Genomic DNA, 71,138 nt, shown 5'->3' with positions numbered 1-71,138 from the left:
CATTCCGGCTCTTTTTGGCTCGGCTCACCAAAAAGAGACGGCTCTTTTGGCTCCCAAACGGCTTTTAAAAAAAATATATGTTTTGTATTTTTTCAAGTCAAACAGTTTGCGATAGTTTGACTATGATTGGTGTTAAAACAATTGTAATTGTTTAATTATTAAATTAATTCACACTACCTTAACCACAATCTATCTAAAAATGCATTAGTTTGTTATGAAAAAGAATGCTGTTTGAATTTAAAGTATAACTTTTTAATATATATAAACAAAGTGCATATTAATCTAACCATTCAAAAAGAATACAATCTGAACAGCATATTAGAATATTTCACCATGTCAAAGAAAAATAAATAACACTGTCTAAAACTGCAGCATCCCACTTAAAACATTAAACTGGTCCCTCTTTTCTCTCTCTTCTTTATTACCATGTTATAACCAGCAGCACACAGCATCCAAACAGCAGACGTTTGTAGCACTACTGCTGGTGCTTCTGCTCCATCTGATCCCTCTTCTTCCTGTTGCCCTGGTGCCTGAGCCAGCTGACTGCTGGGGCAGTCCCTCCCTGCTGCTGAGGTTATTCTTTGAAGAATGAAGTGACATGTAACCGACCTGTAAGAAGTGGTAAGGAGTGGTTACCCTTGATGTCCAGCAGTCAGTGGTAAAGCAAACTGCAGTAGCTTTTTGGACTCTTTCCCGCACTGAAGCCTGTGTGCTCTTGTACAGTTGTGAAATAAGTGATCTTGAAAGGAATTTCCTGCTTGGAATTGTGTACATTGGATTTAGTTTATTGCTAGAATTTCTTAAACCTCTGTCCTCCACGATCGAAAATGGCTGGAAATCGGTGGCAATCATTTTAGCCAATGCAATATCAAATTGGCCTTGTTTTGCTTCAGACATAGACTTTGGCATAAACTTGTCCATAGAAGACTGCGTTGCTGTGGGTCACGGAGTAGGTCTACTTGACTGAGTGATCCGCTAGTTTCTCGACGCTCCGCTACAGCTAGCGTCACAGTTGGGTGCACAGTTCGCATGTGTAGGTTATGCGTAGAACCGGCTTTAGGATATTTTGTTTTTGCAAATTCTACACTGTGCTTTAACATTGTCTACATTATTAAAATGCATCCAAATGCTACTGTGCTTCCGACTCATTTTCCAGCTGTTGTTTTCACAGCTGTCCTTCCTCTCTCGCCTTGGCTGCTAAGTGTGTGACTGTGAGTGAGTTGGCTCAGCCCTCCCTCACGCATCTTTGGTTCATTGGTTGACACTGCGTGTCTGATTGACAGGAACAACCGGGGAGGCTGTTAGTCTGAGCAGACAGAATGAATGTGTGCGTGTTTAAGCATTTAGGCCTATATTATTTTATTAATGTTTTCGTTCTTTGAATTAGTTAATTTTATTCATTTAAATCTTTTGATTATTTATACCTTAATTTTTTTTTATTATTATTTTTTTTTTACAAATAGATACGGCTCTTCTGATATGCGAGCCGACTCCCAACGTTCACCTACAAGACTCGGTTCGTTCGCAAAGGACCCATCACTTGCGTGCCATCGTGTGCAATTTGATTTTGTCCCCCCCACACCAAACGCGATCACCACACGCAGGTTGAAATATCAAAACAAACGCTGAACCAATTATATTAATTTGGGGACAGGTCGAAAAGCATTATACATTTATGGAAATTTAGCAAGCTTGCAGTTGCTAGATAATTTGTCCTATTTAGATAGCTAGCTTGATGTTGGTAGCTAATTTGTCCTGGGATATAAACATTGAGTTGTTATTTTACCTGAAATGCACAAAATCCTCTACTCCCGACAATTAATCCACACATACAATGGTCAACTGAATCGTTTCTAGCCATCTCTCCTCCTTCCAGGCTTTTTCTTCTTTGGACTTTATATGGCGATTGGCAACTAACTTTCATAAGATGTATTACCACAACCTAACTCTGTTCGTCTTTCAATCAGCCACGTGGGTATAACCAGTGAGGAGATGGCACGTGGGCATATGCTTCTAAAAGCCAATGAGGAGATGGGAGAGGCAGGACTTGCAGCACGTTCTGTTCCACAAATAGAAGCAACTTCTATTTTAGCTCTTGGCAAAGCAGACTCTCAACAAGCGAGCAATGATTGAATAACATATGTGTACATTTATACATTTATTTTGCAACATGAGCGGTGTGGTCAACATGTTGCGAACTTGATAACATGAAAACAGTCTAACCAACTCTGCTAGGGTGAGTAAAATGGTCAGAGTGAGGTGTTCTCTCATTTGTGTCTGGAAATAGCTAGACAACTTTAGCCAGTTAGCTTGGGAGTATGACTGCCGGTGTGAGGTCAGACCGCTCGGATTAACCCTACTCCTCTGCCAGAGTGTCCAGTGTGCTCGCTGCTGAACACTCTGAGATCAAAACGCTCTGAATTTACCAAAGGACAACATGTACATCACCAGGACCTGGCTTTCGGCACTTTAACACCAAATGATTTTGGGTCAACCCCGAATCTTTTGACCTGCTGCTGCAATGGTGTAAAAACTGAATGTGGCACTTAGTTCATAGAGCTGTGGTTATGTGAGACTTCCGAAGTCATCCAACGGTTATAATCAGGGGTGTAGTGCTGCCAGCGGTGTTCAGCGGAGTGATGCTCCACCACTTCTCAGAATGGTGCTATGTCTCGAAAGATTACTTAATGATTAATTAGTATTCTACATAACACATTGAATATAATAGCATGATAACGTCAGGCTACTGACTGGCTACTGTGCTGGTTATTTTTATTCCATCTGTTCTAAAATGTGATTAGTTTATGTGTCGGGGGGCTAGGGTCAGTTTGTTATATCTGGAGTACTTCTCCTGTCCTATTCGGTGTCCTGTGTGAATTTAAGTGTGCTCTCTCTAATTCTCTCTTTCTCTCTCTCGGAGGACCTGAGCCCTAGGACCATGCCTCAGGACTACCTGACATGATGACTCCTTGCTGTCCCCAGTCCACCTGGCCGTGCTGCTGCTCCAGTTTCAACTGTTCTGCCTTATTATGCTGGTCATTTATGAACATTTGAACATCTTGGCCATGTTCTGTTATAATCTCCACCCGGCACAGCCAGAAGAGGACTGGCCACCCCACATAGCCTGGTTCCTCTCTAGGTTTCTTCCTAGGTTTTGGCCTTTCTAGGGAGTTTTTCCTAGCCACTGTGCTTCTACACCTGCATTGCTTGCTGTTTGGGGTTTTAGGCTGGGTTTCTGTACAGCACTTTGAGATATCAGCTGATGTACGAAGGGCTATATAAATACATTTGATTTGATTTGATTAGTTAGGCTGGTTAGCCACCCTTACTTATGTAACAGTGTAATTAAATTGTTAAATTCCTGCATAAAAATGGGTATTATGCCACCTGGTGGATTAGTGTGTTTACATTGTCTAATACACAGGTATGGGATTCTAAGTAAAACACAGCAGATTTATGGAGAATTGCTGTCGTTGAGTTGAAAATGGAATGGTCCCGGGATAGAAATGTATCAAATTGACATTGCATAATAAAATCTACCTTTTACATCGTACATGAGCAATTTATGTTATTAGTAACTAGTGTTGTTGGTTTGGCGTCAAATAAGCCACTCTATATGTTATTTGCCATATGGGTTTTATGCTAGTTAAAGTTCCATACTTGAAGTTAGCAACTAATTCGAAAAGCATCTTCTTTAGGGGTGCTATTTATATCCCGTAGATTACCCATCATTCATCCATACTGTGTGTGTCCCATGATTGCAGGTAATTTATGACAAATGTATTAAGTATATGTTTTATAAATGTATGAGCACCAGCTAGCAGCGTAATAGCCTGGTTTTGTTAGTTTTGGAAAATATGTGGTACATTCAAGGTGTATTATATTTCCTTGCCACAAGAGTGTGACGTTGAGTCATTTCAGGTTCATTTGATATATTTTGAATACTAAAATGGATAGTTCATTCTGATTTTGTGAATATGAGATTACACATGGAAACAATATTTTTATTATAGTAAATGGGTGATTATTCAACTTCGGCACTTTGGCCGTGCAAACTTTCAGAAATGAAAACTTATTCAAACACCATTTTACCAGTATTGTACTTGTCATTGATTTGTCTAGAAACTATATCTGATAATGGCTGCGATCGTACTATTCAGGAATTTATATATTTTTGTCATTTCCCCCAGACAGCCATAGACAAATGTAATTTCCATCAACGTCATTAAACATCCATTTTCGTTGAAAATGAAATACAATACAATTGATTCATAACGGATTTCTTATACATTTGTACATGAACTTGTATCGAATATTATTTAAAGTGATTAAGGTTTTCCTAATATTAATAATTCAACACGACGCCTGAATGTTTAAACTTGCCTTGGTGACAGCTGAAAACATTTATTTATCACGAAAAATAAGATATTTCCACCCAACCTTTTTGTGAGATTATAATAACAACCATAAGATTTCCATATCTAAAACAAATGAATGTAAATTATACATAATATACTCATTTACCTCAAAATATGGGTTGTGATGGAAATGACATCTATGTTTAAAATAATGTATGAAAACAATATTTTATTGCAAACATTTTGAACAACAACCATTGTTAAACATTTCAGACCTATACTGGGTTGTAGGCCCATCACTCAAAGCAGTAGCCAATGGGCAGAGCTCAAGGAAGTAGGCCAGTGTTTTGAGAGATGGGCCCAGATAGCAGAGGGGTCGTATGCATAGAAGAGCTCAGTGAGCAAAGTGAAACTGTATCATTTGTGGTATATCCAACACAGGTGTGGAGGGTCACCTGCTTGTGAGAATCACCAAAGGGAACTGCGTGGATTTCACTGGTGTATTTACACAGGTAGTTCTCTGCAAAGTCAATATGCACAATGATCTCCTCTTTCCCCAGATTCTCTTAACTCTCTGTTTGGAGTATTGGTGTTGAATGTTGTACACGTGTTTCCCCAGCTTCTCTTTCAATCCTTTGGAGAAGTCCTCCAATAGAATCTGCAGTTTGTCACATACCTTTTATTTTACTGTCAAATGTAATGTTTCCCTCTTTGTTTTTCTTCTCTCTCTCTCTTCAGCTTTGTTTTTCCACTCAAACCACCATGTCTGCTCACCAGCATCAAAGTCTGATGTTTTAAGCTCTTTTGCTTGGCGAAGGGAGCACTCTGTGTACATGCACTCTTTCTTCAGGTTCTCACAGCACAAAGACTCAAACTTTCTCAGTGTTGCTGCAGCTGATCACTTTGTGATGCTGTAGTTTGTCCGCCATGAACTGGAGGTTGGCTTGGGTTTTGCAGGGACATGTGTCCCTATCCTGGACTGTTGGCTTGACAACCCAAAAATGACATCTTTTGCAGAATTCACAGTAGGAAATTTGAATGTCTGAGTAATCCCTCTTAAACTTCTGATAAAGGTTCTGAATTGTGCCATTCAAGAAGCGCTTCTGCTTTTTCTTGTCCCTCGTTAGTGTGTCCTTTTTCCCTGTAGTTGCTCTTCTGTTGTCATCATGTTCATAGAATCTAGTGGTTTTCTCTTCTGTGGCTGTGCTAATTCTGTTACACTGATTTTTCCTGCAGTATTGAAGACTTGATGGTCTGTTTTCAGTTGCCCTCATTGCTTTTGCTGAAAATTCAAAATCTCTGTTTGTGGTTTTGACCAGGCCATACTGTCTCAGGATGTTGCCTCTGAAGCCACTTGTTTGTCCTTGGCACTGCACATTTTTTAATACTTTTGTTTTAACTCTGCAACGATGACATTTTGAAACAATAAAATCCTTCTCAAGTTCTTCGGAGTTCCCTTCATTTGCTGTATTGTCTTTGGGGAATCTTGTCTCTTCATTTTGTTCATCAGTCGATCATACCTTTTTTTGTATTTTAACTTTCCGTAAAGCATTATCAAGTTTGACATTTGTCAAACTAAGATCTCTGTATGCTTTTGACCGACCTCTTCCAACCTTTTTCCTTACAGCAAGTATTCGACTTCTCATTCATGTTGCAGACAATGAGGAAGGGGTATCAGGGTGTGCATCAGGGCAGGTAAGTTAGGGGCAGGTATGTTAGCCTCATGTTCTGGCTGCAAGTTGTCGTGGAAATTTCCTGTATTACCAAATCATGAGAGAGCAAACCACACACAAGTCAGAGTTATCATAAAGTCCATCTTTAATTATATAAGCTTCATCACAACCCTGTGACCCTCAGATCAATTCAGTGTCTATAAATGAATTATCTGAGAGTGCTTACATATTGGCAACTGAGATCCTTTATAGCAAAGACACACATAGCAAGACAGCATTGGCTATAAATTATCGTTCAGTTTGGTCTCCTAAACTAAGTTCTTCTCTCATTCTTGGTACCACTTAGAACCAAAAACATTACTTCATCCAATGGCATATATCAAATACACCCCCTCCTGGACAACATCAGAAAAGACAGTGAGCCTCTTAGGTCATATACTAAATCAAGATAAGGGCAACCTCAGAGGGGACATGTAAATAGTTAGACACATTCCCATAAGAAGACAGGCCTGACCTCTCCCCTGTCTGGGGCCCAATGTGACTAAGCCCTAGCAGAGAAGGGATAACTGCAAACTGCAAACAGTATTATCCAAAAGAAGACATTCTAATGACAAATATCTCACATAAGCATTATTATATAAATTCAACATCTTATTTATCAATGTTACCTAACTAATTCTGCTACTACAAAGTCATCTGGTGACTGAGGTGGTGTGTTGCCTGATAGGTAGGTCTCCATTGCAACTGTTCTCTTTAGTTTGTCTTCTATTCCGTTGGTTACATTTCCATCTCGTTTCTTTGTTCTCGCTTTGTAAGCTCAGAGATAGATTTCACTTCTCCATTATCTTTTCTTCCAGTATCTCTCCTTGTCTTTTTGCAGATGTTCCTGGTATCGTATATGATCATTTTTGATTTTGTTTCTAAATGTCTGTGACCTCTGTGCTGTTTTATGTGGCATCTTCTAGAAATAAAGACAAATACTACTTATATTTCAACTTGTGCACACCTTGGAGCATTTTCTGGATTCAATTCATTTTAAACATGATTAAATAAGCCGAAAGTAAAAACAAAATAAGATAATGGATTTCTGTCATTTCCATCACACCTAAGTTTGTGATGTAAATGACATTTCTACAGTTCCTACAGGAAATTGACAGACAGTTTAGCATGCTTTGATTAGTATTACAGCTAGCATATAATTTACACTAAATATATCAAATATATTTTTTAAATTCAAAAGTTCTACCACAAATTAAAGAAATTCTAGCCTGTTTGAAAATGACTGACAATTAAAATATTCTCTACACAAGCAATATTTACCTCGAGTTTTCTTCCAACTTCTGGACATCACATCTGGAACAACTGTCTACTGCAGCCATGTGCTTCAGTGTCACAATATGTTTCCATGGTAACTAAATAAACATTCTCTTAACTTTATTAATGAGGAATTTGTCCTCAGTGGTGGAAATGACACTACCCCCGACAGGTATATTTTATGTAAAAAACAATATAAAGGGCATACTCACAATAAATATTGATACATTTGATTTGATTTACTCTTTCTGTAGTACATAACATTATATCATGTGTAATTATTGTTTTCTCATAGAAAAACATAGAAGCTTAAGTCTGTTAAGGGCAAAAAAGTGAAATTAAGATATAAAATGCATCTGAAAAGTAGCTAAAATATTTGATAGAGAGGTGTTTAAAAAAAGTATGGGGTGATTCCAGTGTGAACTTAACATGCAAGTATGTGTTTAATTTTTTATAAAATCCTCAAAATTGACCCGAGGACATGGAAGTGCCCATAGTTGCAGAATCACCCAAATGATGAATTATTAGAAGTTGTTAAATCCACTGTATGATCCCAATGACTTTGATAGACATTTCAATTGTTCTTTTGTTAGTATATTATACAGCAGATTTATGGAGAATTGCTGTGGGAGTGCTATTTATATCCTGTCACTACTCCTCATTCATCCATACTGTGTGTCCCATGATTGTAGTTTTGGAAATAAATGAACTACCATTACTCTTTCCTGTGTTGACTCACTGACTTTAGGGACGGGACCAGGAAAGTCACACTTACATCATTCAAGAAGATTGAAATGCATATTCCCATGAAAGTAATTGGATCAAATGGTTGGGATGCATGCAGCATGGACGTTTGACCTGTAAAACGTGAAGAATTGTCATTCACGATTAACAGTGATGATAGCATCATTTATAATAAGGTAGACCTAATTTGGTGTTTTACAAATTCAAAAATATATTATTTTCCTTTAGTCACTTACAGTATGTGTAGGAATAGGCATTCATGCCATTTGGATGATGCATTGTCTGTATATTCTTAAATTATTTTATACAAATAGGTTTTATGTCGGTACCAAATTAAGAAATTATGGCTTAATAATAAAAATGGTGTCCTGTAAACTACCTACAATAATGGCACTATCCCACTGGTTGAATTGCTGCAAAATAAATTGAAATACATTTGCCAAATTATATAACTAATCCTGTCTCTATAAATACATTAAATCATTAAATACTACATAATTTAGCCGCAAGGATCAATAGCTTATTTTTTTAAATGCTGTAGATTGTTTTGTCACATTATGAGCTCATAGGCCTAGTCTACTGTTGGAAATCCAGCAATTGGGCAGTCAACTCAGCAAATATAAAATTGTTGACTTGTGGCTGTCAATGAACAGCAGGCAACAGCAGTCATCTGGATGGCGTTGAACCCAGATTGGAACAGAGGGAAGCTCCAGAGGAGACTGTTCTTTCTCAAGGAGCTTGGCAAGGCATTGGTAAGACATCAAATCCAGAGGAGGCAACATATCACAAGGATGAGGAGGAGGATGCTGGTGCCCCATCCGCCCGACCCACAGAACTTCAACACCAGACGTAAGTTTGGGTGATATTGTTGCAATTGTGTGTGTGTGCCTGACTCTCCTATCTTGGCCTGCAGTAACCAAATATGTGAGTGAGTGAGATGTTAGTAAAATTCCTGAACTAAGTGTTTTCATGCTTCTAGATTGCAGCCAGTAGCAACAAGAAGTGCTGTGATGTGTGTATGGACCCAAAAAGGACAGGAAAACACAGTATACATGCATCAAGTGCAAGAAATACATTTGCAACACACAGTAAAACTCTGTGGTGTGTAGACCGGCCTTAATTTGTGTTTGTTACGGCTACAGGTATCCTGTCTGTGTGTGTGTGTGTGTGTGTATGTATCCTGTGTTGTTTTCTCTCCTTCTCCCCTCACAGGTGAAAATCATCACTCCCCAATCAGTCAACAATCAATCATCAATCAGAAGACACACCTCCACCTCCTGTTTCCTACCCTATCACAGTTCCTTTCCCTTGGTTTAAAAACCCCATCAGTTGTTTGCTCTAGAGCTCAATCTCTCTGTAAATGCCATGTATGTAGATCTCTCTGTTTCACTCTCTTTTTGTCTTAACCTCTCCTTTTGTTTGAGCACCTCTGTAGCACTTTGTCATCACCTGTGAGTATTGTTTTTGGTTATGGTGTTTGTATTTGATTGCTGGTGGGAAAAGGGGAAACCCAAGACAAGTCGCCCATGGGCATACACTACCCGTAGGTGAACTTTGTTAAATACACTAGTTAAAACTGGGCGGACCACCCACTGTATTTTTGGTTAGTTAGTTAGCTGTTGTTAAAGTAGGCTAGTCTAGCTTAGGGGTGTTTTTGTATACTTATTGTTTCTTTCCTTGGGTCCAGCTCAGACCCTTTTCCTGCTCCCCCCATTACCGTGTGTTTATAAATAAACCTTGAGTTTGACGGTAGATTTCAGTTGTCCTGGTTATTTCGTTCACACTTTTACTTTGTCACAATTATAATTTGCATGAGTTATGTTACGCGTCTCATTACCATCCCCCCCTAGACTGTCGGGCCAAAAGGGATTCTTAACAGTGTTCAATGGGACTAATTTATAATGTAAAACCTTAATTCATTTATTTGTTCTAGATAAACATCATTGAGGTGGCGGAGCTAGCATGTTGGAGAGGGTCCTACAACTTTTTTACGAAAGAATATAACTTAACCTACTTTACAGGACACGTCTCTTTCTAATACAATATTGTAACTTTCTATGTGTACATGCCGAGTAATAGGCGACCAAAGGGGTGGCAGGAAGCCTAGTGGTTAGAGCGTTGGACTAGTAACCGAAAAGTTGCAAGATCGAATCCCTGAGCTGACAAGGTAAAAATCTGTCATTCTGCCCCTAAACAAGGCAGTTAACCCACTGTTCCTAGGCCATCATTGAAAATAAGAATTTGTTCTTTACTGACTTGCCCAGTTAAATAAAGGTGAAAAATAGACAAACTCATCGGAGGCCTCCTCCCCACCAAACAACAAGACAGACTTGGCGGAAGGCACAGGTAACAACGTGACACTTTCAGTACTTACCCGGGTTCTGGGAGAACTACGTGTTGCTATGGCTGAGGATTTTAAGGCTACTATTGCTGAACTGGACACCAAAATTGAGATCACCATTCGAACGGTTGCTTCACAGGGCCAGAGTATTGTGGACCTTGAGAAGGCTTCTGAATTCAACGCTGGTAGGATCGACGAGTTGGAGAAGCTATGCACGTCCTTGCAGGAGAGTGTGCAAGGCTTTCTGTGAAAGTGGTTGACCTAGAGGGCCGATCCAGACGTCAGAACCTTCTCGTTGTTGGTCTGGCAGAGGGGGTAGAGGCTGGCTCTCGCCCCACTGACTTATTCGCCAAGCTATTGAGGGATACAATGGGATCGGATGTTTTGGCTTTGGATCTGCAGCTGGACCGTGCACATCACGCTCTTGTCCCCATGCCTGGACCGGGCCAACGTCCCCGCCCGGTAATCATCTGTCACAGTTTCAAGACCAAAGATCTTATTCTGTGAGAGGCTCGAATGAGGGGTAACCTGTTACATAAAGCACATCCCTTCCGTGTCTGAGGATTATGCGCCCTATGTGGCAAAGCATCGCACCGGCTACAGAGATATCATGACCAAACTCTACAAACTCCATCTTCGCCCAGCCGTGCTCTTCCCTGCCAGACTCAGAATTACCCCTCCCTCTGGTGAGAAGATTTGGCTCTCCTCGGTTTTGGACGCAGAGAAGTTTATCCGGGAATATACACCAATCCCCCGTATGGGTTAGAGCACCTTGTCATTGTGTGTTAGAGTCTGCTCATGGACTCGAATCCATACTATGCCATAAAGGGTGAAACCTTTATTAAACTGTCTCAGTAAGGGCTGCCAACTGAAATGTTATTGTCGCTCCCGGGCATGTAAGACGCTGAGCCGGCCAATGGGGTGCGGTCAGAGCTTTCATTTAACTTTAATTTCACTTTCTTTCCGGCTGGACGACTGACCTGTCGTTGGAGTTTAGAGCGATTTCTGTTTGAGTGGCTTTCCAGGTTTGATCATCTCATTCTTATTATCATACCATTTATTTGCTGTTTGCAGGGAACTGGTAATGATGGATGGGGCGAGGCAGATGGGGGAGCCTCCTCAGTTCATATGTTAGTAGACGTTCTAGGAAAGTGAGAGGAACATATAGTAGGAATTTAATTTAGGTTTTTCTCTTGCACTGTACATTTTTGGCATCTGACGGATAATGTGTTTATTTTGTATGTTTTTCTCTCCTATTTGTGTATGCCTGTTTAAAGGTGGGTTGAGGGACAGGTTGGAGAGTACGAGTGCTTGCTGGGGGGAGGGGTCGGTTGGATACTGCTCGGGTGTAGGTGCTACATATGCCGATCGTGATGGTTTGATGCGCTTTCTTACCTTTTTATTGAGTTACATGTTATACAGGCCACCATAGGAACTACAAACGAGAGAAGGGCAGGGCTTACATTTAATCCTGGAATGTCAACGGTTTAAACGAACCAATTAAGAGGCAAGGTCCTAGCCCACTTGAAAGCACTCTCATCTGATATTATATTTTTGCAAGAAACCCATCTGAAAAACAATTCTCATAGCAGACTTAATTGTAGGAGGGTGGGGCAAGTGTATCATTCTAACTTTTCCGCCAAAACGAGAGGCACAGCGATTCTGGTACGGAAAGGAATTCCCTTTCTACATAAAACCACTATTGCGGATAAAGAGGGCCGTTATGTGATCGTAATAGGGGAGATCCACTCTACTTCTGTATCTCTACTGAATATCTATGGGCCAAACATTGATATGGCTTGAATCCCGCTAACGGGATCGATATGACAACAGCCAGTGAAAGTGCAGGGCGCCAAATTCAAAACAACAGAAATCTTAAAATTAAAATTCCTCAAACAGAAGTATTTTACACTATTTTAAAGATAAACGTGTTGTTAATCCCACCAGTGTCCGTTTTCAAAAAGGCTTTACAGCGAAAGCACAACATATGATTATGTTAGGTCAGAGCCTAGTCACAAAAACACACTCAGCCATTTTCCAGCCAAAGAGAGGAGTCAATAAAAGCAGAAATAGAGATCAAATTAATCCCTAATCTTTGATCTTCATCAGATGACACACATAGGAATTCATGTTACATGTATTGTGTATGTTTTGTTCGATAAAGTTCATATTTATATACAAAAACCTGAGTTTGGCGCGTTCCAAAACATCCAGTGATTTTGCAGAGAGCCACATCAATTTACAGAAATACTCAAACATTGATAAAAGATACAACTATCATGCATGAATTATAGATACACTTTTTTTACGGAAAAAGTAAACCATGCAATAATCTGAGTACGGCGCTCAGACAACAAATCAAGCCATACAGATATCCGCCATGTTGGAGTCAACAGAAGTCAGAAATAGCGTTATAAATATTCACTTACCTTTGATCTTCATCAGAATGCACTCACAGGAATCCCAGTTCCACAATAAATGTTTGATTTGTTCGATAAAGTACATAAATTATGTCCAAATACCCCTTTTTGTTTGCGCGTTTAGAGTGAATACCTATATAAAAAGTTATAATTTATTCGATATTTGGAGGATCTCTAACCCAACGGGTAGGGAATATTACTTTTACTCTCATATTCACAATGTTTATACCCGAATTGACTACTTTTTGGTTGATGCGAAATTACTCCCTCATACCTGTAATGTGAGGTATCATGATATTATAATCTCTGACCACAGTCCACTCGCCTTCTCCCTGAGATTGGGTGACATCGTATCAAACGAGAGGCTCTGGAGGTTGAATCCTCAGCTCCTCACACAGAACCAACATTCTGTGAACATCTTAAATACTGAATTATATTTTTCTTTGATACCAATGACAACACAGAGACTTCCCCAGCATTGTTGTGGGAAACACTGAAGGCTTATCTGAGAGGCTGTATCATTTCCCTTCAGGCTGCCAGGAGTAGGCAAAACAGAGAAACATTTGTAGAATTGGAGGGACAAACTCACTTACTGGATAGGGAAAACCCATCTATGGGGAAACATTTAAAAATTACCTCTTTAAAATTGGAATATAATCAAATTATCTCAGCTAAAATTGATCAATCTTTTCTCTATGCCAAGCACAAATATTTTGAGTTTGGTGACAAACCACACAAATTACTCGCCAGACAACTTCGAAAAACTGAGTGACCGAGTGATTCACAAAGTTACATCTGCACCTGGGGAATTACTCTCTTCCCCCAAAGACATCAATGACAGATTCCGGCAGTTTTATGAGACTCTATATACATCTAAAGCTGATCCTAACCCCTTAATTATGCAAACATTTTTGGAGGACTGTAATCTTCCTGCCCTGAACCAGGAAGATTCTAACTTCCTGAATAAGGAAATATCTCTTGATGAAATTCGAGAAACAATGAAATCTCTAAAGAGTGGCAAGACCTCAGGCCCAGATGGATACCCTGGTGAATTCTATAAAACATTCGGCAACACGCACTCTCCCTATCTGCACAAAATGTTGGTTCAGGCCAATGAGGATGGGGCTCTCCCACCTACTTTGGATGAGGCGTTCATTACAGTTATACATAAGAAGGGTAAAGACCCGGAAGAGGTAGGGTCATATAGACCAATACCTCTCCTTAATACAGACCAAAATATTTTAGCTAAAACTCTGGCTAACAGGCTTAGCACTTTATTGGGCAAATTGTTCCATTCGGACCAGACCGGCTTTATCCCTAACAGAAACTCATTCTTCAATCTCAAGCACCTCTTCAACATCATGTATGCTCAGAGGTTACCCAACGTGGACCTTGCCGTTATATCTCTTGACGCCGAAAAGGCCTTTGACCAAGTTGAGTGGTCCCATCTATTCAAGGTACAACAGAAATGTAATATTGGAGATGTGTCCATAAATTGGATCCAGCTTTTATATAGGAACCCCTGTGCAAGAATACTCACTAACCAATCATTGTCGCCCCGATTTAACCTTTATAGAGGGACAATGCAGGGTTGTGCGCTGTCGCCTCTGCTCTTTGTTCTAATTATTGAACCTCTCGCTCAGGCGATCAGATCTCACGCAGCAGTACACGGCTATAATACCAAAGAAACTCTAAGATTTCTCCATACGCAGATAGCATTCTCCTCTGTAACAGAACCCCAATCTAGTATTCCAGCTATTCTTGATTTGATTAATTTGTTTGGTACCTTCTCGGGATACAGAATAAATTGGAACAAGAGCGAATTAATGCCCATACGGTTGGAAAACCCTTCTTGGTTAGAACTTCTTCCATTTAAGTTCTCTTCAGAAAAATATACCTACCTAGGAATTGTAGTTACCAAACGATACTCCTCACTATTTAAAGAGAATTTTCCCTCTCTGATGCAAACATACAATTTCGGAGAACTCTCCCAATTTCTCTGCTCAGAATAATTAATTCCATTAAAATGGTCTTCCACCCACAACTGCTCTACATATTCCAGAACATCCCAGTATTCATACCTAAATCCTTTCATAAACAACTGGACTCAATTATCATTCCTTTCATCTGGGATTATAAAACACACAGGATAGGTAAAAAACACCTCTGTTAATCCAAGATGGAAAGAGGATTGTCTCTCCCAAATGTTATATTTTACTATTGGGCCGCTAACCTCCATGCTGTTACGTTTTGTCTGGATGATGCACTTCCGTCCTCCAGTTGGCTTAGTTAGTATGGAGCGTGAGGATTGTCACCCCTTCTCTATTTGTTCTGTGATTTTGTCACCTGTCAATTTGGAGATGTCACTTTATAAACTCAGCAAAAAAAGAAACGTCCCCTTTTCAGGACCCTGTCTTTCAAAGATAATTCATAAAAATCCAAATAACTTCACAGATCTTCATTGTAAAGGGTTTAAACACCGTTTCCCATGCTTGTTCAATGAACCATAAACCATTAATGAACAGGCACCTGTGGAATGGTCATTAAGACACTAACAGCTTACAGACGGTAGGTAATTAAGGTCACAGTTATGAAAACTTAGGACACTAAAGAGGCCTTTCTACTGACTCTTAAACACCAAAAGAAAGATGCCCATGGTCCCTGCTCATATGCGTGAAAGTGCCTTAGGCATGATGCAAGGAGGCATGAGGACTGCAGATGTGGCCAGGGCAATACATTGCAATATCCGTACCATGAGAAGCCTAAGACAGCGCTACAGGGAGACATGATGGACAGCTGATCGTCCTAGCAGTGGCAGACCACGTGTAACAACACCTGCACAGGATCGGTACATCCGAACATCACACGTGGGACAGTTACAGGATGGCAACAACAACTGCCCGAGTTACACCAGGAACACACAATCCCTTGTCGTAGCTGAATCAGAATTAGTTAGGTAACATAGATAAATAAGATGTTTTATTTACTTTATACTTGTCATTGGAATGTCTTCTTTTAGACTATACTGTTGGCGGTTGCATTTTCCTCTCTCTTCTCTAGAGTAAAGCCACTTGGGGCCCAGAGAGGGGAGAGGTCAGACTTGTCTTTTACATGTCTGGTAATAGGCAGAATATCAGAAAGGGAGAAGTCAGGTTTGAACATTGTCTTCATAATGAATATATCTGTGAAACCATGTGAAGGGCTCCACTATGTCTGTACTCCAGTCATTCCCTCATTTTCCCATTGGGGGGAGGAGTATGGCAGTGTCTGGAACCATTGTATTACCCCTCTGATGTTGAAACTTATCTTTCATAGTATATGACCTAGAGGCTCACTCCCCTTGTCCAGGGGTGAGTTGAATTTGAGATGGGAGTATCTAGAATTGACAATTGATATATGCCATTGGATGAGGTAATGTTTTGGTAATATGAAGTACCAAGAACGAGAAGTCGTCTAAGAGACCAAACTGAACGATAATTTATAGCTAATGTTATCTGGCTATGGGCTACTCCTCTTTCAAGTAAAAGGCCCTTTGTGAAGTTCCTAAGATCTGTGGTTCGTCATTGTGAGTTGAGAGGGGTGTATCTTGGCTATAAAAGATGAAGTATTCTTTTGTAAGCACTCTCAGAATTCATTTATAGACACTGAATTGATCTGAGAGTCACAGGGCTATGGTGAAGCTCATATAATTAAAGATGAAGTTTAAATAACTCTGGTGTGTGGTTTGCTCTCTCATCATTTGGTAATACAGGAAATTGCCACGACACCCTCCATCAGTGCTCAGACTGTCCGCAATAGGCTGAGAGAGGCTGGACTGAGGGCTTGTAAGCCTGTTGTAGTAAGGCAGGTCCTCACCTGACATCACCGGCAACAATGTCACCTATGGGCACAAACCCACCGTTGCTGGACCAGACAGGACTGGCAAAAAGTGCTCTTCACTGAGGAGTCACGGTTTTGTCTCACCAGGGGTGATGGTCGGATTCGCATTTATCATTGAAGGAATGAACGTTACACCGAGGCTTGTACTCTGGAGCGGGATCGATTTGGAGGTGGAGGGTCCGTCGTGGTCAGGGACGGTCCATGAGGAGGAGATGCACAGCAGTATTTAATGCAGCTATTGGCCACACCAGATACTGACTGTTACTTTTGATTTTGACCACCCCCCCTTTGTTCAGTTTGTTTCAGTTGTTGAATCTTGTTATGTTCACACACATATTTACACATGTTAAATTTGCTTAAAATAAACGCAGTTGGCAGTGAGGAAGTTTCTTTTTTTGCTGAATTTAGTAACAATCCTATTACACACAGCACAGCTCGAATCTGGAAGCAAATTAAAGTCCATTTTGACCAATTTCATTCATGCTCCCTGTTGCTAAGAATCCCTCCTTTTCCACCTCTAACCCTGATAACACATTTGAGTGATGGGGAGAGCTAGGGATAAATGCCATAGGGGATCTATAAATAGAAGGGACCTTTGCCTCCTTTGAGTTGCTGACTGAAATGTATAATCTTCCCAGACGTAACTTTTTCAGATACCTACAGATTAGAGACTATGTTAGAAAACATCTTCCGACATTTGGGAATGCTAAATGTTTGACAGATGCATAAAAATATGCCCCACCCCACCACCAGAAAATCTCGTCGATATGACTCTTTTCAATCTGTTAGCACACCTTCTACAGATGCTATTAAGGCAAAATGGGATGAAGCACTACGGACTGACATTTCTGTGGCAAACTAGGAAGAGAGCTTGGAGTATATCCACACCTGCTCCATTAACTCCAGACATCGTCTCATATAATTCAATGTATTACACCGATTACACTATTAACTGCAGTAGGTTGTATTCCAAAGAACTCCCCCGCATCCCATTTCCCTGTAACATGGTGGAGATGTTAGTGCTAAACCGATTCCTTGGGACATGCCTACCCTAAACACCTACCCTAGACTTTTTACATTTCAGAGTTGGTACGTCCCAAGAATCGCGGATAGCATGGACCATGATGGACACTATTTTACTTTAAGTTTTGTCCACCAACTTCAAATAGCCGCAAAAAACAATATTTGTTATTGAAAGTATATTTCAATGCGATTTAATGGTACAACCATTCCCTACACTATTCAGTTATTGTTTTCTCACAAACTGAAATTGAACGAAGAGTGTTGAGTTTTAGCAGCCAGGAAATGACAGAGTGATTTCTACATAGGCCGCTTTCCCCAGTCTGCCATTGTTCGTTGTGCTCGAGGAGGCGATGACCATGTCTCTTAGTGTCGCAGGATGGAAGAGATGGGGATGCAGTTTTCCCATCTTAAAAACAGAAGCCGGTCGGTCTGGCTTTTGTTGCCAAATAGGAAAAAGTCTGCATTTTAGAATGCGATTTTGTATTGGGCCAAAATAACATTTTTGTGAAAATATTGTGAAACACCATCATTCCACTATTACTGCAGGTATATTAGACATTTTATGAAATTACAATGCAAAAATTGTACATGTAGCTCCTTTAAGACTCAAGTTAGCAACTTGAGCTAACACCTAGCAAAAAAAACATAGCTTAGCAACAGGACACCAAGATCTGTGTAGAAAAAAGCTCCAATATTTGCATAACGTTTGATTGGAGGATAACTATGAGGGTTATTGAATCAGGATCAAATCCTCTGATGTCCTCGAGCTCATTAATGATATAATGTTCATATTTGAAGATTGAAGAAATAACAGAAGTGTCAAGCAATGGAATGTTAGCTAAAAAGACTGGTACCCAGGTTAGCACACTGCCACCTAGAGTGTGTTGTTTGAACAGATGTTTGAACAGATATAAACCAAAGGTTTGCGATATACTGCCACCTGCAATTCTGGAATGTCTCATTTACGAGTATAATCCTGATGGAATTATGTGATCCTTCCTTAACCCATACCTTTTTACATTTTAGTCACTGAGCAGATGCTCTTATCCAGAGTGAGTTACAAGAGCAACTAGTGTTAAGTGCCTTGCTCAAAGTCACAGACACATTTTTCACCTACTCGGTTTGGGGAGTTGAACCAGCGACCTTTCGGTTACTGGCCCAATGCTCTTAACAGCTACCTGCCGCCCATAGGAAGTCCTCAATGGCACTGCCCATGCTGAAATGGGCTTTTGGGCACTACAGTCTTCTAACTACAGTTGAAGTCGGAAGTTTACATACACCTTAGCCAAATACATTTAAACTCAGTTTTCACAATTCCTGACATTTAATCCTTGTAAAGAAATCTGTCTTAGGTCAGTTAGGATCACCACTTTATTTTAAGAACGTGAAATGTCAGAATAATAGTAGAAAGAATGATTTATTTCAGCTTGTATTTCTTTCATCACATTCCCAGTGGGTCAGAAGTTTACATACACTCAATTAGAATTTGGTAGCATTGTCTTTAAATTGTTTAACTTGGGTCAAACGTTTTGGGTAGCCTTCCACAAGCTTCCCACAATAAGTTGGGTGAATTTTTGAAAATTCCTCCTGGCAGAGCTGGTGTAACTGAGTCAGGTTTGTAAGCCTCCTTGCTCACACAGGCTTTTTCAGTTCTGTTTTGTTTCATCAGACCAGAGGACATTTCTCCAAAAAGTACGATCTTTGTCCCCATGTGCCATTGCAAACGGTAGTCTGGCTTTTTTAATGGCGGTTTTGGAGCAGTGGCTTCTTCCTTGGTGAGCGGCTTTTCAGGTTATGTCGATATAGGACTCATTTTCCTGTGGATATAGATACTTTTGTACCCGTTTCCTCCAGCATCTTCACAAGGTCCTTTACTGTGGTTCTGGGATTGATTTGCACTTTTCGCACCATAGTACGTTCATCTCTAGGAGACAGAACACGTCTCCTTCCTGAGAAGTATGATGGCTATGTGGTCCCATGGTGTTTATACTTGTGTACTATTGTTTGCACAGATGAACGTGGTACCTTCAGGCATTTGGAAATTGCTCCCAAGGATGAACCAGACTTGTGGAGGTATACAATTATTTTTCTGAGGTCTTGGCTGATTTCTTTTGATTTACCCACAATGTCAAGCAAAAAGGCAGTGAGTTTGAAGGTAGGACTTGAAATAGATCCACAGGTACACAAGAGGGCATTACCTGAATTTGTGGAATCATGGTAAGAAGTTCAATCAATACATTTTATAACAGGAAATTCCCAATCTAGCTGCTGCACAAAATCAGAGAATTACATTAATTAAAGTGCAAAATAAACACATTTGTTGAGCTGCATTAAACAAATAATGTATTTTTTGTAAACATTAAGAAAACAATCAAGGGCTGCATTGTAATAATAATTTGGTGGGTACTTATACTTGTCCTATTTCACATTGGAAATGTATTTTTTGCATATCCCAACTACCCCCGAGACAACCCTGGAGAGTAGGGTCATGGCAAAGGAGCAATTAGGGTTAAGTGGCTTGCTCAAGGGCACATCGAAAGATTTATTGGCTCGGGGATTCAAACTAGCAACCTTTCAGTAACTGGCCTAATTCTAACATCTAGGCTACCTGCCGCATTGTTAGAATGCCTTTGCATTGATCTGGACAATATTAAAACGGTTATTATTGGCTGGCATCTAGAAACTCTGCGCGCGCGTTTGTGTGTGTGTGTATTAGAGCTGCGCTGTGGTAGCGAGATGTAGCATCTCATGTAGGGAGGTAACCAGGTTCTGGAACAGTGTCTCTGCATCCGTCTCTGGACTGGACTTCCACGCTGAACAGGAAGCCACGATCCTGAAACAGGACAGACACCAGAAGCTTCTATCAGGCCATCCTAGAGAAGACAGATGTACTAAAGAAAATCTACAAATTCTACAAACTACATGAGAGACCAAATAGCTGAAGTAACTGTTCAAAATCAAAGATTACTGGTCACGTACACAGTTTAGCAGACGTTATAGTGGGTGCAGTGATATGCTTATGTTACTAGCTCCTAACAATGCAATAAAATGTCAAACAAGCCAACAATAATCAGAAAAAAATGTATTCATTAAATGAATGGTCATTGTCCATAGTCCAGGTCTTGTGTGTGGGTGTGTTAGCCCACCTGTCCTCACTGATGCGGTAGAAGAACCCGTAGCCATGGTGCACCATGGGAGCGCCCACCCCATGAACTGTGGTGTAGCCAGCCAGACTGGTGGACAGGGTAAAGTTACCGCCCCCGCCACTGGAGAGAGAACACACACAAATTACAAAACACCATAAACACACACACACACACACACACACACACACACACACCTCTTGGAATACAGTGTATCAGTGAAAAGGTCTGGCATTGGAAGTCCCTCCTCCTTGGCGATCAGGTACAGGCCCAGGAGATGTCTGTCAAAACCTTTTCCGTTCTGTGCCTCAGCCATCAGTTTGTTGTGCTTGTTGAAGGCCAGCAGCAGGGCTTTCCTCTTAGCCTCAGCCTGGGAGACATACAGAAAGTCAGAGTGTAAGTATCCTGGTCGCCAGATTTACATGTATGGCATGACAATATATGAAGAACTAATCGTTTACTGGACACACACACTCTCACACTTACGCTGGCTGCAGGGAGGAGCATGGTATGGCACCAGTTCTGTGCCTCCAGGGTACAGGGCCTCATGGTCTCAGTCCTGCCATGGTAGAACCTTCTGGTCATCGCTGTCTCATAGCAACTACCTAACCTGGGAGCAGGGATTATCATCAATCATCAGTTATGGAGAGAATATTGGGGAGGAAGGATGGATGAAGTTGATGGATAGATAGATGGGCGGGTGGGTGGGTGGATGGATAGATGGATGGGCGGGTGGGTGGATGGATGAATGTTGGGTGGATGGATGGATTAATTGGATGGATAGTGGATGCAGGGCCGGCTCCAAGCATAAGAGAATATAAGCCGTTGCTTAGGGCCCCAGGCCGCCCTCAACCTCACCCCAAATTATTATTATTTGAGAGTTAGAATAGTAGAATACACCAGTTACAAGGTCGAAATGTGGTTCTACACCAGCAATTTCTCTCTTGTTATGTTTTGGCAGTCAATCAATTCACCATGTCTTCTAACATTTCTTAAATTGGTAAGTTAGTCTAGCCAGCTATCTAAACTTGTAATCATGGCTGAACCCCGACCAGGGTGTCTAAGGGCCCTGACCTCTAGGGGGCCCCTATTGATTTTGTTAGTCACTCACTCTATCATCACTAACATGGCATAAGTCACAGCAAAATGTGTATAATTACAAGAAATTAGCTTTAAAACTGAAAATAATGTCTCTCCACCCCATGGCCTAGCTTAGGCCCCAACAAAATCTCGCTTAGGGCCCCCAAAAGGCTAGAGCCGGCCCTGGCTGGATGGATGGTATTACCGCCCATGCTGTCTGTAATAAGCCAGTTGAAGGGCCAGTTGTATGAAGGTGTCTGGGTGGAGCTTCCTCTGTTTGATGGCTGCTTTCCCAAACGAGGTGAACGCATAACACACCACTTGCAAGTCCTGAGTCTGGAGACACACACACAGGTGTCTGTCAAACCAGATATCACACAGATTAGAGTTGTGTGTGTGTGGTGGGGAGAGTAAGGGCCTGTGAGGGAGTGTTTGTGATGAACACAACACCTGCAATGGTCCAATCTGACGACCAGGGAGATGCACAGAGTCATGAATGTGTGTGTGTATGTGCTCACAGTCTCGAAGTACTGTTGCTTGGCATGTACAACGTCCCTCCTGACTCTGTCATCCACAGTGAAGACCAACTCTTCAGGAAGAGGCATAGGCCGCACCGTCTCAGAGCCCTACATAGACACACACATCAACAAATATACTGTTTGCTTACAGTGAAAGTAAGGTACTTGGAATTAAGGACAAACAATATATACAGTCACCTAAAATAAGTTCAATAGAAACGGTATTTACCTTCCACTTGCCGTCTGTAGCTTTGAGTTGCTGATCCACATAGTAACAATGAGTTACCAGCACCATGCCTTCAAATGGGGCATGCTGCAACACACACCAGCAATTACCATATATAGGAGCACACTCACAACAAAACATCATTACACTACTGCTAACAGAGGAGTATTGTTATCTCAAATCTTATTTTTCTAACTCTCAACCCCCACCCCCCTTTCATATAACAAAAAACACACACAGTAAAAAAAGCACACACGTCACAGTTGGATCCGAAGGTTCCGTCGGCGAAGGAGAGGGAGTTGTAGGACTTGTCACCCCAGCGGATGGTGGCGTCTCCTGTCAGCACCTCCAGGGACACCTGGGGGCAAAGGTCAAAGATCAGATTATACCACACTTAGAATGGTATGGCTGTCTGTGGTGTATGTGTGTGTTGTAGGGGCCAACCAGGATGCAAGATGATGACCCAGAGGTCATATCCAGACATACAGTGGAGCAAAAAAGTATTTAGTCAGCCACCAATTTTGCAAGTTCTCCCACTTAAAAAGATGAGGCCTTTAATTTTCATCATAGATACACTTCAACTATGACAGACAAAATGAGAAAAAAAGAATCCAGAAAATCACATTGTAGGATTTTTTATGAATTTATTTGCAAATTATGGTGGAAAATAAGTATTTGGTCAATAACAAAAGTTTATCTCAATACTTTGTTATATACCCTTTGTTGGCAATGACAGAGGTCAAACGTTTTCTGTAAGTCTTCACAAGGTTTTCACACACTGTTGCTGGTATTTTGGCCCATTCCTCCATGCAGATCTCCTCTAGAGCAGTAATGTTTTGGGGCTGTTGCTGGGCAACACGGACTTTCAACTCCCTCCAAAGATTTTCTATGGGGTTGAGATCTGGAGACTGGCTAGGCCACTCCAGGACCTTGAAATGCTTCTTACGAAGCCACTCCGTTGCCCGGCCGGTGTGTTTGGGATCATTGTCATGCTGAAAGACCCAGCCACGTTTCATCTTCAATGCCCTTGCTGATGGAAGGAGGTTTTCACTCAAAATCTCACGATACATGGCCCCATTCATTATTTCCTTTAAACGGATCAGTCATTCTGGTCCCTTTGCAGAAAAACAGCCCCAAAGCATGATGTTTCCACCCCCATGCTTCACAGTAGGTATGGTGTTCTTTGGATGCAACTCAGCATTCTTTGTCCTTCTAACACGACGAGTTGAGTTTTTACCAAAAAGTTATATTTGGGTTTCATCTGACCATATGACATTCTCCCAATCTTCTTCTGGATCATTCAAATGCTCTCTAGCAAACTTCAGACGGGCCTGGACATGTTCTGGCTTAAGCAGGGGGACACGTCTGGCACTGCAGGATTTGAGTCCCTGGCGGCGTAGTGTGTTACTGATGGTAGGCTTTGTTACTTTGGTCCCAGCTCTCTGCAGGTCATTCACTAGGTCCCCCCGTGTGGTTCTGGGATTTTTGCTCACCGGTCTTGTGATCATTTTGACCCCACGGGGTGAGATCTTGCGTGGAGCCCCAGATCGAGGGACATTATCAGTGGTCTTGTATGTCTTCCATTTCCTGATAATTGCTCCCACAGTTGATTTCTTCAAACCAAGCTGCTTACCTATTGCAGATTCAGTCTTCCCAGCCTGGTGCAGGTCTACAATTTTGTTTCTGGTGTCCTTTGACAGCTCTTTGGTCTTGGCCATAGTGGAGTTTGGAGTGTGACTGTTTGAGGTTGTGGACAGGTGTTTTTTATACTGATAACAAGTTCAAACTGGTGCCATTAATACAGGTAACGAGTGGAGGACAGAGGAGCCTCTTAAAGAAGAAGTTACAGGTCTGTGAGAGCCAGAAATCTTGCTTGTTTGTAGGTGACCAAATACTTATTTTCCACCATAATTTGCAAATAAATTCATTAAAAATCCTACAATATGATTTTCTGGATTGTTTTTCTCATAGTCTGTCATAGTTGAAGTGTACCTATGATGAAAATTACAGGCCTCTCTCATCTTTTTAAGTGGGAGAACTTGCACAATTGGTGGCTGACTAAATACTTTTTTGCCCCACTGTATCTTTGCATACAATCAAAACATGTGTAACCTGCTTAAATGCTTACACACAACTTTAAAAGATCTCACTCTCTGTACTGGACAACATCACAAAGCGGCAGAAGTCTCACTGCTATCATTGACTGAAAGTTAGCTTTTTAGCCTCTGGTGCTAATTATTATCCTTTGCATTTTACTTTGACCGCATCCTGGACTCAAGTCTGCTCTTTACCTTCACAAACTCAACTTGCTATTGCAAATTTCTGTGTATAGTGTGTGAGAGGGTGTGTTTGTGTACGTACTGGTGTGTAGTTCTCTGCAGTAGCGTAGGGTTTAGCATCGTCCAGTGAGACCACAAACAGACTGCTCTGGATGGTCTCTAAGATGGTCTTATTGGCTGGATCTATACCTATCAGATACTCCCTGGCCTACAGACACACAGACCGTTAAATTTAATTAAAATTGAATAGAAAAAGAGAGAGACAGAAAGATGAGAGAGACAGAGAAAGTTGAAAGAGAGAGACACGAGAGACGTTTAGTGCATGGTGATGTCCGTTCTGCACAGCCAACATCACACACACACCTTAGCCCAGCGTGTCCTCTCCTCTGAGGTGAGAGCGGCGATTCCGTCACCTGCAGGCTCCCCCTCACAACACTGCTTCACATGGGTCAGCTGCCTACACACACACACACACACACACACACACACACAGACATAAATACATGCAAATATATGCATATGCACACAAATATACCTAAATATCCACCGGCCAGAATACCTGAGCAGCTCTGGAGGGGTAAGAATGTGTCCGTCACACACTGCATCAAACGAGAAGAAACGCCCCTTACACATCACCACCACATGGGAGGGGCATGGACCCTCGCTCTCTACAACACACAGAAAAAACATCAATACATACAGCACCAGTCAAAAGTTTGGACACACCTACTCATTCCAGGGTTTAACTTTTTTTTTTTTTTACAATTTTCTACATTGTAGGATAATAGTGAAGACATCAAAACTATGAAATGACACATGTAGTAACCAAAAAAGTGTTAAACAAATCAAACTATATTTTATATTTAAGATTCTTCAAAGTAGCCACTCTTTGCCTTGCTGACAGCGTTCCACACTCTTGGTATTCTCTCAACCAGCTTCACCTGGAATGCTTTTCCAACAGTTAACGGGATGGCAGCCATAAGAAGTTAACGGGATAATTTTCATCAACAACCGCTGAATTGCATAGCGCCACATTCAAATAATATTACAAAAAATATTTATATTCATGAAATTACAAGTGTAATATAGCAAAACACAGCGTAGCCTTTTGTTAATCCACCTGTCGTGTCAGATTTGGAAAATTACAGCAAAAGCGTTTGTGTAAGTTTATCGATCGCCCGACAAAACATTATGAACACCTAGCATCAAGTAGCTTGGTCACGAAAATCAGAAAAGCAATCAAATTAATCGGTTACCTTTGATGATCTTCTGATGTTTTCACTCACGAGACTCCCAGTTACACAATAAATGTTCCTTTTGTTCCATAAAGATTATTTTTATATCCAAAATACCTCCATTTGTTTGGCGCGTTATGTTCAGAAATCAACAGGAAAAAGCGGTCACGACAACGCAGACAAATTCCAAATAGTATCCGTAATGCCCACAGAAACATGTCAAACGTTTTTTATAATCAATCCTCAGGTTGTTTTTAAAATATATAATCGATAATATATCAACCGCAACTCTCTTTTTCAGTAGGAGAGGGAAAGGCAATGGCTGCCCAAACTCTGTTGCGCATTCAAAACGCTACTGGCACCCGGCCATACTATGACGCGATGCTATCTTTCTCGCTCATTTTTCAAAATAAAAGCCTGAAACTATGTCTAAAGACTGTTGACACCTTGAGGAAACGATAGGAAAATGAATCTGGTTGATATCCCTTTAAATGGAGCAAAGGCAGGCTATGGAACATGGAGTTTTCAAAATAGAAGCCACTTCCTGGTTTGATTTTCCTCAGGGTTTCGCCTGCAATATCAGTTCTGTTATACACGCAGACAATATTTTGACAGTTTTGGAAACTTTAGAGTGTTTTCTATCCAATACTAATAATAATATGCATATATTAGCAACTGAGACTGAGGAGCAGGCCATTTAGTTTGGGCAACTTATTCATCTAAGCTACTCAATACTGCCCCCCAGCCATAAGAAGTTAAGGAGTTCCCACATATGCTGAGCACTTTTTGGCTGCTTTCCTTCACTCTGCAGTCCAAATGATCCCAAACCATCTCAATTGGGTTAGGTCGGGTGATTGTGGAGGCCAGGTCATCTGAGCAGCGTTCCATCACTCTCCTTACTCAAATAGCACTTATTTTGGGTCATTGTCCTGATGTGTTGGGTCATTGTCCTTTTGAAAAACAAATTATAGTCAAACCAGATGGGATGGCGTATCGATGCAGAATGCTGTGGTAGCCATGCCGGTTAAGTGTGCCTTGAATTCTAAATAAATCTCTGAGTGTCACCAGCAAAGCACCCCCACACAATCACACCTCCTCCACCATGCTTCACGGTGGGAACCCCACATGCAGAGATCATCTGTTCACCTACTCTGCATCTCACAAAGACACAGATGTTGGAACCCAAAATCTCAAATCTGGACTCATCAGACCAAAGGACAGATTTTCACCGGTTTTATGTCCATTGCTCCTGTTTCGTTGGCCCAAGCAAGTATCTTCTTCTTATTGGTGTCCTTTAGCAGTGGTTTCTTTGCAGCAATTCAACCATGAAGGCCTGATTCAGACAGTCTCCTCTGAACAGTTGATGTCGAGATGTGTCTGTGACTTGAACTCTGTGAAGCACTTATTTGGGCTGCATTTTCTGAGGCTGGTAACTCTAATGAACTTATCCTCTGCAACAGAGGTAACTCTGGGTCTTCATTTCCTGTGGCGGTCCTCATGAGCCAGTTTCATCATAGCGCTTGATGGTTTTTGTGACTGCACTTGAAGAAACATTCAACGTTCTTGAAATGTTCCAGATTGACTGACCTTCATGTCTTAAAGTAATCAATACACACATCCAAACACATAGAAAACACACACACACACACACCTAAATAAATAACAGAGTACTACACACAAAAACAAACCACAAACATCATATTGCATGGCGATGTCGTGGGGGGGGGGGGGGGGCACCTACCTGTCTTAAAGTAGTTGATGATGGTATCCTTGGTGACTCCAGGAACTTTACATGTACAGAACAGCATTCTGAACTGGTCCATATCCAACACCACATTACCAGCTTTGTGTGGGTCCAGCCTCTCCCTGTCGGGGACCACACAGTCAGAGTGTACAGAACGTGTGTGTTTAGGGACACTGTCCAACTAAATGCTTAGTTGCAGGTTCCTTCTCGACAACGGAACAACAATAAAAAATCAAATATAATAATATGAACTGGCTCAGTAGAATATAATAAATATTTTAAACAACTATAATACACGAAGGCACAATTTATAGTTAAATAAAAACACGTGTTTTGGGGAAGGGGGGGATTGGAGGGCAAGTGTTTAAATTGTGCATTATTTAGCAATCGGAAGAGTCTGGTAGCAGTAGTTGTGATGCGTGTGTAACCTTAATATATATACACGAAGTGTACAAAACATTAGGAACACCTTCTTAATATTGAGTTGCACACTCTTTTGAACCTCAGAACAGCCTCAATTCGTTGAAGCATGGACTCTACAAGGTGTCGAAAGCGTTCCACAGGGATGCTGGCCTATGTTGACTCCCAGTTCAAAAGGCACTTAAATATTTTATATAACCTGTCTTTCAACTTCTGAATGACACACATACATACACAATCCATGTCTCAATTATCTCAAGGTTTAAAATCCTTCTTTAACCTGTCTCCTCCCCTTCATATAAACTGATTGAAGTGGATTTAACAGGTGACATCAATAAGTGATTATAGCTTTCACCTGGATTCACCTGGTCAGTCTGTCATGGAAAAACCATGTTTTGTACACTCAATGTGAGTAGCTTACGTGCGAAGCAGGTCCCAGTACTGTAGAGTGTGCCACATGCTTATGCTGGTCCTCTGTAGCTGTACTCCCTCTGTAGGGGGCCAGCAGTGCTCTAGGTAGGGTGCAGGACCTCCGAAGTTCACATTCAACTGGGAGGGGTAACGCATTTCCAGATAGGCTGCATTCAACCACCACTCCTCCAACTAGGGGAAACACACACACCCACAATATAACATGAAACACTGCAGGGAGACACCATAATGACTGCAGTATTTAAAACACTCAAAGATTCCCTTTTGTAGTTGCTCAGGGTCGAGCATGGTGTGTGATCAGTTCCCACAGGTTCTAGCTGTGCAGTGTGTTGTGTGTGTTAAATGTGTGTACCCAGTTCCTGCGTGTCCTGGCTCTCTGCAGTAGTTTTTGGTGCAGGTCTTTGCCGATGCCCTCTCCAAACCTCTTCACTACGGCTGCAGTCACCTGGTACTCCTCCTCTGTAGCAAACGGCCGCACTGGAAAATACACACAGACATTTCAGTAACTAGACACATTTTTGTCTAGGGTCCATGCTAACAGCGCTTCTCTGTCTCACATGCAGCTGGCATCTCACCTGCAACCAGGTACTTGGCGAGGCTCCCCTCTAGAGACGGTACAGGGAGAGGAGGCAAGCTATGCTGGTACTGGAACGTTTGCTCAGCAGGGTACTCTGACACCTGGTTGGTCATGTCACCTACAGCACCAAAACACGTGGTTAGCCATTGACGTACTGTCCCCTACAATACCAAAACACGTGGTTAGCCATTGACGTACTGTCCCCTAGCCTGGTACACTACGAATCCAAGTGTGGACTGGACAAGCCTCCACTTTTCTCACTTTTAGATTAAAATAAAATCGAAACAGTTTCTTTACAAATCAGTATGTTGAATAAACTTCATTTGAACCTACTCTGCCAACTGTCCATCAGCTGGTCGAAATTAAATAATTTAAAGTATTATTAAACCGAATTCAAAACACGGGTCTATGTGTGGTTATCACGATTTGTTTTCTCATCAACACGTGCACAAGAGAGAAGGAAGTACATGCACGCGATGCATTCTTTTTTCTTTTACCCCTTTTTCTCCCCAATTTCGTAGTATCCAATTGTTTTTAGTAGTTACTATCGTGTCTCATCGCTACAACTCCCGTACGAGCCCGGGAGAGACTAAGGTTGAAAGTCATACGTCCTCCGATACACAACCCAACCAAGTCGCACTGCTTCTTAACACAGCGCGCATCCAACCCGGAAGCCAGGCGCACCAATGTGTCGGAGGAAACACGTGCACCTGGCAACCTTGGTTAGCGCCCGGCCCGCCACAGGAGTCGCTGGTGCGCGATGAGTCAAGGATATCCCTACCGGCCAAGCCCTCCCTAACCCGGACGACGCTGGGCCAATTGTGCGTCGCCCCATGGACCTCCCGGTCGCGACAGAGCCTGGGCGCGAACCCAGAGTCTGGTGGCCCTTAACCACTGCGCCACCCGGGAGGCCCTCGATGCATGCATTCTGCAAGTGCTGTGCTTGTTGAATGTCTTTCCCTATAAGCATGCTGAAAGTCTGTTGGCAATTTGTTTCCTGTAAAATAGCCTTGTATCTGGTCAGAAACTGTAAGAAAGCCTGTCCCTTTAAGAATTCAGTGACGACATCACAGCTATCACAAACTGGCAATGTTTAGTTCATTACCAAATGCAGCTGGCAACCTACTGCTGTGAACACAAAGTTTTGGACATTATTTTCTGTCTGACCAATGTATTCATCACCGTGCGTGAATACCAAAACTGCAATGTATATGTTTTCCTGACGAAGTTGTCAATAGTTAAAGAATATTTTTGTAATTATTACAGCATTAGGTGTCTTGTTTTAATGCTCGCTATGTAACATTGTTACCTACATTTCCACCTGTCATTGTTAGCTGGTTAGCCTGATGTTGCTAGCCACTTGTATTTTTATTTCAGTCATTGGATTATTATAACATGAGAGCTGTATATCTTGTTTGTTTTTGCTAAATGAATGTAATTATCTTAGTACTGATGCCATTGTATTCATGTTTATTATTTCCAGATCACATCTTGTTTGGATAAATGGACAATTAATTGGATAATACCAGCTGAGTGATAGCACAGAATTGCAAACATTGTTAATATCCAATCAACATTAAAGAACCCTAAACTAAGGAACGGTCTCTCTCACCATTTCTCTAATAGGAGTACAATCTCCATAACACTAACCTACTCAATCAATGTATACATTACAGAGGCATCAACCTCTAATACTAAGGGTTGGTAACAGGCTGATTGGTCGGCTATTTGAGCCAGTAAAGGGGGCTTCAGTATTCTTGGGAAGCAGAATGCCTTTTACTTCCCTCCAGGCTTGAGGGCATACACTTTCTAGTAGGATTACATTGAAGATATGGCAAATAGGAGTGGCAATACCATCCACTATTTTCCTCAGTAATTTTCCATCCAAATTGTCAAATTGTGGCTTGTCATTGTTGACAGACAACAATAATTTGTTCCTCTTCCACACTCACTTTGCAGAATTCAAAATTACAATGCTTGTCTTTCATTTGGTCAGTTATACTTGGATGTGTCATGTCTGTGTTTGTTGTTGGCATGTCATGCCTAAATTTGCTAATATTGCCAAAAATCATTAAAGTAGTTGGCAATATCAGTGGGTTCATCTGATTTAATGAATGATGGAGCTGAGTTTGCATTTTTATAGAACAATCCTAAAATAATTTCCTTTGGTTTAGATACAAGCATCATGAAACCAATACAATTCATGCCTTGGTGAAATTCCAGTTTTTTGGATCTAAAGTTAACTTCCTTACTTGTTCCATATTTGGTCAGATTATAAATGTTGTTAATGATTTTTTTAGAAACAAGGGTGGCTCGACCTACCCCTTTGGATCAATGTACCCCAATCTCCCCTACTACAGTACAGTCATTATCTACAAAAATAGTTGTAGAATTTGTAGCTTGGCAATTCCATTGTAACGGAATTACTCTGAGACTCGGATTACTCTGAGACTTCACTTTAAAATGTATGCCAAACAAAAACCATTGATTTCAACGTTTAACATACTCCGATTTGGTTGTATGGTATCAGAGTAATTCCACATAAACATGTAATTGTCCAGATAGCTAGACTCGCAGGCCAGAAGCAACTTTTATTATTGGAGATCAAATTCCATATTTGCCGAAGCGGCGCAGCCTTGTACCAATCGCATTAATACGCACTTTTATAGCACAATTGATTAGATATACATTCTGGCTACATAACTATATGATCAAACATAGTTAACTAGCAAGTTAGTTATACTTACTGCAGAAACAAGTGCACTAGCTAGCTATAAAATAGTTGGCCCCTTGCATTGTTTTCACGGCTCGAATGTAGGTCCGTTTCAGTTTTCAATCCGATCGAAGCAGCTTAATCCCACAAACACGACAAGCAAACTCACCGTAGTATTTTGCGATATTCTGCAAATTCCGATATGTGGAAAGTTGTCTTCGTTCGTCCATTCAAAATAAAAATGATGTTGCAGCTATTTTCTAGACTAGACTGTAGAGGAAGGCGCTTGCGGTAGTTTGTGTTGTTGCTCCGCTCGTGGTGTATGCAGCGTTTCTCATCACCTTTCACCCAGTAAGAGGTCATGGCTAGAAGGGCTACAGCTTTTGTCAAATTAACGCCAAACGTGTGTTTATTATTTTAGCTAACTCGGACCTTTTTCCTAATATTAAACGAATTATCCTAGCCTGCTACGAAAAGTCAAATCTGACAAAAGCTGTATCCCATCTAGTCAACCCCAGTTAACGGACTGCCAACACCCGGAAGAGAGAAGTGGTGATATTATTACACGTGACTTGGCTTTTCATTCTTCATCGCTATCTATTGTGAGACTACTAAAACACACTACTCTTAAAATAGTTGTTTGATCTTTACACGAGGCCAGATGTGCATGCATTCTTGTGCGGTTGCACTTTTAGATGGTGCATTGTCAGCATTAGATCCTGGTGCATTACCTGCAAATTACAGTGTATATGAAACATCACAAACTGTGAACAGTGATGATCACCGCACCATACAGATGAGAAACTGCATCACTTTAAGGCTACGTCACACATTTAATGCGCAATGGGTCGTACCATAACTGTGTAAAAACAAAACAAAAAAAGTATTTTCTTTCAAAATACACACTGCCATTCAAAATGTTGGGGTCACTTCGAAATGTACTTGTTTTTGAAAGAAAAGCCATTTTTTTGTCCATTAAAATAACATTAAATTGATCAGAAATAGTGTAGAAATTGTTATTGTTGTAAATGACTATTGTAGCTAGAAACAGCAAAACATTTTAATGGCATATCTACATATTCATACAGAGGCCCATTATCAGCAACCATCACTCCTGTGTTCCAATGGCACGTTGTGTTCACTAATCCAAGTTTATAATTTTAAAACTTCTTTAAGAGGCTCCTCTGTCCTCCACTCGTTACCTGTATTAATGGCACCTGTTTGAACTTGTTATCAGTATAAAATACACCTGTCCACAACCTCAAACAGTCACACTCCAAACTCCACTATAGCCAAGACCAAAGAGCTGTCAAAGGACACCAGAAACAAAATTGTAGACCTGCACCAGGCTGGGAAGACTGAATCTGTAATAGGTAAGCAGCTTGGTTTGAAGAAATCAACTGTGGGAGCAATTATTAGGAAATGGAAGACATACAAGACCACTGATAATCTCCCTCGATCTGGGGCTCCACGCAAGATCTCACCCTGTGGGGTCAAAATGATCACAAGACCGGTGAGCAAAAATCCCAGAACCACACGGGGGGACCTAGTGAATGACCTGCAGAGAGCTGGGACCAAAGTAACAAAGCCTACCATCAGCAACACACTACGCCGCCAGGGACTCAAATCCTGCAGTGCCAGACGTGTCCCCCTGCTTAAGCCAGTACATGTCCAGGCCCGTCTGAAGTTTGCTGGATGGTCCAGAAGAAGATTGGGAGAATGTCATATGGTCAGATGAAACCAAAATATAACTTTTTGGTAAAAACTCAACTCATCGTGTTTGGAGGACAAAGCATGCTGAGTTGCATCCAAAGAACACCATACCTACTGTGAAGCATGGGGTGGAAACATCATGCTTTGGGGCTGTTTTTCTGCAAAGGGACCAGGAAGACTGATCCGTGTAAAGGAAAGAATGAATGGGGCCATGTATCGTGAGATTTTGAGTGAAAACCTCCTTCCATCAGCAAGGGCATTGAAGATGAAACGTGGCTGGGTCTTTCAGCATGACAATGATCCCAAACACACCGGCCGGGCAACGAAGGAGTGGCTTCGTAAGAAGCATTTCAAGGTCCTGGAGTGGCCTAACCAGTCTCCAGATCTCAACCCCATAGAAAATCTTTGGAAGGAGTTGAACGTCCGTGTTACCCAGCAACAGCACAAAAACATCACTGCTCTAGAGGAGATCTGCATGGAGGAATGGGCCAAAATTCTAGCAACAGTGTGTGAAAACCTTGCGAAGACTTACAGAAAACGTTTGACCTCTGTCATTGCCAACAAAGGGTATATAACAAAGTATTGAGAAAAACTTTTGTTATTGACCAAATACTTACTTTCCACCATTATTTGCAAATAAATTCATTAAAAATCCTACAATGTGATTTTCTGGATTTTTTTTCTCATAGTCTGTCATAGTTTAAGTGTACCTATGATGAAAATTACAGGCCTCTCTCATCTTTTTAAGTGGGAGAACTTGCACAATTGGTGGCTGACTAAATACTTTTTTGCCCCACTGTATAAAGCCCTTCTTGCATTAGCTGATGTCACAAAGTGCTGTACAGAAACCCAGCCTAAAACCCCAAACAGCAAACAATGCAGGTGTAGAAGCACGGTGGCAAGGAAAAAGTCCCTAGAAAGGAAGGAACCTAGGAAGAAACCTAGAGAGGAACCAGGCTCTGAGGGGTGGCCATTCCTCTTCTGGCTGTGCCGGGTGAAGATTATAACAGTACATGGCCAAGATGTTAAAACGTTCATAGATGACCAGCAAGGTCAAATAATAACAATCACAGTGGTTGTAGAGGGTGCAACAGGTCAACACCTCAGGAGTAAATATCAGTTGGCTTTTCATAGCCGATCATTCAGAGTTAGAGACAGCAGGTGCAGTAGAGATTACTTAAAAATCATACAATGTGATTTTCTGGATTTTTGTTTTAGATTCCGTCTCACACAGTTGAAGTGTACCTATGATAAAAATTACAGACCTCTACATGCTTTGTAAGTAGGAAAACCTGCAAAATCGGCAGTGTATCAAATACTTGTTCTCCCCACTGTATTTGGTTGTATTTTTTTGTTACCTTCACATAGTTAGCCTACTCAACCACCCGGCTCAAACAAAGAGGGATGCTATGTTAGTGAGCTGGCTATAGCTATCCAAAACTGGAACTCTTCCAAGTTAAGGTAAGCTTTTAGTTTTATTAATTTATTGCCACCATGGCCCGCCGGTGTAACTGCTAAACTGTCATGTTAATTGAAATGCATTCCAGGTGACTAACTCATGAAGCTGGTTGAAAGAATGCCAAGAGTGTGCAAAGCTGTCATCAAGGCAAAGGGTGGCTACTTTGAAGCATCTCTAATATAAAATATATATGTTGATTTATTTAACACTTCTTTCGTTATTTCATGATTCCATATGTGTTATTTCATAGTTTTGATGTCTTCACTACTATTCTACAATGTAGAAAATAGTAAAAATAAAGAAAAACCCTTGAATGAGTAGGTGTGTCCAAACTTTTGACTGGTACTGTATATACAACGAGCAAAGTGATCATGCTGTTTTCATGTGGCTGCTATGAAAGTGAACTGTGTTTGCGTGTGATCAGGGGTGTATTCATTCCGCTGATTCTGTTGAAAAACATTTCTTAAACAGAAACAAATGAAATGAAGATAAACATACCTGAGTTTGTTCAATAGAAACTCTCATTTGCAACTGTTGGACTAATGATTACGCCCTATATCAGTTAAATGCAGGCAAGGGTGCAAAAGGCAGTTTTGAATGTGTCACTGTCTGTCACCTTGATTACTCAACATTTTCTTGACGTGTGCACCGACATTGTAAACTTGAATTCATAGGCTAGGTTGTTGCAACCTCATGATGGGTAAAGGAAAAATGTGAGTATCATGTAGTAGCCTAAACCTATTGACGTTACATTGAGCTGGGTGAATGGATATGAAGACACCCATCCAATATTCTGTAATAGAAATTAGGCCAATGCTTATTAAACAAATGTATAATTCCCCATCTTAATCGGCACCGACTGCCACTGGTGTGCAATAAGTGTTTAACATGATTTCTGAATGACTACCTTATCTCTGTACCCCACACATACAATTATCTGTCCCCCCTATAGCTTGTCACCAAGCTTAGGACCCTGGGACTGAAAACCTCCCTCTACAACTGGATCCTGGACTTCCTGATCCTACGCAAGGATTACACATGGTTGATAAATGAGGCACCAGGTATTTTGGTGCTGTAGGTGACAACATGGCTAACCAGGTGTTTGGTGCTGTAGGTGACAACATGTCTAACCAGGTGTTTGGTTGCTCTAGGTTACAACATGGCTAACCAGAAGTTTTGGTGTTGTAGGTTACAACATGGCTAACCAGGTGTTTGGTTGCTCTAGGTTACAACATGGCTAACCAGGTGTTTGGTTGCTCTAGGTTACAACATGGCTAACCAGGTGTTTGGTTGCTCTAGGTTACAACATGGCTAACCAGGTGTTTGGTGCTGTAGCTTACAACATGGCTAACCAGGTGTTTGGTTGCTCTAGGTTACAACATGGCTAACCAGGTGTTTGGTTGCTCTAGGTTACAACATGGCTAACCAGGTGTTTGGTTGCTCTAGGTTACAACATGGCTAACCAGGTGTTTTGGTATTGTAGGGGACAACATGGTCAACCAGGTGTCAGAGTACCCTGCTGAGCAAACGTTCCAGTACCAGCATAGCCTGCCTCCTCTCCCTGTACCGTCTCTAGAGGGGAGCCTCGCCAAGTACCTGGATGCAGGTGAGGTGACAGCTGCATGTGAGACAGAGAAGCTCCGTTAGCATGGACCCTGGATGAAAATGTGTCTGAAATGTCTGTTACTGAAATGTCTGTGTGTATTTTCCAGTGCGGCCGTTTGTTACAGAGGAGGAGTACCAGGTGACTGCAGCCGTAGTGAAGAGGTTTGGAGAGGGCATCGACAAAGACCTGCACCAAAAACTACTGCAGAGAGCTAGGACACGCAGGAACTGGGTACACACATTTAACACACTCAACACACTGCACAGCTAGAACCTGTGGGAACTGATCACACACCATGCTTGACCCTGAGCAGTTGCAAAAGGGAATCTTTGAGCGTTTTAAACACTGCAGTCATTACGGTGTCTCCCTGCAGTGTTTCATGTTCTATTGTGTGTGTGTGTTTTCCACCTAGTTGGAGTGGTGGTTGAATTCAGCCTATCTGGAAATGCGTTACCCCTCCCAGTTGAATGTGAACTTCTGAGGTCCTGCATCTTACCTAGAGCACTGCTGGCCCCCTACAGAGGGAGTACAGCTACAGAGGACCAGCATAAGCATGTGGCACACTACAGTACTGGGACCTGCTACGCACGTAAGACACACACGTTCTGTACACACACTCCCTGACTGTTGTCGTGACTTTACTTTCATTAATCTGATGAAGGTTCATTTATTTAATCAACCAACTATGTTTAATTGTTACCAGATTTTAAATTGATCATGTAACACTTAACTCATTAGGTATTTAGGGAACCATGGAAGAAGTTGTTTAATGTGTTGCCATCTCCCATATTAAACTCTAGAAGATATAACATATCAATAAGTAATTTATTAATCATTACCTCATATCAGTCTCATTACCTGAACGGTCGCAACCTTCTTGAATCTGAAAAAACTCCAGCTTTACTGATCATTCCGTACCACACAAATTGGTTTAATTATTTATTTACTAGCTAACTAAATAATAACACAGAATGCACATACATGAAACAAAGGTCCCTAGTGGACTGACAAGATAAAACGGCTTGTTACACATAGATGTAGAAGAGGTGGGGAAAAAAGAGAGAAAAGGGACATTTATCGTGGGTAAATTCTAGGACTGTCCTCACAATCATATACCTTGCACACGAACCCGCCGCCCGTTTGGAATAAGAAATAATGAATGTATTTACCCTATCTGGAGCATCAGCATTTGTGGGTTTGATTACAAGCTCAAAATGGCCAGAAACAAATAACTTTCTTCTGAAACTCGTCAGTCTATTTTTGTTCTGAGAAATGAAGGCTATTCCAAACGGGAAATTGCCAAGAAACTGAAGATCCTGTACAATGCTGTGTACTACTCCCTTCACCAGAATAGAAAGAAATGGGAGGCCCCGGTGCACAACTGAGCAAGAGCACATCTACATTAGTGTCTAGTTTGAGAAACAGATGCCTCACAAGTCCTCAACTGGCAGCTTAATTAAATAGTACCCGCAAAACACCAGTCTCAACATCAACAGTGAAGAGGTGACTCCGGGATGCTGTTGACCTTCTAGGCAGAGTTGCAAAGGTAAACCATATCTCAGACTAGCCAATAAAAATAAAAGATTAAGATGGAAAAAAGAACACAGACACTTGACAAAGGAACTCTGCCTAGAAGGCCAGCATCCCGGAGTTGCCTCTTCACTGTTGCCATTGAGACTGGTGTTTTACGGGTACTGTTTAATGAAGCTGTCAGTTAAGTACTTGTCTGTCTCTCAAACTAGACAATAATGTAAATGTGCTCTTGCTCAGTTGTGCACCGGGGCCTCCCACAATTTCTAGCGTTGAAAGATTCCAAGAGCATAGTGGTCTCCATCATTGGGAAATAGAAAACATTTGGAACTACCCAGACTCTGTCTAGAGCTGGCCGTCCAACCAAACTAAGCAACTGGGCAAGAATGACAGGGAGGTGACCAAAAACAGCACTACATAATGACCACTGACAGAACTACAGAGTTCATTGGTTGAGATGGGAGAGCCTGACAGAAGACAAGAGTCTCCACAGCACTTCACCAATCTGGGGTTTATGGGAGTAGCCAGATTGAAGCCACTCCTGATTTTAAGAAAGGCACAACACTAGGCCTGGATTTTGCAAAAAGGTAAGTGAAATACAGAGCATAAATCACACGATTCTGTGGTCTGATGAGGCAAAAATTGAACTTTACTCTTTGGCCTGAATGCAAAGCGCTGTCTGGAGAACTAGACACAGCTAGTTCATCACCAGTCTAACACCATCCCTATCGTGAAGCATTGTGGTGGCAGCATCATGCTATGGGGATGTTTTTCAGCCGCAGGGACCGAGAGACTGGTAAAGACAGATTGAACAATGAATGGAGGCAAATCCTTGATGAGAACCTACTTTAGAGTGCAATCGACCTTAGATTGGGGCGAAGATGTACATTCCAACAGGACAATGACCAAGTATACAGCCAAAGCAAAGCTGGAAAGGCTTCAGAACAATAATGTGAAATTCCTTGAGTGGCCCAGCCAAATCCCAGACTTTAATCCCATTGAAAATCTGTGGAAAAAGACACAGCCTCTCCCCATCTAATTAAACAGTTTGAGATAATCCCCAAATCCAGATGTGCAAAACTCATGTCATATCCAAGACGAAAAAAAATGTAATTGCCACCAAAGTTGCTTCTACAAAGTATTGACTCGGAGGGTGTGAATACTTATGTAAATGGTTTATTAAACATTTTCACTTTGTCATTATGGGGAAGTGTGTAGATGGGTGAATTCAGTCTGCAACAACAAAATGTGGAATAAATCAAGGGGTACAAATATTTTCTTAAGGCACTATAAATCAGATTCAGTTTGCAGTCCAATCGAAGCGCGGCTTAATCCCGCAAACTCACCTTAGTATTTCACGTGCGCCATCGTGCATACATTTATTTTGTCCCACTGCAACAAAAGCGATCACGACACGCAGTTTAAAATATCAAAACAAACTCTGAATTTATGACATTAATTTGGGGACAGGTCGAAAAGCATTTAACATTTATGGCAATTTAGCTTGCACTTATTAGCTAATTTGTCCTATTTAGCTAGCTTGTAGTTGCTAGCTAATTTGTCCTGGGATATAAACATTAGGTTGTTCTTTTACCTGAAATGCACTAGGTCCTCCACTCCGACAATTAATCTACACATAAAAATGGTCAACCAAATCGTTTCTAGTCATCTCTCCTCCTTCCAGGCTTTTTCATCTTTTAACTTACATGGTGATTGGCATCTAAACTTTCATAGTATTACCACAACCGGCAACAGTTCGTCTTTCAATCACCTACGTGGGTATAACCAATGAGAAGATGGCACGTGCGTACCTGCTTCTATAAACCAATGAGGAGATGGGAGAGGCAGGACATGCAGCGCGATCTGCGTCAGAAATAGGAATGACTTTTATTTTAGCCCTTGGCAACGCAGATGCTCGTTGACGACTGCGAGCAGTGTGGGTGCAATAATTCTATAACAGAGATTTCTAAATGTATTTTGCAACGCTCGCACACGCAACGCGAGTGGTGTGGTCAGCCTATCATGGTGTATGTAGCACTGCTCATGACATTTCCCCAGTAATCTGACTGCCAAGGCCCGGAAAAGACACTGTGAATGTGTTAAATGGTGATCTTCTTACACTTCACACGACTTTGCTTATTCATTCTTCCATGGATATCTAACTTCAACTGAGACTTCTCTTATATATATTTTTATCTTTACATTAATGGAATATGATATTTAATAATGATCAAAGTGTTAAGCTGGGGTGCAGTATTTCCGAGGCCCATATGTTGCTAGTACCTGGGTTGAAAAATCTGATACTGGTGCATTCAAAACTAGATTCTGGTGCATTACCTGCCATTAGCGTATATGAAACATCACACAAACTAGGTGTGATTAGTGATAATCATGACAGCATATAGAGTACAGAAACGGCAGTTTAGGACAACGTTAGACATTTAATGTGCAATGTGTTGAACCATAACTGTGTAGGTGTTTCCAAACTTCTGACTGATACTGTACAGTACCACTCAAAACTTGTGACACAACTACTAATTCAAGGGTTTTTCTTTATTTGCACAATTTTCTACATTGTAGAATAGTGTAGACATCAAAACTATGAAATAACACATATGGAATCATGTAGTAACCAAAAGAAGAGTTTAACAAATCTAAATATATTTTAGATTCTTCAATCAGGTTCTGGGAATCCAAAAACGTTCTAAATTCAAGGACAGAACATGAGGATAACAAATTCTAGTGCCAGGAGATGTTTCCTGCTCTTAGTCTTGGGACTCCCGAGTGAAGCAGCGGTCTAAGGCACTGCATCTCAGTGCTAGAGGTGTCACTACAGACCCTGGTTCGATTCCAGGCTGTATCACAACCGGCCATGATTGGGAGTCCCACAGTGTCGTTAGGGTTTGGCTGGGGTAAGCCGTCATTGTAAATAAGAATTTGTTCTTAACTGACTTGCCTAGTTAAATAAAGGTTCCATTTTTTAAAAGTCATATTCACTAAGAACAAATCAGAAGCAAACGGGCCAAAACGGTGAGGCAGTACCTGAACTTGTCCAATAACAAACGCTTGTTTTCATTTTCGGTTATAAAATGTTTTGGTACAGTGTGCACTAATGAATACAGCCTTTGTCTCTCTGTCCCCCCATCTCTCCAAAAACAGTGCCTGCAGAAGTCTCTCCTGTAGGCCTCTGCTAGTGACTCCCTCCACTTCCTCTCCCCCCTCCTCTCCCTGGCCCCCTCCCTTTACTACTCCCCATCTTCTTCTCCGCCTCTGGGTCAAAGTCAGAGTCACTCTCTCGCTGCCTCTCCTCCTCCTCTTCAGGATCATCATTGCACTGGCGTTTCCTCTTCCTCGGTTTCTCCTCCACTCTCTTTGCTCCCTGTCCTCCTGCCCACATCTCCCACTCAGTCATAAAGGTAAGCTCTACCTGCTGCCGAGGCTTCCTCGATTTCACCTCCCCTCCCTCCTGCCCAGTCCTGCCATCTGTTTCCCTCCTCCCCCCCTGTCCCCCAACTTCTGTGCCTCCATCAGGGTCCAGCCCTGAGTCTGGGCTGTGGTAGCGTCTGACGTGGTTCTTGAGGCTGACGTTGTGGTTGAAGCTCTTGTCGCAGCGCTGGCATTGGAAGGGCCTCTCCCCAGTGTGGACGCGCAGGTGGGACTTCAGCTGGCTGAGCTGGGCAAAGGCACGCTGGCACACCTGACACACAGGGAAGGGCAACATGGACCATGTAAATACAATACTTTGGATTTAAATAAAAATGTAAAGTTTCTATTTTATTTACAGTAAATAGCCCTCTTTAAAATAAGTAATTGAAACTGACACTTCAGTTGAATATAATAGAAATCCGGCCCCTCCCTCCAGACCTGGCACTTGAAGGGCTTGTCGTCACTGTGGGACAGTGCGTGCCTCTCCAGGAGGTGACCCTTGTTGAATTCCTTGTAACATGTGTGACAGATGTGTCTCTTGGACTCGTGCTCTCTGAGATGGCGATTCCGTATGAGGATGTTGTCAAAGCTCAGTGGGCACTCTGAGCAGCTGTAGCATCTGTGACCTTTTAATCTTTTGAATCTGTGGGTCTTCTCGTGGGTCAGCTTGTCTGGCCGCGTCCTGAAGGATTGGAGGCAGAACTTACAGGGAAACTTAAGGTCCTGACGGTGTAGCCTCCGGTGCTGCTTGAGGCCCAGTTCACTCGCACAACCCTGCCCACAGTCTGGACAGCGGACCATGAACTTGTGTTCACACTTATGGTGTTTCAGCCTGGTGGTGTACAGGACGCCACATTCAGGACAGAGGACCATGTGGTGTTTTTTAGAGTATTTGAATTTCTGCCGGATGCCCAGTTCTCCAGCGGCACCGCTGAACGACTCCTGGTCCTGCTGGTCTCTCTGGGGTGATGATGAAGGTGATCCATCAGAGTCTTCAGCAGACTCATCCAAACCAGTCCCTCCTGTAGGCTGCTGCAATTGCCTTCCTCTGCATCTCCCTTTCCCCCTTCCCCTTCCCCTTCCCCTGCCTCTCCCTCTCCCTCTCCCTCTACTACTCGTTGGTTTCTCCTCTTCTGGGTCAAATTCAGAGTCACTCTCTCTCAGTCCCTCTTCCTCAGCTTCTGGGTCAAATTCAGAGCCACTCTCTGTCTGTCTATCTTCCTCATCTGTCTCTTCACCCTCCATCTCACACACATCACCCTCCCCCTCACACCCATCTGCAGCGACCTCAGTCTTCTCTCCTCTGTCTATCTGAGAGGTTGGGCTTTCAGAGTCCTCAGGCTCTATAGAGTATATTGTCACCTCAATAGAGGCCCGCTGCTCAGCACCATTCTCCTGTTGTTCACCACTTAGGAACTTTCCCTTTCTCTCCTCTCCTTCCTCATTCTCCTGTGAGGACAGGCCATTGTCCTCCTGGCTTCGTGCACAGTCCATCTCACTGTCCAACACCACCTTAGTCACTTTCTTTCTCTCCTCTGTTCCTTTGTTCCCCTCATTTTTCCCCCTCACCAGGGACATGCCACTTCCTCCTGGTCTTGGTGGCTGGTCTACAGTCACCTCCATCTCCAAAGAGCCAGTCAGATCCAGAGCCTCATCTCTGTCCTCCGATGGCAAGTCCCCATCTCGGTTCTCAGACGGCGAGGCTCCATCTGTGTCCTCAGATGGCAGGGCCACCTGTATGTCAACCTACTTAGCGAAGGAAAACACCAGTATTATTGGAGTGACAGTTCTGTATTAAAAAAAAAAGAAATAACTAGAGATACCACAGAATACAAACAACTGAAGTGAGTTACCTCACAATATCAACTGTTAATCCTTAAATACCCACCTGAATATTCTGTGGCTCGTCCCCATTTCCTTTGAGCATTGTCTGGACAGTAGATGCGTTGCTTGCCCATGTCCTGCGGTGGTTGCAGCTCTGGCAGTGTTGGGTCACAGAGAGGCATGTCCTGTCTCCCTGCGTCTGGATCACACTCTCACGCCTGCACTGCTCACACCGCTGAAACAGCTGCAGCAGGCAGTCGATGTTCACGATTATATCTTCTGGGGAGGGAGGGGGGGCAGCAGGTTGTGGAAGGGGGGCAGCTAACCTGGGTCAAAGAAATTAATAAAAGAGCAGGTGATTTCCTGCCACTATCGGCTCTTGCCAATTCATACTCATTAGCAATTGTATCTTCTAGGAACATGCGTTGACGAAACATTTCAATAAGAGTCCCCTTATTGGTCGGTATGTACTTCCAAAAAAGGTCTAAATAAAAATGCCTCTTTGGCACCTCCAATGTATTAAAGAGCCACTGGTTATTTATCTGCTGCTTATTACAAAAACAAGATTTCAATCTTGGAGGTGTGTTTCCTGACCGATTCTACGTTTGGTTAATGATGTTTGTCCCCCATGAGACACTGTAGACACAGAAGCCTATTATGCTTCCTCAAAAATCCCCAGAATTGAATCTTAGTTAACTCAATATATGTTTTTGTTTAGCATGTTTAAGTTGCGCAATTTTACATCTAACCAAAAAGGTGTTTGGTGCAGTATTTCTCAAGTAAAATAATGTTGGGCACCAAGGACTGAGTTTGGGAAACCCTGTCAGAGCTGCTGGACAGGTCTGAGTGAGTCAGTGAGGACCAGAGGGGTGTGTGTATGTTGAGCACAGTCTCAATGTCAACAGTGAAATGGCGACTCCGAGATGCTGGCCTTCTAGGCAGAGTTCCTTTGTCCAGTGTCTGTGTTCTTTTTCCCATCTTAATCTTTTCTTTTTATTGGCCAGTCTGAGATATGGCTTTTTCTTTGCAACTCTGCCTAGAAGGCCAGCATCCCAGAGTCGGCTCTTCATTGTTGACATTGAGACTGGTGCTTTGTGGGTACTATTTAATGAAGCTGCCAGTTGAGGACTTGTGAGGCGTCCGTTTCTCAAACTAGACACTCTAATGTACTTGTCCTCTTGCTCAGTTGTGCACCGGGGCCTCCCACTCCTCTTTCTATTCTGGTTAGAGCCAGTTTGCGCTGTTCTGTGAAGGGAGTATTACACAAAAAAATATGTAATACATTTGCAAAAATGTCTAAAAACCTGTTTTTGCTTTGTGGGGTAGTGTGCAGATTGAGGGAAAAAACAAATGTAATCCATTTCAGAATAGGTCTGTATGTGGGGAAAGTAAAAGGGTTCTGAATACTTTCCCAATGCAATGTATAATATTATATATTACATGATTTCATTTAATCCTGGAATTGGTCTGAGCTGGTGCTGCTTATTTTATAAAACAATCTACAGCCGTGTCTGTTGCTCTTCCCCCTTGAGGACTTGGGTTGGCTGCTGGTGGGGGCCTTTCCTTTTTGATTGACGTATAGCCTAGCATGTCTGTTGTACAAGCTCAACATCGCCAGGTCATGTCTAGCTAGCTAGCTAAGTTACAGTACATTCAGGTTAAACATTTATAGAAAGTACAAGTCAGATGCGTTAAAATGCAAGGAGCGACAGAATAAGAAAAGTTCAATTTCAACTTTTCGTCATTGTCCATTCCAACCATTGCTAGCTCTAGCCTGACATTGGCTAATGAGGCAGGTGTTGATAGAAGCATGGACTCGCGCCCGTGGCAATGAAAAAAACAAAAAGAAACTGTTTGAATAAGGATGTGTACGTGCACTACTTCGCACACACCATACATTTATTTCTAATGGATGCTCATTGTTCCTTGTGTAGAGCTAAATTATTTTGGGGTGCACTGGAGACCCTGTACTGCTTTCTGACTTCTAGTCTTCCAAGGTTTAAAATACTGAAGAAGGAACAGGAAAATATGCAGCTGAATCTCTCGCTGTTCTCAAGCTGAAGAGCCTACTGGCCACAAGGTGGGCCTCCAGGAAACAGGACACAGAAGTGAATATACAGAGCCTGCATGAAATCCTTGAACTCTGCTCTGAATAAATCATCATAACCATACTACACCAAATACTGCCTGATGACCTGCTCTCAAAGATGAGCACATTTGAGTTTAAATTCATGTTGCTGTTTTGGAACAGTTTATTAAAGAAGACGTACATCCTTCCCATCAGCAGTGCCATCAGCAGTGTCATTGCCATCAGCAGTGCCAAGCAAAGTTTCAGCCGCCTGAAGCTCATCAAGAGATATGTGGGCATACATGAATAAGGCCAGACTATCCAACCTCACTTTGCTTTGTACTGAGTGGGACATAGTGCCTTAAGTGGGACATAGTAATTTAGAAAGTATTCACACCCCTTGAGTTTTCCACATTTTGTTGTGTTACAGCCTGAATTTAAAATTGATTATATTTAGATGGCCTACACACAATACTCCATAAGGTCAAAGTGGAATTATGTTTTCGGTAAATGTTTACAAATTACAATGAATATCCCTTTGAGCATGGTAAAGTTATTAACCGAGGATGGATCAACAACATTGTAGTTATTCCACAATACTAACCTAACAGACAGAGTGAAGGAAGGAAGCCTGTACAGAATAAAAATACCCAAACATGCATCCTGTTTGCAACAAGGCAGTAAAGGAATACTACAACAAATGTGGCAAAGCAATTAACTTTTTGTCTTGAATACAATGTTATGTTTGGGGCAAATACAACAAACATTCCATATGTTCAAGTATAGTGGTGGCTGCATCATGTTATGGGTATGCTTGTAATAGTTAAGGACTGGGGAGTTTTTCATGATAAAAAAAGAATAGTGTGCACAGCAAAATCCTAGAGGAAAACCTGGTTCAGTCTGCTTTCCACCAGAAACTGGGAGATTAATTCACCTTTTAGCAGGACAATAACCTAAAGCAGAAGAAAATCTACACTGGAGTTGCTTACCAAGAAGACAGTGAATGTTCCTGAGTGACCGAATTACAGTTGACTTAAATCTACTTGAACATCTATGGCAAGACCTGAAAATAGTTGTCTAAGCAATGATCAACAATCAATTTGACAGCTTGAAGAAATTTGAAAAGAATAGTGAGCAAATGTTGCACAATTAAAAGGTGTGGAAAGCTCTTAGACTTACCCAGAAAGACACACAGCTGTAATCACTGCCAAAGGTGCTTCTACAAAGTATTGTCTCAGGGGTGTGAATGCTCAGGGGTGTGAATACTTATGCAAATTATATATTTCTGTAATTCATTTGCAAAAAAAATAAAACATGTTTTCACTGATTGTGTGGTATTGTGTGTAGATGGGTGAGGGAATATCTATTTAATCCATTTAGAATTCAGGGTTATTATTATTATATATTTCATTCAGGAAAAATGTGGAATAGGTCAAGGCACTAAAGACACTGACAAAGTGGTTGGCAAGTTTGCCAACATGAAGGAGAGGAGGATGACGTTTGTAAAACGGGACCCTGATTTGTAAATAGTTTGTTCAAGTGTTGGGATTATTATTTAGTTATATTGAACGAATGATAATGGAATTTTTAAAAATGGACTAGATTACGTCAGACTACAACATGGATCTTTTGGCTGAGCAGTGACAACCTGGTGAGTGAAACATCCTATTTTATTGGTCTTTGGTTAAGATGAAAGCAGTTGACATGTTATTACAGGCCCTCTTGCTCATCAACTTTTGACACCTATATGCAGGCCGTGAGCGTGTGTGACACTGTCTGCCTCGTGTTGCTTACGATGTGCCTGTTTTGTAGTTGTGACCTACTTTATCTTTGAATGTAGGCCTATGTCTGCTAAACGAGAGATTCATGCGTTGCGATGAATGGTTTTGATGAGTCGCCGCTTTGGTGCTGCTGACAACCTGCGGAGCTCTCCCGACCACTGCGCTTTGTAGAGCGACGTGTGCTGAAACATTCTATTGCGATTCACCGCCGACAGACAACCTGTGTCTGGCAAAGTGATACACTATCTGTATGTTTTATTGGAAATAGGCTTGCATGGCTCTCTATGTGATGATGTCCAATTTGTGTTTATGATAGCTGATATGGCCTCTCTTTTTTTCCCTTTCCCCGTTGAGAGCGCCCCGCCCCCTCTGTGCTGGGACTTGCTCCAAGCCTGGTTCTGGGACAATAGCAGTAGGCTATGCGCAAATGTGCACAAATGGTACTAGCCTTTCTCTCAGCTTGTGACCATTTGATCTGACCGAACCGTGCCACGAGTATGTCAACAGAATCAAGCCTTTAGACGTTAATTATCCTACATTATACTTGTCAAGCATGACTGGCATTTAGCCTAAAGGGTGAATTCGGAAAGAGTGGAACATCATTTCAACTGGCACAGCTTAATCCTTACCCATTTATGTATTGGTCTGACATGAGAAAATCTAAACTATTGTTTAGATTGCAGAGAAACTACACGATCAAAATCACATCACTTTATTGGTGTGACATCAGAGGGGGGCAGAGCAAGCTTCAAACAGGAAGCTCACCCTGCAAAACACAGCGACATAGCTTTCTTTCTGTTTTGATGTTGAGGTTATAAAATGGTCAAATATTGCACTGTGCCAAATGTTGATTTAAATGTGCATATTATGCAGTACTGCACGTAAATACATAAAGAAGTTGGCAATATTATGTTTCGATCTTGTAATTCAGTCTTGTTATTGTTCCGCTTCACCAACCATAGCAAGCTAAAGGGGGACAGCATCGAGTAGCTAAAGTGGGACAGCATGGAGTAGCTAAAGTGGGACAGCATGGAGTAGCTAAAGTGGGACAGCATGGAGTAGCTAAAGTGGGACAGCATGGAGTAGCTAAAGTGGGACAGCATGGAGTAGCTAAAGTGGGACAGCATGGAGTAGCTAAAGTGGGACAGCATGGAGTAGCTAAAGTGAGACAGCATGGAGTAGCTAAAGTGGGACAGTCTTATAGGCTTTTCCAATGGAGGAAAGATATCAAGTTTACATTAGGGACCTCCTGTACTGGTTTAGGTAGGGCTCTGATTATTGTAGTACTATATCCTGTTAATTTTTTTGTAGTATTGTTAATTGAGTGTATTCAGATAAAGTGGGAAACTTTTTGCATTTTGGAAACTAGGACACCATTATTATAGTCCTAATTGTACCCCAATGGGCTAATAGCCCGACACATTATCTATTTCAGGAATCTACACTTGTTTAATAATCATGTTATTGTCATTGGGGTACAATTAGGACCATAATAATGTTGTCCCAGTGTATCTAAACTGCTGTCCAGGCTATCAAATGCGAGAAAAACATTTTTATTTGACTCAGTGTAGACAAAATGGGTGTGTCATGCATCCTGTTAATATATCAACAAAGAAAATGTGTGTGTGATTTTAGAAACATCTTGAGGATTTCAGAAATGTATCATGGGTTGGGTTTATATGTTGGATAGATGTCGAAAGACGGAAAATGCAAGAAGTGTCCCACTTTCTCCTCACGTACATTTTTTTGTCTAGTTTTCTGGCCTTGTGAGCGGGGTTTTGAGTAGTCATTGTTTTGGACATTTTAGGTAGACCTGGCAACCCTGCCAAACTGGTAGACTGCAGAAAAACAACAGAATTACCTGTCAAGCAAAAACAAAGCCACTTCAGCATCTGTAGGCATAGATTTCCCCTCCTTGAGGTTCCTCCATCTGGTAAAAGCTTCTCCGATATTAATCCGATTTCTGGATTTGTCCTTTAATTTTCTCCACTCAGAATCTCGATCGGGTTTCTTCTTCAGTGGTAAAAAGGGTGTAAAGATTATATTATTATTGGCCATGATTGGGCGCAATATAGCTACTATTTAAAACTAAATCGAATTTATTAGGGACGGGTGTAAGGTTGGCTTTCCTTACAAATCTCTGCATTCCACCATTGTTTCCACCGCGGAAATGACCTAATATTTACGTCTTCCCGGGCCCCCTTTCTTCAGTAGGGTTTAAGGGCGGTTGGCATCCAAACAGCGCATTACCGCCGCCTACTGTGCTGGAGTGTGGGCCAGAAACAGAAAGACGCTAAATCCTACCTGCCAGCCCTGTTTCTCTTGGGACACTGTCTGAATCCAAAATTACCCCCTTCCCTCGCCCCTCCATTTGCGAGTTCACACGCGCCTCCGACATTTACATAAGTGTCCCAAAACGGAGGGAGTGAAAATTATAGTTTCAAAATACTGGCAGTACTTCCACCTTCCTGATGGATGCTGTATTGACCAAGCAGGCAATGGGAGACAACTGAGTAGGGTGCAAATATTAGGGGGTTTATTTTCCCAAACTTGAAATTGTTTACAATGAGAAGATAAAAACCATAGTGCATAAAAAGTACTTAAAAGGTCTGTAAATGAATGAAAGTAAAAGTGTTCTAACAACTCAAACATAGATAAATGTATAACTGAGGTCTACACAGCAGAACCAACTTCTTCTTCAAGGTTTATTGGCAGACTAGTTTCAATGTCACATGCACAATGAAATGTCTTCCTTGCAAGCTCTAACCCCAACAATGCAGTAGTCAAGAACAAATGTAATACTGAATATAACAAGGTAAAACAAAAACATGAGAAATAAGAACACGAAAAAGTAAGCAAGCAGTTCCAGTACCATATTTACAATGTGCAGGGATACTGTAGTGATAGGTAGATGTGTATAGGGTTAAGGTGACAAGGCATCGGGACATAAGAAACAGTCCCAGCAGAACATACAGTGAGGAGAACAAGTATTTGATACACTGGCGATTTTGCTGGTTTTCCTACTTACAACACATGTAGAGGTCTGTAATTTCAGAAAAATCCAGAAAATCACATTGTATGATTTTTAAGTAATTAATTTGCATTTTATTGCATGACATAGGTATTTGATCACATACCAACCAGTAAGAATTCCGGCTCTCACAGACCTGTTAGTTTTTCTTTAAGAAGCCCTCCTGTTCTCCACTCATTACCTGTATTAACTGCACCTGTTTGAACTCGTTACCTGTATAAAAGACACCTGTACACACACTCAATCAAACAGACTCCAACCTCTCCACAATGGCCAAGACCAGAGCTGTGTAAGGACATCAGGGATATAATTGTAGACCTGCACAAGGCTGGCATGGGCTACAGGACAATAGGCAAGCAGCTTGGTGAGAAGGCAACAACTGTTGGTGCAATTATTAGAAAAATGGAAGAAGTTCAAGATGACGGTCAATCATCCTCGGTCTGGGGCTCCATGCAAGATCTCACCTCGTGGGGCATCAATGACCATGAGGAAGGTGAGGGATCAGCCCAGAACTACACGGCAGGACCTGGTCAATGACCTGAAGAGAGCTGGGACCACAGTCTCAAAGAAAACCATTAGTAACACACTACGCCGTCATGGATTAAAATCCTGCAGCGCACGCAAGGCCCCCCTGCTCAAGCCAGCGCATGTCCAGGCCGGTCTGAAGTTTGCCAATGACCATCTGGATGATCCAGAGACAAAAATAGAGCTTTTTGGTCTAAACTCCACTCACCGTGTTTGGAGGAAGAAGAAGGATAAGTACAACCCCAAGAACACCATCCCAACCATGAAGCATGGAGGTGGAAACATCATTCTAGGGAATGCTTTTCTGCAAAGGGGACAGGATGACTGCACCATATTAAGGGGAGGATGGATGGGGCCATGTATCATGAGATCTTGGCCAACAACCTCCTTCCCTCAGTAAGAGCATTGAACATGGGTCGTGGCTGGGTCTTCCAGCATGACAACGACCTGAAACACACAGCCAGGGCAACTAAGGAGTGGCTCCGTAAGAAGCATCTCAAGGTCCTGGAGTGGCCCAGCCAGTCTCCAGACCTGAACCCAATAGAAAATCTTCGTAGGGAGCTGAAAGTCCGTATTGCCCAGCGACAGCCCCGAAACCTGAAGGATCTGGAGAAGGTCTGTATGGAGGAGTGGGCCAAAATCCCTGCTGCAGTGTGTGCAAACCTGGTCAAGAACTACAGGAAACGTATGATCTCTGTAATTGCAAACAAAGGTTTCTGTACCAAATATTAAGTTCTGCTTTTCTGATGTATCAAATACTTATGTAATGCAATAAAATGCTCATTTTTGCCAGCAGTATACCACCCTGCATACCACCGCTGGCTTGCTTCTGAAGCTAAGCAGGGTTAGTCCTGGTCAGTTCCTGGATGGGAGACCAGATGCTGCTGGAAGTGGTGTTGGAGGGCCAGTAGGAGGCACTCTTTCCTCTGGTCTAAAAAAAAATATCCCAATGCCCCAGGGCAGTGATTGGGGACACTGCCCTGTGTAGGGTGCTGTCTTTCGGATGGGATGTTAAACGGGTGTCCTGACTCTCCGAGGTCATTAAAGATCCCATGGCACTTATCGTAAGAGTAGGGGTGTTAACCCCGGTGTCCTGGCTAAATTCCCAATCTGGCCCTCAAACCATCATGGTCTACTAATAATCCCGTTTACAATTGGCTCATTCATCCCCTCCTCTCCCCTGTAACTATTCCCTAGGTTGTTGCTGCAAATGAAAATGTGTTCTCAGTCAACTTACCTGGTAAAATAACGGATAAAAAAAATACTTAAAAATCATACAATGTGATTTTCTAGATTTTTGTTTTAGATTCCGTCTCTCACAGTTGAAGTGTACCTATGATAACAATTACAGACCTCTACATGCTTTGTAAGTCAGAAAACCTGCAAAATCGGCAGTGTATCAAATACTTGTTCTCCCCACTGTATGATGATTGTATGTGAGCGGGTGTGCGTAGTCAGTATAAATGTATATGCATATTATGTGTGTGTGTGAGTGAATGGAGTGAGTGTGTAGGGCCCTTTGAGTGTGCAAAAATCAAACACATGGGTCAACTCAGTCTGTTAGACATTTAGTTAGCTATTTAGCAGTCTTATGGCTTGGGGATAGAAGCTATTCAGGAGCCTGTTGGTGTCAGACTTCATGCACCGGCACAGCTTGCCATGTGGAAACAGAGAGAACAGTCTATGACTTGGGTGGCTGTAGTCTAACCGATAAGGTGTATTGCCGCCACCTACTGTGCGGGGTAGTAAAGTATCCCCCAAAACGTTTTGGATGAAAATATTCATACTAACTACCAAAAACTAAATTAACACAATTTTTTCTGCTAAAATCACAGTCAAAATGTGATCCCTACACAGGCTCGGGAGCCTGGGAGGGCCGTACTTCTTCCGTCTTTCAGGCCCAGAACCTTTTCTGCCACAGCCACAATGATGTCCAATTTCCTGATTTATTTGACACTTGAAACTCCAAGAGTTAGTTGAGCACACAGAATATAAAAGAGAGTTAGTTACCTCACAATATCAACTGTTAATCCTGAAATACCAACATGGGTGTTCTGTGGCTCTTCCCCATTTCCTCTGTGTGTTGTCTGGAAAACAGACTGGTTGCTTGCCCATGTCCTGAGGTTGTTGCAGCTCTGGCAGTGTTGGGTCACAGAGAGGCATGTCCTGTCTCCCTGCATCTGGATCACACTCACAGCTACACTGCTCACACCACTGAAACAGACAGTTGATGTTCACGATGATATATATATTTTTTTATTTGATCTTTATTTAACTAGGCAAGTCAGTTAAGAACAAATTCTTATTTTCAATGACGGCCTAGGAACAGTGGGTTAACTGCCTGTTCAGGGGCAGAACGACAGATTTGTACCTTGTCAGCTCAGGGGTTTGAACTTGCAACCTTCCGGTTACTAGTCCAACGCTCTAACCACTAGGCTACCCTACCTTTTTTTACTAGCTTCAGCACTCACAGTCCCGTTCTGTGAGCGTGTGTGGCCTACTTGCACAGTGCCGTTCTGTGAGCGTGTGTGGCCTACTTGCACAGTGCCGTTCTGTGAGCGTGTGTGGCCTACTTGCACAGTCCCGTTCTGTGAGTGTGTGTGGCCTACTTGCACAGTCCCGTTCTGTGAGCGTGTGTGGCCTACTTGCACAGTGCCGTTCTGTGAGCGTGTGTGGCCTACTTGCACAGTGCCGTTCTGTGAGCGTGTGTGGCCTACTTGCACAGTCCCATTCTGTGAGTGTGTGTGGCCTACTTGCACAGTCCCGTTCTGTGAGCGTGTGTGGCCTACTTGCACAGTGCTGTACTTCACTTGAAGAATTTCTGGATCCAGCTGGTGACACGCATGCCTTGGTGCATGTTGCTGTATAGCTCCCCTGTTGTTCAATACCATGGGGCCTTCTGCTCTGCTTACTGCCTCTGCATAAGAGACAGACTGAACTGCCCTGAATTATGTCCACCTCCATCTCTTTCACCCTATTTGGGCATACCAAGGATGTCGCCTCATGTTCTCCTCCACAGTAACAACCCTTTATTCCTTTGTAATTCTTCCTTCCATCTGCAGACACTCCATCAGGGATGGGTAACTCCAGTCCTCAGAGGGGCCTGATTGGTGCCACACTTTTGCCCCAGCTCTCTCTCACACTCGCACACGCACACACACACACACACACACCTCCAATAATCAACTAATCATGATCTTCAGTTTAGAATGCAATTCATTTAAATCAGCTGTGTTTACTAGGGATGGGGGAAAAAATGTGAAACCTCCCTCAGTAAAAAAAACTGAGGGAGATTTTTACCGAAGTTCTGTTACCAAACTTTGCATCTGCACAGTTCTTCCAGATAATGTGTTTTTGTTCAAATGTCTATGTAAATGGTTAAAAGTAGTCAAATCAAATTGTATTGGTCACATACACATGTTTAGCAGATGTTATTGCGGGTCTAGCTCCAACAGTGCAGTAATATCTAACAAGTAATATCTATCAATTTCACAACAATACACACAAATTTAGGAATGGAATTAATAATATATAAATATTTGGATGAGCATTGTCAGAGCAGCATAGACAAATACAATAGAATAGAATACGGTATATGAGATGAGTAGGGCAAAATATGTAAACATTTATTAAAGTGACTAGTGTTCCAATTATTAAAGTGGCCAGTGATTTCAAGTCTGTATATAGGGCAGCAGCCTCTAAGGTGCTAATGATGGCTATTTAACAGTCTGATGGCCTTGAGATTGAAAAACAGCTTCTGTCTCTTGGTCCCAGCTTTGTTGCACCTGTACTGACCTTGCCTTCTGAATGATAGGGGGTGAACAGGCAGTGGCTCCGGTGGTTGTTGTCCTTGATGATCTTTTTGGCCTTCCTGTGATATCGGGTGCTCTAGGTGTCCTGGAGGGCAGGTAGTTTGCCCCCGGTGATGCGTTGGGCAGACCGCACCACCCTCTGGAGAGCCCTGTGGTTGTGGGCGATGCAGTTGCCATACCAGGCGGTGATACAGCCCGACAGGTTGCTCTCAATTATGCATCTGTAAACGTTTGTGAGGGTTTTAGGTGCCAAGCCAAATTTCCTCAGCCTTCTCCACTGTGGTCCCGTTGATGTGCATGGGCGGGGGGGGGGGGGGGGGGGGGGTGCTTCCTCTGCTGTTTCCTGAAGTCCACGATCAGCTCCTTTTGTTTTGTTGACTTTTGGTGAGGGTTATTTTCCTGGCACCACATTCCCAGGGCCCTCACCTCCTCCCTGTAGGCTGTCTCGCCATTGTTGTTAATCAGGCCTACTACTGTTGTGTCGTCTGCAAACTTGATGATTGGGTTGGAGGCATGCGTGGCCACGCAGTCATGGGTGAACAGGGAATACAGGAGGCGGCTGAGCATGCACCCTTGTGGGGCCTCTCTTCAGGATCAGCGAAGTGGAGGTGTTGTTTCCTACCTTCACCACCTGAGGGCAGCCTGTCAGGAAGTCCAGGACCCAGTTGCACAGGGCAAGGTTCATACCCAGGGCCCCAAGCTTAATGATGAGCTTGGAGGGTACTATGGTGTTGAATGCTGAGCTGTAGTCAATGAATAGCATTCTTAAATAGCTATTCCCTTTGTCCAGACGGGATAGGGCAGTGCAATGGCAGTCTGTGGCTCTATTGTTCAGTTACCTTTGCTTACTTGTGTACAGGAACAATGGTGGACACCTTGAAGCATGTGGGGACAGCAGACTGGGATGGGAGAGATTGAAGATTGAATATGTCAGCAAACTCTCCAGCCAACACGCTTAAATGTCTTACTCATGTCAGCCAAGGAGGAGAGCCCACAGTCCTTGGTAGCTGGCCGAGTCCTTGCGCATAGAGTTGCATGGTTTGTTAAACTTTTAAAATCAATGGTTTTTATTTAACCTACCTTTTAATCAGTGTCTGAGCACAATTCCTTTACCATGGCATTGCTTGTATGCAAAACATTTGAGGGCATCTCATATAAATTCCGGTGTTGTGCTGAAAATCTCACCCTTGCCAGAATTCTCTCCCCCTAGTCGACGTGAATGCGCACAGACTCAATTCTTCATCGCTGCGACTTGCTTGTTAGTTGAGATCTCTGCTCTTCACTCCGTTGTGAATTCCTGCGTAATTTCTGAGGGGGGTGCGTTTTTTAAATTTTTTTTATTGCGGTTTGATCGAGGGGGAGGCACTAGTAATGTCTGCCATTTTCGATTTGGCTATTTGTTTCAAGTGTAGTGTATAAATAAATCACTTTGCCAAATACTTTCTATAGAACAAACTTCACATAGGCAACCGACATTAATAATGGATGTGTGTTATATTAAACATAAAGGAGGGAGTAAAATGTAGGCAAGCAATAAACATTTCCGAACAACTACCAATCGAATAAGACATGGGAGAGATGACGAATTTTGGCAGAGATTTCTTTACAGACTAATACACTTAAAACAAATAACTAAACCGAAAAGTGCAGATATTACTAGTGCCTCCCCCGCGATCAAACCGCCATAAAATAAAAACGCAGCCTAAAGGGAACATTGACAGCTGCCTTGAAGGACACAAATCAAATAAGTGCTACTGCTACTAAGATCAGTGAAATGTCAACTAAACTGACAACGGAGCGAAGAGCAGAAACCTCAACTAGTAAGTAAATCGCAGCGATGAGGAAGGGGAGAGAGAATTTTACGTGCCATCGTAAAAACGAAACACTTAAATTGACTGGACGGGTCTATACTCGTCGTTCTGCTTCTTGGCTGCTGATCGAATAATTTTAAGTTTTAAAGCGGTCTCTGGTGGTGCAGGATTACGGAGGTATAAAATTAACGGATGCTTCTGGGAGTCAGCCATGTTGTCAGACGTCTAAATATAGGGATAGTTAAAGGACTAATTCAAAGATATTTATAACTAATCCCTTTATCGCTGTGACTCAGCTGAGTTTTATTCGATGTCAAGGCGGTCCGCAAACAATCGTTTACGTGCATTCCGCCACCTACTGTGCGGGAATGTAGGCACAGAGCAAGAGCTATGTATTCTTCTTTGGGTTTTATGGCGAACTACACTCAAAAGGTGAAGTGTCGCTCTCAACTGGACTGGGGGTAAAATAAATGACTAAATAAACATTCTAGCCAATGAGAGGGCAGATATGTGTGAGAATAACAAGCACAACTCCCATTATAAAATTGTTTTTCTCCCAAGTTTCCAAAATGCCACATGCTCCCACTTATCAGTAAATTCATATGGATATAAACATGATGAAACTTCAATTCAATCAAATTAAACATTATAGCAAATTAAAAATTCAATTTTATGTTTATTTTTATGTAACCTTAATTTAACTGTTGACCAAATTCAACATTCTCTCATTGACCTCCATAAAAATTTAAAAATCCCCACTTCCACTGGTTAACACTATTTTCATACTGACAGACTTTAGAGCAGACTCAAGCCTCTTGCTTCCTCGCTGGTTATATCCAAGATGAGTTTATCTCTGTGCTTCTTAACTAGTGGGCCGGTCCAGCCAGGAGAATTCAAAATGCAATATATCAGTCAATAACATCTGTGGGGAGGAAATTCTTTGTAACATATTCACTTCACAAACCTATCAGATTTTTCCTTGACATTTGATGATGTAGAACAGTGAAACACATTTTCATTAACAATATATATATATATATAAACCAAAACTGTAGAAGTGAAAAAACAACAGCCTCAAGAGTTCTAAGTAATGTTCAAAGCCAAAACATTATGGTCATGACAAAACCGATAAGACTTTTTTTTAATGACACCGTCAGGTGCCTCCTGGTTCTGGTCTGGTTCTCTCTGGGGTGGTGATGATAATGTATCCAGCTTTTTAACAGCAGTGTCCACATGTATCTCTCCTAGAGGCGTCTACCAGTGCCCCCCTCCTCCACTACCTTTCCCTTTACTCCCTGTCTTCTCCTCTTCCTCCAGGTCAGTCAGAATCACTCTCATTCTGACGCTCCTCCTCCTCAGGTTCATAGTTCCACTGTCACCTGCTCCTCCGCTCTCGCACCTCCCTCCCTCCCCACTCTCCCCTTGGTGATAGCGTGTGACGAGGTTCTTGAGGCTGACGTTGTGGTCAAAGCTCTTGACGCAGCGCTGGCATTTAAAGGTCCTCTACCCAGTGTGGACGTGCAGGTAAGACTTCAGCTGGCTGGCCTGGGCAAAGGAACGCTGGCACACCTGACACCTAGCAGGAGCAGAACGTAATGGAAAACATTAACACTTTGCAGTTCAGCTGATAATACAAACAAACAAAAAAACATAGGGAGATGTGTTCAGTATCAAACTAACAGAGTATGCAGTATAAAACACCTACCTGAAGGATTTGTTGTCACTGTGGCTCAGCTCGTACCTCTCAAACTTGCTAAGTTGGGGGAATTCCTTGTAGCACGTGTTACAAATGTCTCTTGGACTCATGCTCTCTGAGATGGCGGTTCCGTTTCAAGATGTTGTAAAATCCCCAGGGGCATTTAACCTGGTAGTTGTCCTTCTCGTGGGTCCGCTTGTCTTCCCTGGCCTTGAAGTGCTTGAGGCATAACTTACAGGAGTAGACATGCTCTTGATGGTGAAGCCACAGACAGAACAGCGGAACAGCTTGAACTTGTTCACACTGGTGCTCCACACTGAGTAACGTTGAGATGAGGATGCCACAGTCTGGACAGAGAGGCCGTGAGCGTTTGGAGTGCTCTCGACGGACGTGCTCCTCATAACTGTTGAGGTCGTGGAACCGCATGCAGAGTTTGTCAAACCCAACAGGCTCCTCAGGCTGGCCATCACACACACAGCTTCTTGTGTCGGCGTGGAGTGTAGGCTGGCTGGCTCGCTCCGTATCTCACACACCGTCGCTCACAGAATCTAAATATACCTCAGGCTCCACTGAGGGTTCACACTCAGCATTAGCCTGCTGCTCCTCTCTGCTGGGCAGTCCCTTCATCTGTCTGTCTCTCATCTCCTTTCTCCTCCTCTAGGTACAGAGCCCTTTCCTCCCTGTTGGGTGCAGTGTCTGCATCACTTTACTGTAGAACCTCAGTCACTTCCATCACCAGAGAGCCAGTCAGCTCCAGTTCCCCCTTCTCAAACACCACGGCAGCCAACAGCTTCTTCTCTTCCTCGCTGTAGGAGGCAACACTTCACAGACCCGTTCCTCTCCATCCTCAGGGAACAACTGTTGTCTACGTCTTTGTATTCACGCGGCAGGCCCATTGACACTTCACTCACCTAATCAAAGGAAAACAGAGATCAGTGTTATTGGCTACATGATGAAGTGTGTTTGATTCATATGCATTCTGAAACCTATCTCATACAGCAGCATCATAACCTGTTCTCCGTGGTTTAACTCATCTGAGCTGAATGCTCACGCACCGGTCCTCCTCAATGGACGGACAACATTCTTCAGTGGCACTGCTGCCATCTGGCCCATCAACAGTGACTGTGCTAATACCCTCTCCTGACCAACCATGGTGTCTGTCCTCCATGACTCCCTCTTAACACAATAATATAGAATTAGAAAACATATGTCCGTTTATATGACTTGGCCAAAGATTTCCTATGGCTTGCCTACATGTCGTGCATAGAATGCCCACTGATGGGACATAACTTGTTTATCTTACTGCTTGACAGTTCCATGCTCTCATAATAGTTCCCTGGAAAAATGTTCTGAGCATACAATTAACTTTCTGAGGTCGTCAGTCGGAGTATTGGCGTCAATGTTCAGGGCAACTTGCCATAGTCTCAATCAGTCCGGATCTCTCAATGGAAGTTGGTGAAACATATCTGACCCAGTCCTTGTGTTTGTTATGGCAAGTTTTTACAGTACAGTCACGAACCGTATTGGAACAGGCGATAGAAGTCCGTCGATGTAACGCAAGTAAAGGCACACTTCGGTAGCTCGCTAACTTACTTGCTAACGTTCTTCAGTGGTACCGTTGCTGTCTGGCCAATCAACAGTGTCGGTTTTAAAACCCTTACATACATAATAAAGAAGTAGAAAACACATGTCAATTGATATAACATAGCCCAAATATTTTCTATGGCTTAAAGCTAGCTAACTAAACTTCAGTAGGAAGCGCCATTTCATTGCATACCAGCTAGCTACAACAGAGATAATGGAGGAATGGAATTTCCATACCGTCTCTGCTACAAAGACACAAACAGGAACCGTTCCAGAAATGTGATTTCCAGGCAACAGAGTAAATTGAAGTTCCTAGCTGCAACCTAGGTTAACTAGGTTAAAAATAATGACTTATTTTCAACCTAGGCTGCAAACTAGCCCTGCAGGTCTTGTGGTGGCCAACAGGGCTTAATAGCAGAGATATTTATAAGGAGGGCCGCAGAGCTATAGGGGGTGGTGGGGACATTACTTGTCTGAGTAAGTGAGTGAGAGCTACCCTTTGAAAACGCATTATTTGATAAAATAATGTTATGGGAAACACTGTTCATTATGTTTTCATGCTTAGTGAGCTTTTGCATTGTTAATGAATCACTCAGTGCTGATATCTCAATAGTGTGTGTGTGTGTGTGTCATCTTTAGAGGTAAGAAGACAGGAACATATAAAATATAGAATATTGCCCTCATTTATCATCATAGATCTACAAATAAAATAGACTGAGCGTAATTTAAAACAATGTTTTATTAAATCATAAATTCAACATCCCAAAAGTGCACAGGGGTTGATATCAAATAAAAAAACTCCACATTTTAAAAGTCAAGAAAGGTCAATCTAAGGAGAAAAAAATGAATCATGTTCCTCGTGCAGTAGCTTCTCATAACCTATGGCTTGTGGCTGAATGAGATACAGCTCTCCTCATAATAACCATTTCTAGTCACACCCTGGATACGACTTCATCATCATATTAGTATTTGCTGATGATCTCCTTAGCAAGTGCGATGTAAGCTGTCATGGCATCCTCCTTGGACATACCTAGAAAATAAGAACACAAATACAACATTTACATTTTTTATGTAACCTTTATTTAACCAGTAAAAGCCCATTGAGACCCAGAGTCTCTTTTTCAAGGGAGACCTGGCCAGGAAGGCAGCAACAATCAATACACTACAGAATTAAAACATACAACAATCCAACAACATGATCCAGACTAATAAAAAGCACTTTACACTCCTCCGTAACAGAGTCTCCCGTCAATATTTTAAATTCATTCAGTGGCACTAACATATCTAGATGAAGCATGGATTGTAGACTATTCCATGCCTCTGGTGCACAAGAGGAGAAGGCAGTCTTGCCTAATACTGTAAATGTCCTGGGGACTTTAAGTAGCAACCACCTAGCAGACCAGGAATGGTAACTGTTGGTGGTGAAGGAGACCAGACTACAGAGGGAGTTTACCAAAAAGGGCTTTGTAGATGAACACATACAAATGGATATTTCTGCGCATATAAAGTGAGGTCCAACCCACCATTTGGTACAATGTGCAATGGTGGGTGAGTGACTTGGCATTTGTAATAAAGCCCAAGGATGCATGATAAACAGAGTCCAGACTCTGTAAGACGGAGGTTGTATGCATATACAACAAGTCACCATAATCAATTACAGAAAGAAAAGTGGCCTGAACAAGCTTCTTTCTAGCCATAAACGGGAAGCAAGCCTTATTACTAAGATAAAAACCCATTTTCAATTAAATCTTCGTCACAAGATTATCCACATGAACTTTAAAGGACAACTTGTCATCCAACCAAATACCTAGGTATTTGTAGGATGACACTTTTCAATGGATAAGCAGATCACCAGATGTGACAATGCTAACATTCTCTGGCAGAGTTCTAGCTGTGGTAAAGGTCATTCATTTAGTGATTTGTATATTCAAGACCAGTTTGAGGCCATAAAGGGAGGCCTGCTGTGACTGAAAGCAGTCTGGAGCTCTTCAACCAGAGAAGGAGTACATGAAAATAGAACTGTATCATCTGCATATAGATGGAACTTTGCTGGTTGCATCCCATTTCCCAAATCATTAATACACATTGAGAACACAGGAGCTAAAATGGAACCCTGTGGCACACCTCTATTTATCTCAAGAAAGCTAGACTTGTGATTGTCAGTATATACACATTGGGTTGTTCTGTCAGAAAGATAGTTCCTAAACCAATTTACTGCCCTTCACTGAGACCAATGTTTCTGAGTCTAGCTAGCAACAATTCATGGTCAACTGAATCAAAGACCTTTGATAAATCCACAAACAGAGCAGCACAATGTGGCTTTTTATCAAGTCCATTAATGATGTCGTTTGCCACTGCCATAGCTGCAGTTGTGGTGCTGTGCCCCGATCTAAAGCCAGACTGAACCCTGCTCAGTATGTTCTTTTCAATTAAGAAGTGTTTTAACTACGAGTTCACTAGGGATTCATAGACCTTGGCCAGGATAGGGAGTTTAGAGATAGGACGATAGTTATTGGCACCTGAGGGATCTCCACCCTTTAGCAGTGGAAGGACATAAGCGGATTTCCAAATGCTGGGTGTGGAATTGGTCAAGAGACTCAAGTGTGAGCCACAGGTTCAGTAATAATACCAGCTGCTATCTTTAAGAGGTAGGGGTCCAGGTTGTCTGGACCTCCAACCTTTTTAGTGTCTATTGCCTTTAATGCTTTATAGACCTCAGAATAACAAACAGGCTCAACGTTAAAATGGTTCACGAGGGCCTATATCATAGTTGACGTAACAGAGGCCTGGGACCCACCATTATCAAAAACTGAACCAGCAGATATGAAGTGCTTGTTGAAACCCCTACAATATGGGCTTTATCCTTCACTTCATTAGAATCCATCATTAAATGGTCAGGAAGGCCAGGGGATACATTAGAACCTGACACTGATTTGATTAGCTTCCAGAACTTGGTAGGATTGTTTAGGTTCTTTGCGACTGCATTTAAATAGTAATCTGATTCGGACTTCCTGATCAATCCTGGGCATTTGTTTCTTAGGCTCTGAAGGAGGCCCAGTCAACAGGAGCATTTGTATGTCTAGCTTGAGCCCAAGAGATTTCTCTTTCTAATTAATTCTGCCAAGTTATCTGAAAACCAGGGATTGTTCCTTCCACATTTCTTCACAGGGGTATGCTTATCACAAATCTCATATAAAAATAGTCCCAGGCAGTGTCAACATCGGGAATCAGATTTACTGTCAATATTATGGTACAGATCATGTAAGAACGAAAGCTTGCTCATCAAACTGTCTAAAATGTATTTTAAAAATACAGCGGGGTTTGGTCACTTTTGTATTTCTAACAAGCAATTGCACAGTGATCACTGACATCATTACAGAATATCCCAGTCGATGTGTATTTGTGAGGGGTATTCGTTAGAATAGTGTCCAATAGCGTTGATTTGTTAGGTGCTCTGGGATTCGGTCTTGTAGGCGCATTAATTAATTGAGCTAGATTCAGAGAGTCACACGGTTCTTTAAAAGAGTCAGATACAGATGTAAGCATGTCCCAGTTCAAATCTTCTAAAATAATGAATTCGGGGTCATTTAGCTTGTGCAGGACATAAGAAAGAGAGTTAAGAGCGTCTCCCGAAGCCGAGGGCGGTCTGTAGCAGCCGACTACAGTGATGTGGGAGTCCTTATATAATGTTCACTTTAACCGCAAGCAATTCAAAATGTTTGGCTATGGTAATCGAGAGAATTTCAGAGGTGTTAAACTCGGATTTAACGTAAATTGAAACCCATCGTCCTTTACTAATCCGATCCGTTCTAAAAACCGTGTATCCATCATTAGAAATCCAGTTATTTGACACATTTCTTTAGCCAAGTTTCTGATAAAACCATTACGTCAGCATTTGACGTTTTGGCCCATATTCTAATCATGTCTATTTAAAAATATATTCTTCTGACATTAACATGCAAGAGGCCTAAACCTGCTCTCTTTTTAAAATCATAGGGGAGTCGGTAAAGATTGCATAGTATCTACCTGCCCAGGGTTTGGTCTCACATTAACAGAGATCATCAATAAAGGCACAGCAATATATCTCAGTTGCCCAATACGTGAGGACTTGGCGGAGCCAGCACCATTGTCAATAAAAACAAACGGAGTCTTTCAACACATAAAAAAAGTAATTCAATAGTTAACCGATAACCGCTTTTCCGCTCTAGTCGTCAATGCGCACCTGCGGTCGCGTAGCAGGCCTTGCGCGCAGACAGACACTCTTGACACGGCGAGCTCCAACTCCAGAAAGGTGTAATAAAAAACAAAGGCATTTTCTATCCGAAATCTTTGTATTAATAAATGTCGTAAAATAGAGACTGAGATATAAAAATAATAGTTGTTATATACAGCATCGGCTACCATCTTGGATTCTTACCACTGTAAGTCTGGTAACATACATTCAAATTAGAGCAACGCACCCGTGTACATTCAGTTAAAAGTGTTGGTGAATGGTGATTGCAGCCTTCAATGTCAAGTACAATCTCTAGATGGGGGTTATCATTACCCCTTGCTGTAGCATTCTGTTCACTAAATGTTCATCATTGATTAGAATGTTCCAAAGACTGAAACAAGGGTATAGGATGGAGGGCTAGTGTGGAGGCGATTCCTTTTTTACATTCTGAGAGAAGACAACATCTTTTTATTTTACCTTTCCTAGAATCCCAGGCCTCCCACTTTGCTTTTCCCTTCATGTCTAACATGCCTGGCTTGTCTGTGGAGAACAAGAGAGGACAGTTTTTAGGACATCAGTGGTGACTGGTAAAAAAAAAATGAAGAGAACTTCAGAGGAACCAGACCAGATTTAAGGTTAGGCTTTATGTTCTATTGTCCTACCAATACTAGTGTGGGTATCTGATATGGCCAGTTTGGAAAGCAGTGTTCTGATATCTGGGAGATGAGTGCCCTATCTACCCAGAATTTGCTAAAATAATTGTTATTCTCTCCATATAATTGTAATGGTCCTTTCACTTGTGTATGTTCTGTACAATGATGTATTTCAATTAGCATGTTTTAAATGGCACAACGAAAATTCCATACCAATGTTGATGTCTCCAAATATGGCCTGCTTATACAGACCATACATGTCCAGCAGCTCCTGGTCTGAAGGTCTGGACTTCACCTTCTTCACATCATCTGCTACTCGCTCAAACTCTGCCTGCACGGAGAGATGGAAGAATGGAGGGAAAGGGACAGATGGGAAAACAATACAGCACAGAAACTCCAGAATGTAACCTAATCTACAGCACTACAGCCTATTACTGCCCACTACTGAGCACTACTGAGCAGCCAAACAGTGGGTTCTTATTCCATTTAGACCTGTCGATGCCAATTTGTTCGCATGAATAATCTACTTTACACAGATCTCCAATCAAAAAAAACAGCAAGGCTAAATGGGACAATGGCACATTCATCTAATCAGAAAGGAAACCCCCAAACTAATTTATGTTCCACATGCAGTTTTAATAAAACAAAAATACTATTTGGTTGTACATTCATTCAATCTGACTACAGTGTAATGTTAAGTTGGCCCAAAACCAACCAGAAGAAGGTTGACACTGTAAAATCATCTGGTTGTTTCAACTTTCTTCTGGTTGGTTTTGGGCCAACTTACATTGTAGTAAGATCAAATGAATGTACAACCAAAGTAAAAGAAGGGGTGTACAGTGCATTCGGAAAGTATTCAGACCCCTTCACTTTTTTCACATTTTGTTACGTTGCAGCCTTACTCTAAAATTGATTAAATAATTTCACCTCTCATCAATCTACACACAATACCCCACAATGACAAAGTGAAAACAGGTTTTAGACATTTGTGCACATTTATAAAAAAATAAAAAACAGATATCACATTTACATAAGTATTCAGACCCTTTACTCAGTACTTTGTTGAAGCACCTTTGGCAGCGATTACAGTCTCGCGTCTTCTTGGGTATGACACTAAAAGCTTGGCTCACCTGTATTTATTTATTTTATATTTATTTAACTAGGCAAGTTAAGAACAAATTCTTATTTACAATGACAGCCTACCCCAGCCAAACCAGGACGACGCTGGGCCAATTGTGCGCCGCCCTATGGGACTCCCAATCACAGCTGGTTGTGATACAACCTGGAATCGAACCAGGGTCTGTAGTGACGCCTCTAGTGACACCTCTAGCACTGAGATGCAGTGCCTTAGACCTCAATGCCACTCGGGAGCCCCTGTATCAGTTGGTTAGATTTATTTCCCCCCGTTACTGAAATAGTTGTTCCTATTCAAATGGTTTAGGTTGTCTTTTTTTAATCAAGTTTCCTAACCCTGACAGTCATTCTGAATGTAGGTTGCGGGTGAATAAAAATTCCAACTGTTGGATATCTTAACTCTGGCTGGATTACAATAAGAACTACACATCACTTTGCAAGCCACCATAATGTTACTTGCAGGCCTAATGTGGCCCGTAAACCAGGAGTTTCTTAACACCACTGTGTTAGGGTAAATCGAGGCCATCAAAGTAAGGCCTTATGATATGTGTAATGTATTGTCAAGTTTAATTTTAATGATAACATTCAGCTAGGTACTTATTTGGTGAAAGCCACAGGCCTTTAAAATGAAATAATTCAACAACAATGTCTCTGTCACTAACAAATGGAGTCATGGGTGGTAACTCTACCATTCCCTCAAAAAGAAAATATGCAAATTAGGCTTTAAACCCAAAACAGTGTAACAGTGTTTTTGTTTAACACTAATAGGAGTTAACTCTTGATCAACACTAGTATTGAACAGAAATAACACAGTTCATTATCTCATAGTGTTACATTTGAGTAACACTGACAAGTTTAATGCAGTGTTAATTTTGTACACTTTCGGAGTGTTACATTTAAGTGTTATAAAAATTTAAAAAAATTACACTCTGTAGAGTGGGACCATATGTACTCTGATATAGTGATAAAATTAACTCTTTAAGTGTTGATTTAACGCTGCAAAATGTGCTGTGTACATAGTGGGAGCAGCACAGAAACAACATTATTGCTTAATTATAATACCTAACATGCAATGTTGAATTCTAATAGGTTACAGTAGCCTAGCTATTATTGGTCTTGGAAGCGTGACGGCACTACATACTTAGTCTGTAGAAACATTAATATTTGATCTCAAGGGCCTCTGTTGATGACGGCAGCTGGTATCCAATACACCCCAGCATCCTTGCGCATCATTCCGAGATGGCCAGCAAATCAAGCTCTAAATTTCATACGCACTTAAAACAATATACAGCCATGACTCAGTAAATAAAGAACATAACGGTAAACGTAGTCTATATGTGTATGTACAAGTCTACCTACCACAAGCTACCACATCAGTCGACCAATCGCATCTCTTATAAAAACGTAGGCCTAACCCCGTTATCTAGATCGACTCATCACTTAGATAGATGTGTCCGCCAAGTGTGCAGGGAAAACATAGCCTACCTGAAGAGACATCTCGCAAAGTTCAACTTCGCAGGCTCCTAGGTAGTATTATCCCAAAGTGTCCTCTCGGCTGTGTTAATAGCTCTGACTGCAGCTGTAACAGACTGGGAGCTTACAGTAAATATCGGTCAATGCCTCGGGAGTCGGGACCGCAGTGGGGTGGATAGACAGCTGATTGGCTGACCAAACATACTGAGACGCGGTGCGTGAAGGACGCTAAAATAAAATAAGATTTAAAAAGGACACTCGCATCAATGCAAGTCAATATTGGATTTTTCGCGTTTCATGACCAAATCATACTGTATAAAATGGATTGTGTAGCTCAATTAATATTATGATATAGGGACAATTCACTTGGATTGAATTTGTGGCATGTTTAGCATTTGGAGGCAGTGTTAGGTAAAAATATATATTTTGTCATTTGGATGTAGAAACAGTGATTCATGGAGGATGAGAGATGGTAGGCTGCCATCCTACTGGAGCTCAGCTGGACTCCACTCAGTTTTAATTCAGCAGTCTGTGGTTCTGATTCAGAAGACTGTGCATCTGAGGGTCTGATTCAGGAGACTGAAGGCTTGGTAGCATCCAGTGGTTTCCAGTGGTTCTGATGGGTCATATGCTTTGTAGCTAGTGTTATTAGGTGGCTTTGGTTTTTCTTAGTAAATTGTTAATATAATATTAGAAGATTGTTTGGTGGCCTTTTGCTCGCGGCCAAATAGATTAGCTATTTGAGCGTTTGAGGGGCGTGGCTCTGTTGAAACGTCATCAACCGCAGACATACAATATGGCTGCGCCCATGGACACAGCACATTAGTTGTGCGCACTGACCTACAACTGCTTTTTTAATTGTTAAAATTGAGGTAAAAACCCGACGACTGTGGGTATATAAGTAACTATGGCAGTTTGTCAGCTCGATATGTTTAATTTAGGTTTGTTTGCTAACTTGTTAAAACTACTCGCTATATCTATAGACATGCTGGGAAATGTGTCTGTCGCTGAATAACTAGTTAGCCAGCTAGCTAGCTAAGTGATGTGTAGTAGTGATAGAGGGGGGAACATTGTTACAGGGAAAACTTACTACCTTTACATACAGGTTAGAGGACCACAGTACAGAGCCCGTATTTTACTTTATTTGACGATGTAATCTGATTCCAGATCTACCCACATAGCCATAGTGATATATATATTTTTTGGTGTTAGTTTTTATGGCAAAGGTTGTACTGTGCTAACAGGGTTTAAGCCCCACCCCAGCATCATCCCTCAATCACTACTGTAAATTAACATTCAAGGAGTCAACCCCACATAACTAGAGCAATAGAATAGATTATATTTATATGCTACCCTGCTGGTAAATGTGATAACATGGGAGTTGAGTCAGCAGTTCATGTGAATTCCTCCTTTCTTCACTCCAGATAAAGATGGCCACTCCAGGCAAAGTGTCGAAAAAGGAGCGGAAGAAGCAGATCCCAGCTAAGACGTCCCTGAACTCCCCCTACAGACTGCAATGGAGCCCACTGCAGAGTGATGATGTACACTTCATCCTGGACACTCTGAAGAGCAAACTGTCAGCAACTGGCCTGGAAAAGAAAGAGGTGAAAGGGTTTCGACAGTGGGGGAAAAAGAGAAATAAGAACCCACCTACAGGACATGACTCGGTAGCTGAGCCCCCACAGATAACCCTCGACACTGTAACACCGGAATGTCCTGTTAAACCCAGAGAGCAAGGCTGGACTGATGTAGCCGCTAGGAGGCAGCTGGCCATCGGCATCAATGAGGTCACCAAGGCTCTGGAGAGGAACCAGCTCCGGCTGGTGCTCGTGTGCAAGTCGGTCAAACCGCCGCACATGACGAGCCACCTGATAGCGCTGTGCCGGACGCGGGGCGTGGCGGCATGCCAGGTGCCGCGTCTCAGTGAGAGTGTGGCGGGATTGCTGGGGCTGAAGTGCGTCCTGGCACTGGGATTCAGACAAGGGGACAGGAACGAGGATCCGACGTTCTCTGACACTGTAGAAGCCATTGTACCCAGAGTGCCTGCTCTGCAGGTTGCCTGGATACCAAGCCCTCCCAGTGAAACAGGTGCAACAGTTGAGGGGCAGGTAGGAGAGGGAGAGGGAACAGCTGCAGGGCAAATGGAGGTGGAAAAGGGAGAGGAGACAAGAGGCCAAAAACGGAAAATTGAAGACATTTCTCCAGACATTACAGAATGTCCATCCTGCGTACTTCAGCCTCTTAAAGTGAAAAAGATTATCCCGAACCCCTATAAAATACGGAAACCAAAGACCAAGAAAAAGTAGAAGAAATTTATGTACAAAAGATGACATGAAACGGTAGTGTAGGCAGCCCTGGATGCTGATTGGAGGTGATCTCTACTACCAATCTGGAGGAAACACTCCCAAAATTCCATGGAGGACTTAAATGAAATATTAGACAGCACACTCAGATGTATCTTTTAAAGTCTAGATGAGTTTATTCCATCATGCTGGTATAGCTTGAGTGAGTATTTGAATGAGGTCCTGTCTAAACACTGCTGGTTCTAATTCCTCATTTCTTTTACAGCCTGCCAAGGAGTTCAATAAAATACTGTTTTTCAGTTAGAGATAGGTGTCTCCTTTCAAAACTACACATTAATATATATTTAAAAACATGTTAAATAAGGCAAGGACTTTGGGTGCTCTCACTTGGGGTATCTGCATTGTACCAAAAACTGTCTCGTGCTCAAATTCAAACAAGTTGAAGTATACATCCACAACAGATCCAACACTCAAGGTGCCCCTGGGACTAATAAACACATGGCTGACTCAGATTCACGGTTTTGGGGATCAGTTCTATTTCAGTCATCTTTATTTGGATGCCCAGTGTTCTGTGCCATTGACATAGGTCATCTTCCCTTGCATGCATCAACCAATGGTTGCGTGCCACGTCGTCAGCACCAGATTGCTATAACGTGGTTAGCTGATACCCAAAATACCTATCCAGGCATTGTAAGATCTGGCATGTACCAGCAACGTCTGAGCCGAGGAACCTGACCATTACCTTGGTTTGGGCACAGCCCCAGATGCAGACCACGTTCAGAGCCACACCTCAGAAACACTAAAAGCAAGTAACTCCCCACAAGGGCAGCATAAGAATGAGAACTACACACTTGCTCTTTCCATGACAAAATGACTTGGAGAAAGCTATGATCCCTTATTGATGTAATTTATAAATCAGCTTCAATCAGTGTAGATGGTGAGGAGACAGGTTAAAGACAGTTTTAAGCCTGAGACATGGAATGCGTATGTGTGCCATTCAGAGGGTGAATGGGCAAGACAAAAGATTTAAGTAACTTTGAACAGGGTATGGTAGTAGGTGCCAGAGGCACCGGTTTAAGTGTCAAGAACTGCAACGCTGCTAGGTTTTTCACTCAACAGTTTCCCATGTGTATCAAGAATGGTCCCCTACCCAAAAGACATCCAGCCAACTTGACAACTGTGGGAAGCACTGGAGTCAACATGGGCCAGCATCCCTGTGGACCGCTTCTGACACCTTGTAGAGTCCATGTCCCGACGATTGAGGCTGTTCTGAGGGCGAAAGGGGCTGCAACTCAATATTAGGAAGGTGTTCCTAATGTTTTGTACATTGTATTTTCCCCATGTAAACAAAAAAAAAACATTTTCCCCCCACGTACA

General features: G+C 42.1%; 5 protein-coding genes, 1 long non-coding RNA gene and 1 pseudogene across 7 annotated transcripts in view; 2 read left to right on the top strand and 5 right to left on the bottom strand.

Annotated features, from left to right (window-relative positions):
- Positions 1 to 19,105: 19,105 nt before the first annotated feature.
- On the bottom strand, positions 19,106 to 32,666 carry LOC139387852 (peroxisomal carnitine O-octanoyltransferase-like). The gene is made up of 16 exons (XM_071134149.1): positions 32,289 to 32,666; positions 29,405 to 29,524; positions 29,182 to 29,306; positions 28,819 to 29,000; positions 27,975 to 28,099; positions 25,558 to 25,666; positions 25,362 to 25,455; positions 25,081 to 25,206; positions 22,976 to 23,077; positions 22,723 to 22,806; positions 22,494 to 22,601; positions 22,181 to 22,311; positions 21,382 to 21,505; positions 21,093 to 21,265; positions 20,899 to 21,018; positions 19,106 to 20,585 (listed from the first exon to the last, which is right to left on the bottom strand). The coding sequence occupies exons 1-16, from the start codon at positions 32,347 to 32,349 to the stop codon at positions 20,465 to 20,467; spliced, it is 1,905 nt and encodes a 634-aa protein (XP_070990250.1). The 5' UTR covers positions 32,350 to 32,666; the 3' UTR covers positions 19,106 to 20,464.
- Positions 32,667 to 36,782: 4,116 nt separating this feature from the next.
- On the top strand, positions 36,783 to 38,697 carry LOC139405598 (peroxisomal carnitine O-octanoyltransferase-like; annotated as a pseudogene).
- Positions 38,698 to 40,634: 1,937 nt separating this feature from the next.
- Positions 40,635 to 49,703, bottom strand: LOC139405712 (zinc finger and BTB domain-containing protein 17-like). The gene is made up of 4 exons (XM_071148135.1): positions 49,388 to 49,703; positions 43,742 to 44,003; positions 42,292 to 43,599; positions 40,635 to 42,124 (listed from the first exon to the last, which is right to left on the bottom strand). The coding sequence occupies exons 1-4, from the start codon at positions 49,582 to 49,584 to the stop codon at positions 41,618 to 41,620; spliced, it is 2,274 nt and encodes a 757-aa protein (XP_071004236.1). The 5' UTR covers positions 49,585 to 49,703; the 3' UTR covers positions 40,635 to 41,617.
- A 7,658-nt stretch (positions 49,704 to 57,361) lies between these two features.
- LOC139405711 (uncharacterized) lies at positions 57,362 to 60,230 on the bottom strand. The gene is made up of 3 exons (XR_011633899.1): positions 59,995 to 60,230; positions 58,411 to 59,312; positions 57,362 to 58,281 (listed from the first exon to the last, which is right to left on the bottom strand). It is a non-coding gene; the product is annotated as an uncharacterized lncRNA (long non-coding RNA).
- A 475-nt stretch (positions 60,231 to 60,705) lies between these two features.
- Positions 60,706 to 67,610, bottom strand: LOC139387859 (acyl-CoA-binding domain-containing protein 7-like). Its single transcript, XM_071134160.1, has 4 exons — positions 67,471 to 67,610; positions 65,065 to 65,182; positions 64,676 to 64,738; positions 60,706 to 61,015 (listed from the first exon to the last, which is right to left on the bottom strand). Exons 1-4 carry the CDS (start codon positions 67,480 to 67,482, stop codon positions 60,948 to 60,950), a joined length of 261 nt encoding a protein of 86 aa, XP_070990261.1. The 5' UTR covers positions 67,483 to 67,610; the 3' UTR covers positions 60,706 to 60,947.
- Positions 67,611 to 68,243: 633 nt separating this feature from the next.
- Positions 68,244 to 70,059, top strand: LOC139387842 (ribonuclease P protein subunit p38-like). Of its 2 annotated transcripts, none has more exons than XM_071134125.1 (2): positions 68,244 to 68,330; positions 68,883 to 70,059. In XM_071134125.1, exon 2 carries the CDS (start codon positions 68,889 to 68,891, stop codon positions 69,762 to 69,764), a length of 876 nt encoding a protein of 291 aa, XP_070990226.1. In that variant the 5' UTR covers positions 68,244 to 68,330; positions 68,883 to 68,888; the 3' UTR covers positions 69,765 to 70,059. The 2 variants fall into 2 exon arrangements, with proteins under 2 accessions (XP_070990226.1, XP_070990235.1); XM_071134134.1 differs by having other exon boundaries at positions 68,268 to 68,399; positions 68,883 to 70,049.
- A 170-nt stretch (positions 70,060 to 70,229) lies between these two features.
- LOC139387837 (glycylpeptide N-tetradecanoyltransferase 2-like) overlaps positions 70,230 to 71,138 on the bottom strand; it is a 13,520-nt gene continuing 12,611 nt past the window's right edge. Inside the window, exon 12 of the mRNA XM_071134113.1 lies at positions 70,230 to 71,138. This exon is cut by the window's right edge and continues 1,092 nt beyond it. The gene's annotated coding sequence lies outside the window, so the exon portion shown is untranslated.

Source organism: Oncorhynchus clarkii, chromosome 3, assembly GCF_045791955.1.
Source record: "Oncorhynchus clarkii lewisi isolate Uvic-CL-2024 chromosome 3, UVic_Ocla_1.0, whole genome shotgun sequence".
In the NCBI taxonomy this organism is placed as follows: Eukaryota; Metazoa; Chordata; class Actinopteri; order Salmoniformes; family Salmonidae; genus Oncorhynchus; species Oncorhynchus clarkii.
Note: the sequence above shows the minus strand (reverse complement) of the source record. Positions and strands in the feature narration are given on the sequence as shown.

What these genes read in the sequence shown, in the direction of transcription:
- LOC139387842 (XM_071134125.1), top strand. Translation starts at nt 68,889, where the DNA reads ATGGCCACTCCAGGCAAAGTGTCGAAAAAGGAGCGGAAGAAGCAGATC.
- LOC139387852 (XM_071134149.1), bottom strand. Translation starts at nt 32,349, where the DNA reads ATGGACGAACGAAGACAACTTTCCACATATCGGAATTTGCAGAATATC. An exon ending in AGCAACAGTACTTCGAGACT is followed by an intron (nt 22,312 to 22,493) that starts GTGAGCACATAC and finishes GTGTGTCTCCAG; the next exon opens with ACTCAGGACTTGCAAGTGGT. An exon ending in TACCGCATCAGTGAGGACAG is followed by an intron (nt 20,586 to 20,898) that starts GTGGGCTAACAC and finishes GTCCTGTTTCAG; the next exon opens with GATCGTGGCTTCCTGTTCAG.
- LOC139387859 (XM_071134160.1), bottom strand. An exon ending in ATTTGGAGACATCAACATTG is followed by an intron (nt 64,739 to 65,064) that starts GTATGGAATTTT and finishes TGTTCTCCACAG; the next exon opens with ACAAGCCAGGCATGTTAGAC. An exon ending in GGCCTGGGATTCTAGGAAAG is followed by an intron (nt 61,016 to 64,675) that starts GTAAAATAAAAA and finishes CTTATTTTCTAG; the next exon opens with GTATGTCCAAGGAGGATGCC.
- LOC139405712 (XM_071148135.1), bottom strand. Translation starts at nt 49,584, where the DNA reads ATGGCCAATAATAATATAATCTTTACACCCTTTTTACCACTGAAGAAG. An exon ending in ACGAGCCACAGAATATTCAG is followed by an intron (nt 43,600 to 43,741) that starts GTGGGTATTTAA and finishes TTCGCTAAGTAG; the next exon opens with GTTGACATACAGGTGGCCCT. An exon ending in ACAAGCCCTTCAAGTGCCAG is followed by an intron (nt 42,125 to 42,291) that starts GTCTGGAGGGAG and finishes CCTGTGTGTCAG; the next exon opens with GTGTGCCAGCGTGCCTTTGC.